The sequence below is a fragment of the Hemicordylus capensis genome, chromosome 4, assembly GCF_027244095.1.
Source record: "Hemicordylus capensis ecotype Gifberg chromosome 4, rHemCap1.1.pri, whole genome shotgun sequence".
NCBI lineage: Eukaryota > Metazoa > Chordata > Lepidosauria > Squamata > Cordylidae > Hemicordylus > Hemicordylus capensis.
Genome location: NC_069660.1, coordinates 47924871 through 47996959, shown reverse-complemented (window position 1 = coordinate 47996959; position 72089 = coordinate 47924871). Strand labels below are relative to the sequence as shown.

Genomic DNA, 72089 nt, shown 5'->3' with positions numbered 1-72089 from the left:
TGACTAACTATGGCAACTGAGTACCCAGAATGTTGGGGGCAATATGCTAAATCATTGTAAACCGCTTAGAGAGCTCCGGCTATAGAGCGGTATATAAATGTAAGTGCTATTGCTATTGCTATTGCTATTGCTATTATGGGGAAATGCAATTTCTACATAGCAGAAACACTCCTTTGAGAGAAGGTGTATGGATTCCCTGGAACAATTGACTTTTTCATGCACAACAAAGTTGCCTGGAAAGATCCTTGGTATTCTAGAACAGGGATTCTTAACATTGGGTCCCCAGATGTTATTGGACTTCAACTCCCATAATCCCCAACCAAAGGCCACTGGGGCTGGGGATTATGGGAGTTGAAGACCAATAACATCTGAGGACCCAACATTGAGAATCCCTGTTCTAGAATACTAAGAGATGGAACATATAGAACTACATTTGCTATGGAGATACTACCCCAAATAATAATAATAATAATAATAATAATAATAATAATAATAATTATTATTATTATTGTTATTGTTATTGTTATTGTTATTATTATTATTATTAATTCCGTTTCTATACCGCCCTTCCAAAAATGGCTCAGGGTGGTTAACACAGAGAAATAATATATAAATAAGATGGATCCCTGTCCCCAAAGGGCTCACAATCTAAAAAGAAACATTAGACACCAGCAACAGTCACTGGAGGTACTGTGCTGGGGGTGGATAGGGCCAGTTACTCTTCTCCTGCTAAATAAAGAGAATCACCACGTTAAAAGGTGCCTCTTTGCCTCACTGTGGTGAAGGATCCCCATTCAGACCATTAGGGCAGTTCTCGCAAGTGTTATTTGGATAGGAGAAGCCTCCTACATTAGTTCAGGAGCTGAGCATGCTACTAATAGTTGATCATGTGTTAGATTAAAGCAAAGTTGGAGTTGAGGAGCTTGCCCATCCAGCAAGTCCCAGCTAGGTAGGAGGATTTTTCGTCCTACCTTGTTCTGAAGCTGAGGAGGGAATCTGGGTAGGGGTATGTTCATCCTACCCAGCTGGGACTTGACAGATGAGCGAGTTCCCTGCTTTTATCTAACACATGATCAAATATCGGGAGTGCGCCCAGCTCCGCCTACCCTAATAATAATAGTGAGAACAGTCCTATTTTGTAGAATGACTATCTGCTTCACTATGATTGCGACTACCTGCTTCACTATGATTGCGCAATGCGTCTCTTCTCCACACACCAACTCCATGATCCCAGCAACTGTGGGCATGATGACTGACCACATAGTGGTTAATCCATGTGCAAAGCCATTTTACATATTACAGCCATGCTGAGAATCACTTGCTATGGGCACCGCAGCTGCATAATAAGCTCTGCTGGAAGGAGGGGGCTGGCAAGACGTGGCAGGAAAAAAATAAACAAGCACATCGTCTGCAGTACATGGTCGCTTATGTACGAGGAAAACATAGCCACCAGCTGTGGATTGCCTTGCATGCATATTGCATGAAAACTATAGCTGTATGTACATTAAAATATGCCAATCAGCAGCTGCCTTCTAGTTCATTTTATGGTTATGTTTCCATGGTGTCCCACAGTGTAGAACAAATGATCACACTCCTGGGCTAGATGGGATGTAATTGCTTCTGTTTGCACTGGGCCAAGATGCTAACCTGTAATGAAGTAGTGTGAAGCTTGGTGTATTTGGGTGTGTGCCGTATGCAAAATGAAATGTTGTGTATCGCTTTTAATGGCAAGAATATTTTAACCATTCAACATGTAAACAACCATCTGGGCTGATCCGATCAATGCCGCTCTCCAGGTTGCATTTGATATGGTGCTATATATAGAGTTCCTGGAGTTTTATTTAATAGGACGGTACATTTGATCCTAATGCACCATCTCAAAAGTAATGAAGCAGAAAAGATCTTTATCTTGTGTGAAAGTTGCAGTTATTGGCAACCATTCAGAAAAAATAAAAGTAATTGCACAATCTTTGGGAGATATTGTATTGCTAACTGATTTCAGTGCAAGGCTTGGGTGGTTTTCATTCAGAGTTAATCAGGCAATGGACCATATATGCTGCAAATACATCATTTTCAGCTGCTCCCCAAGATATTGACAAATACAATTGCTGGAGGTGCTACTCTGGTTTCGTGTGTGTGTGTGTGTGTGTATTTAGTTTTAGTTTCATCTTAGGCTTCTTTCTTGGCCAAAGAAAAGAGGAAAAATACCATGGGCTCAGAGTATCCATCCAGATTTAACATTCAGGAGTGCTAAACATTCTGTTTAGTAGGGTATTTTGTACAACCAAGCATACATATTGTGGCTTTTGCCGAAGTTTGAGTAGGCCTTAAAGTGAAGAGTATCACCCCATTTCAGCAAAAGGGAGACACTCACAGTACCATAACTAATCATGTACTCAGGGAAGGCTCTTGAAACTACAACCTCACTCATTGGCATTAGGCAAGTTAAGAATGGCTGTAAGCATTTTAAGGTACTACTGCTGAAATTTCAAGTTTTTGCTGCTAAGGATGCTCCTGCCAGGGGCATAGCAAGGTTAGAGTGGGCCCTGGGTCAAAAAGTGAAGATGATCCCCTGTTGCCCCCCCCATCGTCTTCTTCTAAGAGGTGCAAGTCACCCAGCCAGTGGGCCCCAGGGACATCCCCCCCCTTTGTTCAATTGTAGCTACTTCCTGGCTCCTGCTCAGAAGCTATTCTTCAGAAAGGCTACTGCTGTTCAGTATCTTTCTTGGTCTCCTCCCTCACCGACAGTAATCAGTGACTGAATGTGCTATACTGTCTTAGGCCCTGGATATAATCATGTGAGATGCTGCAAATATTGACCTCTTAAAGACATTGAGGCTATTCACACGGACATGCAAAACTGGGCGAAGGGAGCCCATGGCTTGCAGCCATGACTGACACACTTGGGAAGGTGAGGGGGGGATTCCCATAATGCACCGCACACCCACACAGTGCATTATTGGAGTTCCGGGGGTGGGGCAACGCACAGCAGTGCATCCCAGCACCTCGATCTTTGGAGCTGCTGGGAGAGCTGCTGCTCATCTGGGTGGGTGATGCTCATCTGGGTGGGTGATCCGCCAGCCCAGGGAAGGAAAGAAGATCATCTGCGGGGAAGGTAGGCAGCCTGCCTTCCCTGCAGCCTGCCCGTGAGCCCTTCTCGCTGCTCATGAGAAGAGGCTCATTGAGTGAACTAATATCTGTCTTGGCACTCAACACTCTGCAAATATGTTTAATTGTTCCATAATGAAAATAATAAAGTTAATGGTATTGTTACAATATCCCGTTCCAGACTGAACTGGGGTCTCTATCAAGGCAGGGATCTAAGACAGACCTTTGGCAACTCTGAGGGGAAAGGGGTCAGAACCATGGATAGCTCCAAGAAGGAAACAGCATCAACCACAATAAAAAGAAATTTAATTGTTAACTGTCCCATAACAAATTATTCTCTGGGCGGCTCACAATAAAACAACAATAGACAAAACATACAATTAAACATAAGAACAGCCCTGTTGGATCAGGCCCAAGGCCCATCTAGTCCAGCACCCTGTTTCACACAGTGGCCCACCAGATGCCGCTGGAAGCCACAGGCAGGAGTTGAGGGCATGCCCTCTCTCCTGCTGTTACTCCCTTGCAACTGGTACTCAGAGGCATAGTGCCTTTGAGGCTAGAGGTGGCCTATAGCCCTCTGACTAGTAGCCATTGATAGACCTCTCCTCCATGAAGTTATCCAAACCCCTCTTAAAGCCATCCAGGTTGTTGGCTGTCACCACATCTCGTGGCAGAGATTCCACAAGTTGATTATGCGTTGTGTGAAAAAGTACTTCCGTTTGTTGGTCCTAGATTTCCTGGCAATCAATTTCATGAGATGACCCCTGGTTCTAGAGTTATGTGAGAGGGGGAAGAATTTCTCCCTATCCACTTTCTCCACACCATGCATGATTTTATAGACCTCTATTGTGTCTCCCCGCAGCCATCTTTTTTCTTGCCTCATAAGAAGGGTGCTCTAGGCCCCTGATCATCTTGGTTGCCCTTTTCTGTACCTTTTCCAGTTCTACAATGTCCTTTTTTAGATGTGGTGACCAGAATTGTACGTTGTACTCCAGGTATGGCTGCACCTATAAAATAGAAAACATATAACATATTTTAAAAAATACAATAAAATACAGAATACAAAATAACACAAATTAAATCCCTTTTTTGAAAACCTATTTTAAAAGGCCAGGGTAAACAGAAAGGTCTTCACCTGGTGTCTAAAAGAACAAAGTGTCAATGCCAGCTGAGCCTTGCGGAGGAAGCTATTCCATAAATGGGGTGCCACCACCCAAAGGTTCCTTTCCCTATTAGCCAGTCATCTCACCGTATTTGGCAGGGGCGCTTGGAGCAGGGTCTCTGAAGAAGATCTCAGGGTCCAGGTAGGGACATATGGAGCAAGGCGCTCTCTCAGTTAGCCTAAAGTAAAGTGTGCCATCAAGTCAATTTTAACTCCTAGCGCCCACAGAGCCCTGTGGTTTTCTTTGGTAGAATACAGGAGGGATTTACCACTGCCTCCTCCTGCCCAGTATGAGATGATGCCTTTCAGCATCTCCCTATATCACTGCTGCCCGATATAGGTGTTTCCCATCCCATAGTCTGGGAAACATACCAGCGTGGATTCAAACTGGCAACCTTCTGCTTGTTAGTCAAATATTTCCCCACTGTGCCAAGCCATTTAAGGCTTTAAAGGTTAAAACCAGCACTTTGAATTGGGTCTGGAAATGGACTGAGAGCCAGTGTAGCTGATGAAGCACTGGCATTAAATGATCAAAATGCCCAGGTCCAAGAGAGCTGGATAGATAGTTGGGCAACGGAAGAAGGATGTTGCTCCAGCAGCTGCTTGGCACACAGTGCTGGTTTTTATGACTGCTGCCCTGGTACAGCAGAATGCCCCCACCACTTCCCTGGGGAAAGCTTGGTTACTCAAGGGGCCTTGCCTGATTTCCCAAGCACTGGCTCCAGCAGTGCTGGAGGACCTCTATTTGGTTTGTTAGTTCCTTGAGGTTGAAGGCAGGATCATGTCCTCAGGCCATGGTGGGGGTGCTGGCTCTGGTTCCTCTGGTTCTGCTGGTATGGAAGATCCTGGCAGCATAGGGTCATCTGGGGTCTGGGCTGTAGGATCTTACAACCTGACTCATCCCCTGAACAGTCTGCCTCTTCCCCAGTTGTGGGGTGTCTCAATCAGGGGTTGTGACAATATATTACATAATCTTTGCTCATTGTTGCTCCTTTCTAGGTGTCCCTGCTGCCACCCAAATACACTATTACACAGAGGCCATTTCCACATGCAGAATTATTTGCTGGATGGATAACTGAACATGCAGGACTTAGATGCAGAGGTACAATCAGACACAAGGCATCCAATGTGGCCCCATAAACAGTACAATGTGGATGGAGGAAACCACATTTCCATCGCATTGTGGATGGGATTACACAGCCTTTGGCTATTTGTGCATTGTTGCATGCAATTAAATCTGAATTGGAGCCTGCATTGTTTTTGCAGGGAAAATGGAAGTTAGATCAGCACAACTCTTACTGACTTGCATCAGAAGGACATTTATTTATGTGTTTGTCTACCCATCCTGTCTTCTATATTAGGTGAAAATAAGCCCTTTCTGCATAACCAAGCCTGCCACTGTCTTAAAACAAAAACCCAAAAACCCAAGGTCTGCATCATCTCAAGAAAGATGCTCAGCTTTAAAGAACAAGCTGCAGAGGAAAGGAATCCATATGGGGGAAAGAGCTAAATCTCCTGCCTCACTGCACAGCCACCCCAATCCAATTTCCCCCTCTAGTCACTGCTTTTAGCTTTGAAAAAACTTGTGGGAGATCCAAGCACTGGTTTCCTGATGTCTCTTGTCTAAAAGCAACATAGGTGATAATAATGATCCCACACAATAGATCTTAAGAGGCTGACCATAGCTGCACTAATACTGGTTGTGGTTATCTTATTTACACATGTTACTATAAAGGTAGAATAAAACCTGTGGCCGGTGTCCATGTATAGTGGTATTTCCTCAGTACTACTTTGACATTCTCCAACATAAGGTACTAGGCAGTTAAAATGATTTCAGGTGGTAGAAGGACACGGAAAGATGTTTGCCTGAGACCTTGGAGATTTGGGGCCAGTCAGAAACATATTACTGGTCTAAATGGACAAATGGTATGACTCAATAAGGCAGGTCTTTTTATCCTTTAGTGTTGTCAGGAAGTATCTTCATCTGTCTGGAGCTCCAAGGGTACTCTTGGCTGATCTTAGATTGCAAGAGGAAATAAGAGAGAAGGAGAGGCAGCCAAGCCCGGCCTTTGCTGCGCATGTGAACCACCAGGAGCTGTGTAGCTCCCAGCAGCAGCATGGCAGCATACCCTATAGGGGGTCCCGGTTGTTAGCCAGGGTTAAGGGGGTGAGTGTGGCCTTACCCCTGGCTAACTGATCATGTGTCGGAGCTGTGCAGCTCCACACATCACCTACACACGAATAGCCTCCCAGCCTGTCGGGAGGCTCCACATAATGCACCGCACACTCGTGTGGTGCTTTAGGTGGAGTTGCCAATGCAGGCCGGGAGGCTACTCGTGTGTAGGTGATGCATGGAGTGGCCAACTGGCCCCCAAACCTCTGTGCTGCTGGAAGCAGCTGGCAGTCATCTGGGTGAGCGATCTGCCACCCAGCAATATCAGGGAGATCGTCTGCAGGGGAGGTAAGCATTTCGAGGCTTCCTCCCCTTGACCCTTTTGAGCCCTTTCTCCCCATCGGGAGAAAGGGTTTGTAGTTTACTACAGGGTTTCTTAACCTTGGGCCCCCAGATGTTGTTGGACTACAACTCTCATCACCCTCAGCCACAAAGGCCATGTCTGGGGATGATGGGAGTTGTAGTCCAACAACATCTGGGGGGCCCAAGGTTAAGAAACCCTGGTCTAGTAGATATGTGGGATACAAGACATATGCATTATGCAGCTTATTGAATTGTGCTCAAAAGCCTTTTATAAAATACAGAGCTTGAAGCTCTTCATGGTGTGACAAGCTTCTTGCACCCCACCACAATTCAGGAGTGGGATGTTGTGCTTATAGTTGCCTCTCCTGCCCTCTGAAGTTCCATGTAGAGTGGTGTCTCCAAGATCCACCACAAAGCTGCAAATCTGGGGTAACAAGGACAGGCGGAAACAGATAATAGACTCATAGAATTGGAAGGGATCTTGTAGACCATCTAGTCCACCCCACTGCTCAGTGCTGGAAATCCAGAGCTAGAGCATCACCAAGAAATGGCTGACTATTCTCTGACTGAAGATGCCTAGCAAGGGAGAGCCCCTGCAGGTAATTGATTCAATTGGTTCCAGTGATCGGATCGATCATTGGCAATCACTGTCTTCTACCTATGAGAGAGCCTGTGTCTATCATTGTTTTAGTTTCATCAGGACACTGCTTCAGTCAGTGTACTCATTGTGATTGCAGTGAAAAGTCTGAAAACAGTATTTGATTAGCTTAGTTTTCTGGACCATTAATCTCAGGATCTCTGAATTTTTCTTTAAGAAAACACCACCACCACCACCACCTGTTTGGACAAGCAATAATGGGAATCAATGAGCAAATCTTTGCCTCTTGACATGGACCCATTTCTAATATGGTATTTAATATTACTGAAAGATTTATAGCAAGATTTATAGCAAGGAACAGTGAAAGTTACCCTTTGTGGTGGCCTAAGCAGTTGCAGGAGGATGCAGTTTGGGAAGGAGTAAAGTGATATAAGCATGTGCGAGGGAGAATTTATTTGCAAACCCAAGAGGCTGTTCACACATCTGAAAACTGGGTAGGACAAGCGTCCTACTCAGGTTTGGGAGCTGTGCACACTCCCAACTTTAAGTTGTGTGGAAGCAAATAACTAGGTAGGAGGAGGGAGAAATGAATGTGTGGAAGACAGGAGTTGGGGAGGACAGCACCATCCTACCCAGCTTTTATACCTGGCATTTGATCAAGGTAGGAGGAAAAGCTGTCCTACCCAGCTCCTGTGTGCCACACAAACACTCCCCCCTCCTCCTGTCTTGTTGTTTGCTGCCACAGAACAGAAAATTAGGACCATGCACAGCTCCTAAATCTGGACTTGTCCTACCCAGTTTTCGGTTGTGTGAACAGCCTCCTTGTGTTTTGAGCTTCAAGAACTCTTTATCAGAGTGGCACAGACTTGCTTTGATTTCTCCCTTTTTACATCCCAGCAGGAGCTTTACAACAATAACTTGGATTTTCAGTGGCACCCTCTTGATTCATGGCCATGAAAACCTACAGAGTGGTTCCTAAAAATTATAAGAGAGGTGGACTCTGGGCACTTGGTGTTCAGTTCATAACTGGAAAGCTGGACCACAGACCACTTAAAAAGAAGGATGATGCTGCGTAAAGGGCCTGACAATCTGTATAGACGTGCTTTGCATGCACAAGGTGGCAAACTCAAAACCCAGGTATCTCCAGGTTTGTTTTTTTTAAAAAAAACAACAACACAGCACGTATGGCAGGACTGGGACCTTGGACCACGGCTGTCAGTTAAAGTAGATGGTAACAGGCTCAATGGATCAATGGGCTGACTTGATACAAGGCAGTTTCAAATTTTGAAAAACAAAGACAAAAGGACCGATTCCGGTTCTTCTTTGACTCTGGTAAAAATAACAGTTTGAATCAATTGCCCTGATTCCACTTCTTGTCCAAGTCCCTGTTGAAAAGTCAAGTCTGCAAATGCAAATGAGGGCAGATATCACATCCCCTTTATGCTGTGACTCTTGTTCTCCTAGACTCGGTTTCTCTTCTGCCTCTGTTGCTCGGTACTTGCTGACCTTTTGCACAACAGGGGATTTCACAGAGGACTCAGCAAATCGGTGTAGTAAGAGGGCATGTTAACATTACAAAAGCTGCTGCAATATCACTGTGCTTAAAAACATACAAAGCCCAATAAAGAGAATGCTTGCTCCCAGCTGACAAATGAGTGAGGGAGCAGGATGCTGCCTGCTTATTGTAACCTGTGAACACCTCTTGCTTCTTGGTGCACAATGTGGCTCTGTGGGAGGCTCAGAAGATGCTGGATGCCTGCCAGACTAAATTACTCATGAGTAATCCCACTGAAATTGGGGTCTAATTCATTCCATGACTAACGTGCCCTTAATTTCAATGGGACTACAGATGAGTAATTTAGTCTGATGTCATCTGATGACTCCAACTGTCTATATTGGGAATCAATGGCTTGCTAACTTTCTGAATATGGTGGTCACCAGCACAGCCACATGGTTGAGTCTACTGAGTCACCAGGAAGCCCACACTCCCTATCCCCATGGCTCTTATCCCTCCACTCCTTCCCATTCCTCCAACTCAGCTCTAGTAGAGCTGTCACTCCACATGCCCTAATGAAATTATATTTTGCATTTTTATAGCACTTCCTGAGTGTGTAAAGTGCTAAACATGTCTTGTCTTGATGCAATGCTTACAATAACCCCGTATGGTAAGCAAGCATTGTTATCCCCATATTTCAGTTGGGAAACTGAGGCCGATTGGCTTAAGGCCATCAAGTGTGTTTATGGCAGAGACAAGATTCAAACTGGGGAAATATTTATAGCTGAAGCTCTTAGCACACCTATATTGCAAATGCCCATTCTTATAATCCATGGCTGCCTTGAATCCACCCTTTCTGCTCCTGCACCACTCTTCTACCTTGCCCTGGGAAAATCATCTTGCTCACTACCCATTTCCCCCACTCCCATTAGGCTGATTCAGTGGAGCATACTTCCCAGAAAGTTTGCTTAGCATTGTAGCCCTAAGGAAGCAAGATGGGGAGGGGGAGAAAGCGAATTAACTTTTGAATCATCCATCAAGTTCCACGTGCATTTTTGTCCCCTAGTTTTTGAAGCCAGAAGTAATAAAGGTTGTCTAAGCAACTACATGTTAAAAAAAGGAGAACATTTTCCATTATCCCGGCTCTCGTCTATCAACTTGGTACAACCACTCTCTGGAGCAAACTGATCTGAACAACAAAAGCTTGAAATCAGTAAAAGCTCCCCTAAGGCAATAGCTTTTTAGGTGTGTGATTTTTTTTTTAGAACCCTGCAAAATTCCATCTCTGATAGTCTGCCTGTGAGTTATGGCAAAGGATTGTGTTTCCATTTATGCCCTGCCCCCCCCCCCCGGCTGCCCCGGTCTTCCTCCTGCTTCTTCCTTACGAGATATCCTTCTGTCTGTCATACATAGCTGGCTCTTATTTAAGAATGACAGACAGACAGCTACAGGGAGAAAGAAAGGTAGAGTAAAGGAGCCGGGGTCCTCAGCTGGTAATAATTGCTCCATCAATGTCAGTGCAGTGGTTTTACAAAGCATAATCCATAGAAATAAAAACCTCTTGGAGATGCTCACACTACATAAAAGCATATAAATAAAATATAAATGATGAAAACAAGACATGTTAATTACATACAGTGGAACAGGCTCATCTGAAAAAGCTTGGCTGTCAGGTCTAATCTGAGGCTTGCTGGTGATTTACCGTTTGTTATGGTTTATGGAAACAAGCTGGAAAAACCTGATACTAGTGACAAGGAAAGGCCTACATGGTTTAAGAAACTGACAAAGGGGGTCATCAAAAGGCTCTGGAGAGACTGTCTTAGATGGTTATAAACAGGAATATATACACTTCTATCTATTCCTGGTGCTTGAATTATGTGGGAGCAGGAACAGGAGCCCTTAATGAAATTCATGAGCCCCATCCTTGAATCTGGCTCCCAACTTTAGTCAAATCTTACTTTCAAAAACTAGATTTAGTCAAATTTGCCCTGTAGCCTTGAAAAAAACTCCAAGGAGCCATTTTGGTTGGAGGGCCTCTCTCAGATCTCCCAGTGAGATTTGGCAGCATGATGAAAAGCTGAACCAGAGTGAGGGCAATTACAGGGGGACCAGAAGAAGAGCCTGGAGATAGGGTCATAGCTCAGAGGTAGAGCATCTGCTTTAAATGCAGCAGATGCCAAGTTCGGTCCCTGGCATCTCTAGGTAGGGCTGGGAAAGACCCCTCTCTGAGACCCTGGAGAACTGCTGCCCATTCAGTGTCAACAATACTGAGCTAGATGGACCAATGGTCTGACTGGGTATAAGGCAGTTTCTTATGTTCCTTTCTTCCTGGAGGGAGTAGCTAAGGGGCTGTCACAAAAGATAAGGGAGTCAGGCCCCCCTCTTGTTCCCTTGTAACTTTTCCCCTGCCTCCTCTAATTTAGGGCTGGGCCAAAAATGGTTTTTTGTTGGAATTTTTTGCTCAAATGGGGGGGCTTTTTAAGGGATAGCTTTTCATTAAAAGCTCCCCTTTGCTCACCCTGTTTTGACCACATTCCCACTCCTACTCAACTCTGTCTCTTCCCACCCCAATGGCAGAGTAAGGGCAGGAAACATTACCCTCACTTTGGGTTGGCTTCATCATGTAGCCAAAACTCACTGGGAGATTTGAGAGAGGGCCCCTTTAAAGCGGCTCCCAGGATCAGCCAATGGAAAGATCCTTTCTCTCAAACTCGGAGGGCAAGTTCAGACAACACATCTGAACTGGTCCCCCTTTTGCTTGATTAGAGATATGTGTGAGCATGTCCGACTTCTGCTCCGGGTGTGCCTTCTGCCTTCTCTTAGCTATGTGGGGGAGTTCATCCAAACTGCCTCCTCATACGTGATTCAAATATTACATTAATGTTGTATGTATGTATGTATGTATTTATGTATGTATGTATGTATGTATGTATGTATGTATGTATGTTTACATTTATGTCCCACTCTTCCTCCAAGCCTGGAGGGTGTACATGGTTATGTTTATCCTCACAACAACCCTGTGAGGTAGCTTAGACTGAGAGATAAGTAAATGGCCCAGAGTCACCCAGTGAGTTTCATGGCTGAGAGGGGATTTGTCCCCGGTCTTTGTCCCCGGTGTGCGCGACATGTGTGACATGCGTGCAGGTTCAGCTAGTACTTCCGGTCATGTTTGGACAACATCAGGACAGGGCGGCAGGGAGGTATGTTGCTTTCCCGATGGGCTTTTAGGGAATCACGCGCCAGTGAGGGAAACACGGTGGGTGGGTGTGTAAGTGCATCCTCCCCCACCCTTAAAGCCACCACCCTCTGCTGTCGAACCAGTTCCACCAGTTCTGTGCACATCCCTAGCTGTTTCTGGTGTCTACTTTATGTTTCTTTTTTAGATTGTGAGCCCTTTGGGACAGGGAGCCATCTTTCTTTCTTTCTTTGTAAACTGCTTTGGGAACTTTTGTTGAAAAGTAGTATATAAATATTCATAGTATTCATATAATGCCTAGTATCCACATCTTGCAAAGACTCCCTGGATCATATGATCAACACACACACACGGATTTACCCAGCCTTTGTCTCAGAGCAAGCCCACGTGAGGGGAAGCAAAATGCGGAATCATCTCTTCCTCGCCCCCCAAGCTTTCTGAACAAAGGCTTCTCCCCCAAACATTCCTGGACTTCTAGTAGTTTATTGGCTGCCGCCACACCTGAATTATTAACAGAGTTTATGCCTCCCTGGCTTGGGTGAATTTCCAGGGAAACTCTCCTTCTTTTACTATTAAAAAAGTACAAAAACTTTCCATGTGTAAGCTTACCTGTGGTTAGAAAACTTGGTAGCTGATGAATGATGAAATTGAGATGTGTTCTACACCAGAGACAAAACACCCTTTTAGCCCCCCTTTCATGAGTTAAAAATCCACTCAAAGAGGCTGATTAAAGTTGCAAAGGGGGGAAAGGGGGGGGGGGAGAATAAACTTTTTTCAAAATACTACAGACCAGCATCTGTCTGAGGCTCTCTCAGCTTTTTGTTACAGGTAAAATAAACACACAGTAGTTGCAAAAATACTTCAAAAAGCACCCCAGTTGCAAGGAATAGGGATGTAGGAAAGTATAAAAGAACCTTTAAAAGTTTACAGAGTATTTTGTCAATGCCCTGGATGGATAGGCACAGACTATTGTTTCTTAGTTTAGTTGAGTTACAGGTGCACAGACCTAGACCAGTTGCAAGGATATACAGAGCACATGAAAGGAAAATAAAAGTCTAACACAAACTGACTAACAAACTGTTCCCTAGGCTAAACTCCCAGAAGCTAAAAAGCCCTGGCTTTCTTCTCCCTTGAACTCACCCATCACCTGATGAGAATCAAGCTTCCTGCAATCCTGTCTCTCAAGGAACTGCAGTTGTTTCTGCAGCCAAACTCTATGGCCACATGTCCTGCTGCAACCCCAGCCTAGCTTCAACTGCACAAAGTTCAGTTTCTTTCTGCCTCATAGCCCATTAGCCCCCCCCTCCACACACACACACCTGGTGGCTGATTGGTTGAGCACTAGCCTGTCAGTCAGGACAGGGTACACTTCTGGTTCACTCTTTAGGGGAAAGGAAAGGCTGTTACTGGCTGATCATTACACACACACACATTTTGCCCATACCAGCAAGCAGGGCCTATCCTGCCCTCTTCATAGGAACATAGGAAACTGCCATATACTGAGTCGGACCATTGGTCTATCTAGCTCAATATTGCCTTCACAGACTGGCAGCAGCTTCTCCAAGGTTGCAGGCAGGAATCTCTCTCAGCCCTATCTTGGAGAAGCCAGGGAGGGAACTTGAAACCTTCTGCTCTTCCCAGAGCGGCTCCATCCCCTGAGGGGAATATCTTGCAGTGCTCACACATCAAGTCTCCCATTCATATGCAACCAGGGCCAGATGCGTAACCAGGGTGGGGCAGGCAGGGCATGTGCCCTAGGCACCAGTTGCAGGAGGGCGCCAAGTGCCTGCCATGCCCCACCCCCAATCACCACAGTTGTGTGTGGGTTTTTTAGGGGGTTTTGTGGGTTTTTTGGAAAATCCCCACCCCGGCGGGCGCCTGCTGCCGCCCCCACTCATGCAGCCGCGACAACAGAGATCTGACGACAGAGATCTGAGTCCTGGGCAGAGAGCCTGCACCCCCGCCCCCAGCCTCCCCAAGCACTACTTTCCGGTTATTTTCAGGGAGCGTTTGCTGCCTGAAAGCCTCTATTCCCCTTTCTCTCCCTCCAGAGAGGGAGAGAAAGGGAAAACAGATGCTTTCAGGCAGCAAGCCTGCCATGAAATGGGACTGAAGAGCTCGCTCCGGCTCTTTAGAGCTTGAGGCTGCGCCCCCTTTGCATGTGATGTCATCACATGATACATCACATGCAAAGGGGGCGTGGCCTCAAGCTCTAAAGAGCCGGAGGTAGCTCTTCAGTCTTGTTTCAGAGCAGGCTTGCTGTGTGAAAGCAGCTCTTCACTCAAAGGTGTGGTCCTTATTCAGTAAGCAACATTCTGCAGGCAACCCCTCTCGCCATCCCGCTCAAATCCCATCTTTCTTTCTTTGGGTGGGCTTTTCTCTGTCCTCTGTTGTTAGAGGGGGTTAGAGGGGAGGGGAGGGGAGGAGAGTAGGTACTTAGCTGTGCTGACTTGCCCTTCCAGCAGCACCAGTTTGTTAAAAATTGATTTTGTGATTTAAGTCTTGTCTTTTAAAAGAGTTGACTATTAAAATGTGCAGTAAATTGTGTGTAATTGAAAAAGGCTTGTAATTGTAAGTGTAAGTGAAAAAGATTGTTTTACATCTGAAAGTTGAAGACACTTTCTAGAACTTAAAATAACTTTTTCATTTACTGCCAAGCATGCACACTATGTAGAAATAGACTTGTATTAATGTGCATAAACAATGCAGTCACCAAAAGAAACCTTAAAAAGCTTAATATGCAGAGACCGCTTCTATGAGACGGATGAATACAAGTGTAATTGATGGATTTCTCTGTGATTTTTCCTGAGAGCCAGCATAGTGTAGTAGTTAGAGTGTTGGACTAGGACCGGGAAGACCTGAGTTTGAATCTTCATTCAACCATGAATCTCACTGGGTGACTTTGGGCCAGTCATGTGTATCTCAGCCTAACCTACCTCACAGGGCTGTTGTGAGGATAAAAAAAACCCCTCTGAGTTCCTTGGAAGAAGAGATGCTGTTTGCTTTGATGTATTGGAAGGGGAAAGGAGGGAACAGTTTGATTAACATTCCAGAATTGTTCATAAGTGTACCCCTTAAGAATTAATTTATTAGTTTCTCTCTCTTCCTTGCCCTAACCTTGAGATTCCTCAGCAATAGCCCTGCCTGCTCATTTTGTGTATCTTACTCTTAAGATTGAGTGGGTTTTTTGTTTGTTTTTATTGCATGTTGTAGCTGTATGTGCATGCAGGCTGACTTGTGTTTTGGAGGAGGTGCTGAGGCTGTGAGGCCCCACTCTGAATGCAGGTGTGCACACACTGCCTTGATAGTGGTTAGAGTGCTGGACTAGGACCAGAGGGACCCGAGTTCAAATCCCCATTCAGCCATGAGATTTGCTGGGTGCCTCTGGGCCAGTCACTTCTCTCTCAGCCTAACCTACTCCACAGGGTTGCTGTGAGAAGAAACTTATGTACACTGCTCTGGGCTCCTTGGAGGAAGAGTGGGATATAAAAAATGTGAATGTTGCTGCTTGCTGGCAGATAGCAGCTGGCGGGGGGCAGGCAGGGGGTTGCTAATACACACTGCTGGATTTGGAATGCAATAAACATGCTGATCAGGGAATGTAAGGACTACATCTAGTCTCCAGTACCTCTCTGAATAGCTGATAGGTGTGGTTCCTGCTTTCTGAAGAAGGCTGTATCTGTGCTGCCTCAGCAATTTGCATCAGTGAAAGCAAGTAAGGTGCAGTTATAATTTTCAGTTAGTGCCATAATTTGTTCATTAAAAGATTAACAAGCTTGACTTTTATTTCTGAGCTGATATTATGGTGAAGTTATCTGAAAGATGGGTGTCAGATATTTGGGGGAGTGGGGGGGGGGCTCAATTTCAGTGTTTGCCCTAGGCGCTGTTTTCCCTAGATACGCCTCTGACCAGGGCAGACCCTGCTTAGCTATGGGGACAAGTCATGCTTGCTACCACAAGACCAGCTCTTCTCTCCTTCCCTCTGAAATAGGCCACGTGGGAGAGAATGCAAAGCCAGTGGTGTGTATGGACTGACCAATTGCTTTATAAAGGCTTCTGGAATTCTTCAAGAATTCCACTTTATTGCTGAAGCCTGCAGTTAGCAATTATGTAAACTCCTCTCTGCTCTTGACTTAATCCAGGTCCCCCAGTACAAGGCACTTTTCATCCATAGCCCAGGCAATTCTTTGCAAAGAAATAGCCTTATCACCACCACTAAGCAATCCAGCCTCTTTCAGTATCTCAGAAATCAAGAACCATTTTTCTAAATAAAACTTGGCACTTTGGTTTCATGAAGGATATAAAAAAATGTGGTGTCGAGACCTTTCATAAAACAGCGTGAAGCCAGTAGCCTTAGGTGGTAGACTGTGGGTGAGTTCTCACGACTCACCTGAAGGCTCCAGGTCAGGAATTAGGAAATTCACACTTGATTGTAAGAATCCGGAAATTTCTGGTGATGTCAGGTTGCCACCACACCAACCAAACTTGTAACCAGGATCAGCAACATTAGATCAGATCTCAGATTACCAATCACAATTAAATGTCAGGTTGGCACAGAAATCAGGAGCGTGTTCACCATGCAAATTCTCAATTCCTGGTCTGGAGATTTCAGATGGGTCCTGAAAACCTGTCCTATGTCTGCCATTAATGAGCAGCAGGGTTTTTAATTCCCCTTTGTTCCATTTGTTTTGCAACTTGAAAATAATAAGCAATTCACCCCGGTATGATATGAACTGCCTTTTGAGTTCACTCCTGGCACATATCCGCAGTTTAGCCTCACTGTTGGCCTTTAAGAGAGCTCTGAGATCATACTTGTTTGGCCTGGCCTTCCAAGGTTCTTAAATTATTTTAAAGTATTTTAATTGGTTCTGAATTGTTTTAAAATTGTTTTTATATTGTTTTAAGCAGTGTGTTTTAAATGGTGTCTGCTTATGTCTTTTAAAACTTGTAAGTGTACAACAAGTTTAAAAAGCCTATAGCCTTTGGATGGGGCGATCTATAAATGTAATACATACATACATTACATACATACATAGGAACAAAGGAAGCTGCCATATACTGAGTCAGACCATTGGTCTATCTAGCTCAGTATTGTCTACACAGACTGGCAGTAGCTTCTCCAAGGCTGCAGGCAGGAATCTCTCTCTCAGCCCTACCTTGGAGAAGCCAGGGAGGGAACTTGATATCTTCTGCTCTTCCCAGAGTGGCTCCATCCCCTGAGGGAAATACATACATAAAAACACCTATTCTTTCCCCACTGACCCTGTGGATACCACCATCACAATTTTCAAGAGATTTTTACTTCTTCTTTCATTTCTGCAACCAGATTCTATGCAAGTACTGAGCACCTACTGAGTTCAGGGGCCTTATACCCCAGTAAGTGTGACTGGGATTTCAGCCCTGGGCAAAATATGTGTCTTCCTAGGTTACCATTGGCTGATCATTAGGAGTGAAGAAGGAACTATTTTCAAAAGAAATGCAGCTGCAGGCACTTCAGCCGGAGACCCACTTTTGGATATGGGTAGAACACATATTCACCGCATTCCAAAGCATTTGTTTTCAGGGCAGAGAATGGTACTCCATTTATTTCCATTACCCTTGAGAATTTCACAGTGGTGATAAAATTTACATTTTAATAAAACATTAAGAAGAAACTGTTCTGACTGCAAAGAAGAAATGAGGAATGAGAACTGACTAAAGCTGTCCATTACCAGCCATTTCCCCTCACGCATGGACATGTGAGGGAAAATGCCAGAAAAAGGCTAAATTAAGAACTGCTTCAGTACTACTGAGGCTGAGTGTGGAAAAGGTGCAAGTAATTAAAGGAGCAGTCACCCAGAGAATCTTCAATAGTGTCTTGCAGCCTACAGTGGACAGGCTGGAGCTGCAATTATGTTTCACATTTTATAGTGGTGGCCCATCTGGGTCGGCCATTTTGGTGGGCCAGGTGCGTGGGGAAAATGAGCGGTGGGTGCAGCTCGTTCCCATTATTCTTGTCCTGCCCTGGCTGCCTCAATCTCCTTCCCTTCACCCCACCGCAGTGTTAACCTCAGACACAAAGGCTGGTCATTTGACCGATTCCCCAAGCCAGCAAGTGATCAGTCCATGCACCTGGGTTGTGGAGGGATGAGGTGAGAGAGAGCAAGGCAGCCAAGATGGGGTGAGAATAGTGGGAATGAGCCATATCTGTGGCTCATTTTCTGCTTCTCCAGCTCACCTGAAAGGGCCACCAGTGATATTTTAAAAGAGTACCACAAGTCTAGTCCACAAAAACCAAACAGTTTCCAATGTTGTCTTCTCATGGAACACATGGGTCTGGTTCACACAATCGTTCAAATTGAAGTTCCCAACCTTAGTGTGATTGTATGAATCCAGGCCAGGGTGGTTTATGGCCTGAGATAAATCTGAGATTCGCACCTTGGCCTGTGTTCACACAATCATTCTAATATCGGTAACCCAATGAATGATTGTGTGAACTAGGCCACTGGATTGCAACAACTTGGCAACTATGTCATCTGGGTTTGCCATGAGAATGGAGTAAATGAAATGATGCAGTTCTTGAGAAAAGGGCCAATATAGCAGCAGTCCATGTTTTTTCTAGAAAAAGCACCCTCTTGGACTGTAAATCACTGGAGGGCAAGCTATTTCAGATTAAGCGAATACAGCAGATAGCTGATGTAATAAAACCTTCAGCCATTTGGGGTGGGGGGTGGGGGAGGCCTTGGGCAGTAAATGTGAGTTTTCTGGGCACTTTATGCTGACTCATCTTTCTTTGTGGTTTGGGTGAGGGAGTTTCCCTTGGTATAAGCAGAGACGTGTTACCAGTATAGCCCTATTTTCACTTGTAAACTGATGGAGGGTATGACCTCCTACTATGGGATGGGTGAGGTTCAGGGGCCTCTTCTGAACAAAAATGAACTCAAGTGTTTGTGAGTGGAACTTTGTTCTGATCTTCCTTCAGAGGTTTCAAACTATGGGGGAAGGAAAGTTGGTGTGAAGGGCATAACTTTTGACTAACAACAAAAAATACTGGGTTGCAATGACAGAGTGTTTTCTATGTGCCTATTGCTGACTCGCTTTAAAAGCTTTGTGGTTTGGTGGAGGGGTTTGCCCCTGCCTTGGAGATAAGTGGTGGGGAAATTTTGCCTTTTTAGTTCTTCATATCAGGCTGCTGTTAAAGGTAAGCCCAGTAAGAAGAAGTAATAAAATGTTTTTTTTTTAAATGTAATTATATTTGATAATGTAAAGGCAACAAAGAAGGTGGAAGAGGCAGCAAGGTTAACGCTGCAGTGGGGTGAAGGTGGTGAAAATGCACCTACATCTTGAGACTCTTCACACAATGAGTGTGAAGAGCCTCGGGGGGGGGGGGGTTGCGGGGAGAACGGGCTTAGGCCGCTCTCCCTGCAGAGCAGACAGTCTGCTCTGGGCGGCCAAAGCAGCCGGCCACACAACTGCTGGCTCCGTCACGGAGCCGGCCAGGGCTGGGGACTTCAGGGGCCACATGGCCCCCGGAAGCTCCAGAATGCCCTGCGCAAGTGCGCAGGGCATGCTGGAGAGACCCCCGAGCCTTTTCAGCGTCCTGGTCGGGGGTCTACTCATGAGTAGCCAAGCCGCAGAGCCGGTTTAAGGGCAGGGTTACTTTGGCGGGTTAACCGCCGAGGCCACTGGGCTCACCTGGTGGTTCTCACGGTCAGGATAAATCAGGCTAGGATCCCCTAGCCTAATTTCTCCTGACCGTGGGAATAGCCTCCTTGTTTATTACTCGCATTCACGGTTTTAATGACTAGTGCAATGTGTGTTGTGGAACTGTGGTGCCCACATTACAAAAGCCTGCATAATTTATGCCATTTCAGTGCACCAGCACTTTGGGGGATGACCAGCTTCACACCACACTTTGGCGAGGGAGGGGATATCATTTGCATTTTGTGCTGTAGGCCTCAAAATACTTTGGCAGGAATACATCCTGAAACCAGGTGTCTTCAGCTGCTCAAGTATCTACATCATGTTGTTGCATAACATGTGATGACAATTACCTCAGAAGGTCAATCTTTAATGTCTCTTCATATATGGTCTGATAGAACAGGCAATGGAGCTGACTAACTGCTACCATCAGTATGACAGCCATTCCTTCTCCGTATGGTGTGCCATAAAGATGGTTGTTTGCAGGCTGTTGTGTTTGGGTAGCCAAGTCACTCTCTCAGGTTCAAGCTACACATTAGCAGGTTTTGCACATACAGTAATGTGGCACCCGAGGTTCCCACAAGCTGCTGCAGACCCGGGATTGTGCACAAGCCCAGCTTCTGGTCTGGGTAACAATGTGCCAAGATTGGGCATGTCCTACATGCCTACCAGTCTTGGCATATCCTACTCTATTTATGGCACGGGAACAGTTATCTGCCCCAAACTTCAAATATAAGTTACAGATGTCAGGCTCTATGCTGCAAGTAGGGGAGAGAGCCAGCATAGGGAGGTGATTAGAGTGTTGGGCTAGAACTGGGGACACCCGAGTTCAATTCCCCATTCAGCCATGAAACTTACTGCGTGACTCTGGGCCAGTCACTTATCTCTCAGGCTCACCTACCTCATAGGATTGTTGAAGGGGTAAACACATCCATGTACTCCTTTGAGAAATCGTGGGATTGAAATGTTTAAAAATTTATATGCCAAGATTGATGAGTCCATACGACACACCCAGTCTTGGCATACCATTACTGCAACTGGAGGTAGGGCTTACATACATACCTGGGTCAGCAGCAGCTTAGGCAACAACAGGCGCCACATTACGTGCAAAGCCAGTGGCCATTATGTAAATATCGATGATGTGTCAGTATAGCTGATGTGCTTAATGCTTTTTATTTTATACTAGCTTAACCCCCTGCACGCTAGGACTTGATTGCTCCCCTCACCCCCTGCCACAGCCCTCCTCACCTCAGAGATCTCTCCACCCTCACCTGAGCCACACTCCTGCTCCTCCTCCTCCTCCATCCCATTGCTTCCATCCCCCTCACCCCTCTTGGTCACTCCTCCATCCCTTTACTCCATCCCCCTCACCCTTCTTGGTTGAGGCTGCAGCGTTTCTGGCACCTATTGGTGAAGCTGCAGCCCCCTATCCCCAGAGACCTCCCCACCCTTACCCAAGCCCCGCTCCTGCTCCTCCCCACAGGAGCAGCAGCAGCAGCAGTGGCTGATCAGGCCCTTCTTCGCTGCTGCCACCACCATGGCCGCTCGTTCCCCTAAGGCCTCTGACAGGCCCAAGCCCATCCCTTGCCTGCCTGCCTTCCTCCGCCAATGGCCTTGGTAGCCCCAAACAGCAGCAGTGGTTGACTGGGCCCTTCCTTTCTGCCGCTGCCATGGCCACTCATTCCCCGCAGGCCACTGACAGGCTCAGACCCATCCCTCGCCCCTCCTTCTTTCTCTGTTCTGCTCCTTTCTTCTCTCTCTCTCTCTCTCTCTCTCTCTCTCTCTCCCCTCCATCTTTCTTTCTTTCTTTTTCTCTCTCGCTCTTCCCATCTGTCTTTCTTCCCTCTCCTTCTTCTTTTCTTTCTCTCTCTCCCTTCCCGAGTTAACAGATCTTGTTCATCTTGTTTCCTCATCTAATTCACACAACGGCAGCCTCCTTCTCCTGAAGGGGCTCTTTCCTTTCACGACTGCTGTCTTTGCAGACCCCTGCCCATTATCCTTTTATATATATATAGATCAAGAACATCTTCTGACCAGTAACAGTTGCATTCCAACTGATCTTAACCATCACAGGCTCCTCCTCCCTATCTGCAACTCAAATCCCTACTGCCCAATCACCATGGTGCCACAGGCTGCTCCTCTCTATCTGCATTTGGAATTCCCACTTCCTAATCACCATGGTGCTTCTGCTCTCACAGGCTTCTCCTCGCTATCGGCATATGGAATCTCCACTGCCCAATTGCCATGGTGCTTCTGCTTATGAACTCTCATGAGAACTGCCATGCACAGGATTAGCCACGGGTATGCCTTAGAAAATTATCTAGATAGATAGCCGTGAGGGAGATCCAGTTTGGGACTCTCACCTGGTGGAAGGAGGATTTGTCCTGACTTGGCTGATTGGCCCCCCTGCAGCTACCATTTATGTATTTGTTATTTTATTCATTTATTTGATTTATATGCCACCCTCCACAGAGTGGTCCATGGCGGTTTACACTAAAACCAAAAATATATAACAATTAAAATCAGGAACCAATTAAAAACAGATTAAAATTACAATTAAAGCAAAATATCATTAAAAGCCAGGCTAAAAAGATGGGTCTTTAAGGCTCTTCTGAAGGCCTCCAGGGAAGACTATCCTCTTATATCCATGGAGAGCGCATTCCACAAAAGAGGTGACAACAGAGAAAGCCCTATCCGATGTCATCAACAGATGAACTGGTGGCACCCGAAGACGGACTCCTCCTGATGATCGGTGGGTTTGCCCTAGGTTTCCTCCTCCTGCCAATGGGAACTTTTCTCCTTGGGCAGATAGTAGCCACCAGGTGGAGTTGGAGCCCAATCAGAACAATGGTAGCAGAAAAAAGGACGTGGAGAAAACAGGTGGATTGAGGGTTATTATAACTGCAGTGGTTCACATAGTTTAACCAGTTCTTTTTGTGCAGATACAGGTCCTTCTCTAGCCCTGTTCAGACAGGTGTACAGAGTATACAGATGTGTGTACATTTGTACATGTGTTCATGTGAATGATAGTACTTGCATTCATTTAAAAAGTGAACTTGGTACAGGCCTCTTTAATGCACGATGCAGATAGGAAGTGTACAGCTGTGCCTGCATTCAACATAACATGTGTGCATAACTGTAGCTGTGTACAGACACTGTATCCTGTTCGTAGAAGTGTTTAACATAATGTGTGAAAAGAGCATCTCAAAAGAGTCATTCTGTGTTTGTCTAAACCAGGGCTGCACAACTCAAATGCCCTGGTGGGCCGGAAACATCCACAACTTGGCGTGCAGGCAGAGGCGTAACTAGGGAAACCGGCACCCCGGGCAAGCACTGAAATGGCGCCCCCCCACCGTGCTCCCCCATTGCCCCCCCAACATACTACATTATACTTAGGTTTTTCCTCACAAGTGCCCGCCGCCGCCAAGCCAGGCCACCGACTGGCCGCCAGGCGCCAGCAAAGCAATGGAGTGGGGGGGGGGCACAGGTGGTGTGGAAGGGACCACTCATGGGGAAGGGGGCACCGACGCGCTCCCTTGACTGCTGCAGTGCTGCTGCACTGAGCAGGAAACATTTGTATTAACAAAAAATTAAAAATTTAAAAAAAAATTGGTCATGGCGGCGCCCCCCACGTGACCAGAAAGGATGGTGCCCAGGGCACGTGCCCCCCCGCCCCCCCTATAGTTACGCCTCTGCGTGCAGGAGCCGAGGTCAAATTTTTAGCACATAATTACATTAAAATTAGAAATATTATTAATTACTTGTGGATCTATTCCCCCAGTCAATGAACCCATATTTTTAACTAAGTATATTGGCCAGAGAATAGGTCATGTCCCTGCTCAATCAGTGGGGCCCCTGGAGTGCATTGGAGCCCCAAACAAATACCAAGTCCTCTCCTCTCCCTAAAATGTTGTTGCTTTCAGGCTGCAATGCTCGGCATGCTTACTTGATTGTAAGCCTCACTGGGCACACCATGGAACATATTCTTAAGAGAGCATGCACAGGATGGTGCTATAAGGTAATTTTCCAGCTCTTGTGTTGCTGTAGGATACCTGGGGTCCAGTAAAATAGTGCCTGGGGGCCAAATCCAGCCCCCGGGCCTTAAGTTGTGCAGGCCTGGTCTAAACTGACCAGATGTCATGGGAAGTATTCTCCTAGCATAGACCTTTAATGATGATCAGTTCATGTTTAGAAAGTAAGAATAAATTATTCATTCATTTGGAGATTGTTGTGCTCCTTCCAGTGTTCGGGGATGGCTACATAAGCTTTAGTGGTTTCTGCCTGCTGCAGCTCTAATTTAAGTAAATGTTATGTTCTGTTTTTCCTTTATATAGGTAGCATCGACAATAATTGTCACTGTAATATATGGTTGCAAAGTATCCTATAACATTACTTTGCATAGGGTTGCATTTGAGCAAATAAAGTTCAAAGAACTCCCTTGATTTTATTTGGCTTGTGGATGAAACAAATAAAATGGAACTATTTTATTTTCCATTTGTGCTTTGGAGACTTTATAAGAGATTTTCTAATTTCCACATTGGCCTAGTGGGAGGATCCTATATCGGAGTCAATACCAATGGTACTGGTGTGAAGTCAGATATATCTATATGGCCAATTTTCCCATCATTTTCACAAGTGCATTGGATAGATGAAAATAGTCAGACTGGAAACAGTCATATTGCACAGAGGAAAGGTAAAAAATATTCTGTTCCTTTGGGGGTATAGCATTCTCCCAGGGGTCACAGAAGCCTGCTTCCTGCATATACGTTTTAAAACATTTTATTTGGGTTTCAGTTTCATTGGAGCTGTATTCTAGACCATAAACAACCCCGGGATTGCATTCCTCATATGAACATTTCTGGTATTAAGAACAGCCCTGCTGGATCAGGCCCAAGGCCTATCTAGTCCAGCATCCTGTTTAACACAGTGGCCCAACAGATGCCCCTGAGATGCTCATAGACAAGAGGTCAGGGCCAGTATTCTCTCTAAAATTTTCTGTCTGTGTGCGGAATGAGTTTTGTTCTGGGCAGCAGTATCAAGACAGTGTGAGCGCACATGCATTCAGAGTGGGACCTTCCTGATTCAAACTTAGCGGGATCTAAAATTAACTGAGCGGACATCAAAAAACGTGTGAGTGTGTACACACGTGCACGCTTTAGAGGGAACACTGGTCAGGGCATGCCCTCTCTCTTTACCCCTCCTAACTGAGCAAAAAGGCACCTTTTAAAAGTGGTGATTCTCTTTATTGAGCAGGGGGAGAGCAACTAGCCCTATCCAGCTCCAGCACAGCATCTCTCCAGTGCATGTTGCTGGTGTCTATCTTGTCTCTCTTTAAATTGTGAGCCTTTTGGGAACAGGGACCCATTTTAATGTGATCCATCTTAATTTATTTTTATTTCTCTATGTAAACTGCTTTGGGAACTGTTGTTGAAAAGTGATACATAAATAGCTGTCATCATCATCGACTTGCTGTTGCTCCCCTGCAACTGGTATTCAGAGGCATCTTGCCTCTGAGGCTGGAGGTGGCCTATAGCCACCAGACTAGTAGCCATTGATAGACCTGTCCTCTGTGAATGTGTCTAAGCCCCTTTTAAAGCCATCCAAGCTAGTGGCCATCACCACATCCTGTGGCAGAGAATTCCATAGATTAATTATGTGCTGTGTGAAAGAGTACTTTCCCTTTTACCCTTTGTTGGTCCTAAATTTCCTGGTCCTCAGTTACATGGGATGACCCCTGGTTCTAGTGTTGTGAGAGAGGGATAAAAAATTCTCTCTGTCCACTCTATTACATGCATAATTTTATACACCTCTATCATGTCTCCCTGTGGTTGCCTCTTTTCCAAACTAAAAAAGCCCCAAATGCTGTAGCCTTACCTCATAAAGAAGATGCTCCAGGCTCCTGAGCATATTGGTTGTCCTCTTCTACACATTTTCCAGTTTTTATGATACAGTGACCAGAACAGTACGCAGTACTCCAAATGTGGCCACACCATAGATTTGTATAAGGGCATTATAATATTAGCATTTAGATTTGCAATCCCCTTCCTAATGATTCCTAGCATGGAACAGTTAAAGGAAGCCCTTAAAAAACCATTTAAAGTGGTTTTTACAGTTTTGTGTGAACTTTTGCTGCAGCAGCAGTAGTAAAGTTTTCTACTACTAAAGTAAAGCAGTAGTAGTGTTTTCTAATTCATGCTTATTGCTCTTCAGTTTCTGTATTATGATGGAACAATCAGTTATCTGAACTAGATCTTTAAGACCAAGAAGGTACCAATGAGAGAAGATGCTCCACTGAGAATCTAATATGATACCAGGCATCAGTTATAGAAGGGAATATATGTGGGAATGAACAGTATATTGGTACTGTTAAAGCCATGCCTTTCATCCATAATTTCTTTATCATTGTTGGGGAACAGCATGATTTCAATCTAGTCCTGACCACAGGTGATTTTTCCTTTTCTCTGGCTAAGCAGAGCAAATCTTCCTTAACTTGGAAACCCAGAAACTGAATTCTGAATGCTCTTGGCTGAGCTTCTGCATGGCTTTATTTTATTTGCCAACATTTTTCTGGCAGAGTTCCTGTACCTTTAGCAGCTGCTTGACCCATAGAGATGCAGCCGGCACTGCTAGTCCCATCATTTGCATCTCCATGCTGGGAAAAAAAACTTAACCTGCTGAATTTGTATGTTTCATGCAGCTGTTCAAGCACATGAAACCTGCCAAATGCTGGCACCCCTAGCTGTGGAGATCAGTTCAGTTCAGTTCATACAAGACATTCCCAGTACGAATGCATCCCCAGGGATATTTGGGCAGCAGTGTTTGGAGGCAAAATTGCCTGGGCTCATACCCCGGCTTGCTGTGACAAATGGGTTTGAATCACAGGAAGACAGCCTTGAGGTTAAAACTTCCGTAATGGAGCAGGCTGTTGCTCAAGCGAATTGTGGAGTCTTCCTCCTTCTGTGGGAGTCTTCAAGGAATAGTTGTACATCCACCTGTCAGTGATGCTTCGGCTATATAATGCCAGGTCATGGGACAGATGGTGTGCCTCTTCCTCCTGAGTGTCTTCCAACTCTGCTTTCTAACACTGAATAACATATTCAGTCCATGCAATGGATTAACCTTACTTTTAGAAATCAAATCCTATCCAGCAAACAATTTAGTCTGCCATTCTGTGTGTTATTTTTTTTTTTTTGCAACCTATTATTACAGGAAGCCCTTGAGAATGCAACCGTGATTGGAAATTTCAAACTGAAGAGGCTATCATGGCACTTAGCACACAACAGCTAATATTGTTTTTCTCCCATTCAAAAAAGAGAGCGAGAGAATCCAATTCTGGCTTTGACGGCTGTCTGGATATGTCGGGTTTGAGGCTGTCACCTCCAGTTGTTCAAATGGACCCATGAGCATCAATGGCTGAACTCTCAGTGTTGTGTAAATGTACCCTCAACCAGTTCACATGATCATAAACTGGGTAGGATGAGTGTCCTACCCAGCTTCAGGGACTGTGCATGCTCCTGATTTTCACTTGTGTGTTGGCAAAAATCTAGGTAGGAGGAAGTGAGAGTGATTGTCTGTAAGTCAGGAGCTGGGTAGGCTTTCTGTCCACACTTGATAAAATGCTGGGTACAAGTGCTGGATAGGATGGTGCTGTCCTACCTAGCTTCTGGCTTGAAAATGATCACTCTCCCCTTTTCCTACCTTGGTTTTTGTAAATGCACAACCGGAAACTGGAAGCGTGCACAGTTCCCAAAGCTGGATCAGAGGCTTGTCCTACCCAGTTTAAAGTAATGTGATCTGGTTGCCTGATTCCTTAACTCTATTAGAGAAATAAATGTGTCTTTAAGACCCTAAGGGCCAGTTGCAATGGCCGCCACCTTCATTTTCTATGGCAGCTTCTTTTGGTGTTGACTTCTAGCTGCCATTGCCATGTGTGAAGGCAGTCATGCACAGACCAATGGTACCCAAAGCTGGTGCTGGGTCCCTTTGAGTCCCTGCCTCTTCCCAGCTTGTGCAGCTCGTTTCACCTTTGGGCATAGTCCCCAAGAAGGCCCCTGGTAAATTTCAACTGATACCTGTTAATGATGGTGTACCACCTGAGTTTTGTTTGGTCCAGTATACATCATTTGACAAGGCTGTGCTCAATATGTGTGGCTCTGGTCCTGCAATGCTTTTGGCCCAATGAGACCTTGATTCGACACTTTGTCTCTTGCCTGTGCATCTTTTGGATTCTGATCTGTTAGGCTTCTCATTTCCGGGTTTGTACTACGTGGACCGGGCTTTACCTATAGGTTGCTCTGTCTCATATGCAGCCTTTGAAGTGTTTAGTTCCATGTTGGAATGGGCCTTGTGTCACAGGGCGGGGTTTCACACCACTGCTCCTTTTTTAGATGATCTCTTATTTGTTGGCCCACATGCTTCTGGACAATTTGCTTTCTTGTTACACATGTTTATGGAGCTTTGTTGGGAGTTAACGGTTTGCCTATCACAGGATAAGACTGAGGGACCAGCTGTTTGGCTTACTTTTTTGAGTATAGAACTTGACATGGTGGCAGGCTTTGTGACGCTGTTGGGGGTTGTTAATTTTACCCCCGGTAGGTTAACAGCAGAGCACTAGGAAGAGAGCACACACTCCAGTTACAGAGTAGGTAGCAGAGGATGGTTTAGTTGTTGCAGCTATTTAGAGAAAACACATGGAGATTCTTGTAGAAGTAAATACTAAGTATTTATTGGTTAAGTCCACTTGGATAGGGAAGACCTAATCCTAATCTAAAGGGCTTCATAATGAATAGGTAAGGAAAGAGAGAGATGTTTCCATCTCTTCTCTAAGAGGAAAGGAAGGATTGTGGCTCAGCACAGGAAGTGCTGAAGAGTCAGATCAGGGGTCATAGAGTAGGGACAAATAGAAAGACCCTTACTCACTGTCTCTACTTCCAATGCCCCTAGTGGTCATTAGGATAGTTGGTGCAAAAGGTCGATGTACTGTAACTCCATTTCCAACAGGTGGCAGGCTGTGTGATGCTACCCTGGGACAAGTTACTCATACTGAAAGATAAGATGCAGGAGCATTTGGCTTCCAAGAAATTTACCCTGTGGCAGTTGCAGATCCTACTTGGGTTCCTCAACTTTTCCTTCCAGGTGATTGCCCGGGCAGAGCTTTTTTGTAGTGCCTCTGTTAGGCTACAAAAGGACTTATGGAACCCCATCACAGGCTCAGGGTATCAGCACACATTCCTGGGGTCTGGGCTCAGTCCCTAGACACTTTCAATGGAGTCTCCTTTTGGCGCTCTGAGTGTCTCTCTGAGGCTGAACTGCGGTACATTTGGATGCAGTGGGCAGTTTCAGCTCCGGGATTTCTTCTGTGGGTGCTGGTGCACTGAGACATCGCCTGAGGACTACAAAGGTTGGGGTCTTACTAAGGACCTTACCTTTCTTGAGTTTCCCCCCATAGTTGTGGCTGTCTACATATAGGGGGATTTCTTTAAGAATTCCACAGTTAGGTTTTGGTGTGGCAATCAAGCCACTGTTCAGGATAGTAATTCCCGAACTTCTAAGTCAGGTAGAGTTATGGATCTGGTTAGGGCATTTGTTTTGCATTGTTTGCACCTCTCTGAGGTTAGTCACATAATCAAGAACTGTGTTCTACCCAGGTTTGGGAGCTGTGTGTGCTCCCAATTTTTGCTTGTGTGGAAGCAAGGTAAGAGGAAAACCTGGGTAGAAATGGTAGAGGCAGATCTCACGATCAATGAGACCCACCTGGGGAGGATGAGCGGGGAGAGCGGGCTTAGCCCGCTTGCCCAGCACACAAGCAGACAGTCTGCTCTGGGCGGCCCAAGCGGCCACCCGCACAACTGCCGGCTCTGTTATGGAGTTGGCAGGTGCTAGGGGGGAGTGGGGGCCAATTGGCCCCCAGAAGCTCCAGCATGCCTTGCGTGAGTGTGCAGGGCATGCTGGCGAGACCCCCAGAGTCGGGAGGCGGCTTTTTGTCTCCCCTCCGGGGGTCTCCTCATGAGTAGCCGTGGCACAGAGCCACACCACAGCTACTCATGATTTTTAAAACCAGGTTTTAAACCACGATTTTTAAACCACGATTTTAAAAACCTGGTTTGTGGAGCGCTTTCTCCGCAAACCTGGTTTAAGGGCAGAGGTAGTTAGGCGAGTAACCCACCTTTCTAAAACTGATCAGAGGGGTAAGGATCAGCTTGTTATGCTTTGTAGGGCCAAGGATTTAGCCTTGTGCCCTGTTCAGGCTTTGGAGCACTATCTCGCTATGACAGGACTATTTAGAGGGTGCCTTTTTTGCCATGTGGATGGTTCTCCGTTGACCCAATATCGGTTTTGGTCTGTCATTCGGCAAGCATTGGAGGACAAAGATTGGCCAATAGGTGCCTTCTCTTTGCACTTATTTTGGATCGGGGTGGTGTCCACAGCTGCGCAGCCTGCCTTTCCCGAGCAGGATGTTATGAAAATAACATGCATTCTAACGGTGGTAGATATGGTAGATGGAGTTGTGCTAACTCTGTTTTTTCTCTCGGCAGGTTCCAGTCTGCCTCCCCAGCAAGCCATTCAACTGATCATTGGACTTTTGGGCCTCACATGTGGGCGAGAGAAATGGCTTTGGGTCCCCGCTCAGGTTGAGCCAACGTGCATCGATCTCATGGATCGGCATGAGGGAAATGATTTTTAACCAGCTATTGCCTTGCAGTGTGGTAGTCACTTTCTGGAGAGTAATCCTCCTCTGGATAGTCTCTTACTGCATCTGGGGTGGGGTGTGGGGTTATTTGTTTGTTTGTTTGTTTGTTTAACATATTTCTATACTGCCCAAACTCATGTCTCTGGGTGGTTTACAACAGAAAGGTTAAAACATTAGTTAAAACAGAATATATGACAGAAAAGTTAAAACATTAATTAAAACAAAATAAATGTTAACAGAAAAGACTGACACATTACAACAATTTAAAATTTTAAAATATTTTAAAAACAATGTTAAAACTATTAAAACACTATTTAATTAAAAGCCTGGGTGAACAGATGTGTCTTTAAAGACTTTTAAAAAGTTGTCAGAGATGGGGAGGCTCTTATTTCAGCAGGGAGTGCATTCCAAAGCTTTGGGACATAGCTTAGTCACGGCCGTATCTTATCAGGCAATCCAGGACCTGGAAGTTATTAAACATTAGGTGCCTGGTGTGCTTTTCCTGTGGTCTGACTTGTGTCAGCACTGTGTTGGGTGTGGCACAGGCAGCCCGGGAAGCTTCTTAGGGCATGTAAGAAGATTAGGTGAGATTTGGGTCAATTTGTGTTGGATTTCGGTGGGTTATTTGTCCCTTGCCCTGAATTGTGTTCACCCGTGCGGACTTGTTCCAGGCCAATGGTGTGCATTTGTTACCTAAGGATTGACATTGCTTCTTGTCTGATTTGAAAGGAGGATTGGCTGCAGTTTTGGAAGAGTGGTGAGAGGTGATGGGGCCCATCTAGGCAGGCCCCTTCTTGTGGCAGGTACAGTACAGTTTATATGGGATAGTGTAGGGCTGGTTCATACCTTTAGGCATATGTTTGGTGTATGGAGGAGTCCTTGGCAGTCCCTAGATGCTTTGCAACTCAGAGAGCACTGGCTTAGGATTTACTCCATCCTGCTCTGGAAGCACCAGCCTTAAAGGCTTGGTGTACTGGGGATGGTAATCCCTAAGGCAGGTATCTGGACATTAGGTGGTTAACATAAGAACAGCCCTGCTGAATCAGGCCCAAGGCCCATCTAGTCCAGCATCCTGTTTCACACAGTGGCCCACCAGATGCCGCTGGAAGCCAAAGGCAGGAGTTGAGGGCATGCCCTCTCTCCTGCTATTACTCCCCTGCAACTGGTACCCAGAGGCATCCCGCCTCCAAGGTTGGAGATGACCCTCCGACTAGTAGCTGTTGATAGACCTCTCCTCCATGCAGTTATCCAAGCCCCTCTTAAAGCCATCCAGATTGTTGGCTGTCACCACATCTTGTGGCAGAGAATTCCACAAACTGATTATGCGTTGTGTGAAAAAATACTTCCGTTTGCTGGTCCTAAATTTCCCGGCAATCAATTTCATGGGTTGTTTCATGGGTTGTTGCTGTTGCTGTTGTTGTTGTTGTTGTTAAACATATTTTATACCACCCAAAACTTACGTCTCTGGGTTGGCCAAGATGGGCGGCACTGGCCATAGCTTTGATGCTGCCTGGAGCCAAGGTGTGTCACCCTATATGTTTGCAGCAGCAAGTCTTTAGCTTCTGCACTGTTGGGGTGGAGTGCCAATCCCCCTTCATTAATCTGAATGTCAGTCAATAAAGTTGTGGCCCATATTAATCCATTACAGTTGTCTCGTGCCTTCATTGGGTTTGGGTACAAAGTACACTTCATTCTGCATCAAGGTAACAAAAATATTCAGTTTGAATAATTTATTCTAAAGAGCAAGGCGGGAACTATGAGTTAAAAGGGCAGCAGAGATTGTGGAACAGGGCATTGCAGCCTTTAAGATGAGTGGAAGAGCCATAAGAAGAGCCCTGCTGGATCAAGTCAAATCATGACCTGTTTCCCATGTTGGCCAACCAGATGCTTCTTGGAAGTCCACAACCAGAGTCTGGAGGTTCTGGTGTTACTCCCATCAGATGATATTTGGTGTAAAACTGCCTCTGATTTTTGAAGTTTCATATTTTTTTAAACCACCTGGAGCTGTTGAATGGGGTGGTATAGAAATGAAATAATTAATATACAAACAAACATTGCCATCATTACTATGTGCTATGGACATACCAGTATATACAATCACCATCTACATGTAGACAAGATTTTTGTTGTTGTTCATTTTCAGTGAATGAGATAGAATTAAAGCTCATATCCGGATCAGCTCTAGATTCCAGGGAGCTATCCACAAAGTGCCCTCCATAGGATTCCCTCCTACCTGAGTGCTGGTACCTCATTGTTGGTAGCGAGTGTTACTTTGGTAGATGGAATGGTGGATGGATTCCACAGAAAGGACATGGCAAACAGACCAATTCTTTTGGCCAGAAGGTGATCCATCACCACTGCTTGAAGCTTTAGGCACAGGAATGATCTCAGAGGTCATCAATGGGCCATTGGTAGCTGTCAGACTGTCATGGATTGCCTCTGGCAGATCACCTCTTACACCCCAGCATTTAGGTTAGCTGTAAACTGTATCAGGAAACTAGTGTGCAAGGCTCCAATCCAGAAATTACACTGCATAGTAGGTTCATACTAACAAGGATATTGTAATGACAATAATTAAAGATCGGTATTCAAGAAAGCGAGATGTTCACAGTCATGGCAGGCAAAACTGTTTTCTGCATATTTATACTACTACTACTACTACTACAGATATTTATATACCGCTCTGCAACCAAAGTTCTCCAAGTGGTTTACATAGAAAGACAAACAACACATATATAAGATGGTCCCCTGTCCCCAAAGGGCTCACAATCTAAAAAGAAACATAAGGTAAACACCAGTGACAGCCACTGGAGGGATGCTGTGCTGGAGTTGGATAGGACCAGTTGTTCCCCCCATGCTAAATATAAGAGAATCACCACTTTAACAGGTGTCTTTTTGCGCAGTTAGCAGGGGTAGCATTTATAGCTGAATGCTGACTGCTTTTGAAACCCATTGGTGCTGGGAATAGTAGAATACATCATAGCTTAGAGTAGAGGCTTACAACTAGAGCCATGGGGGTGGGGGGTGCTGCTTATATCTAGAATGATCAGGTGGGTCCTTCCCATCATATTGTATACTCTGCATGCTCACATTAATATGATGTTCTTTCCCCCTAGTTCATTTCTGTGTACAGGTTTCCATGGAACATACTGTCCTTCTGTAGACCAAATATAACCACTTTGTAATTATCTGGTGCACAAAATAGTTTACTGCTGTGCTGGTAAACACACTCCTTGTAGCTATGTAGCCCTGCAGCTATAATGAATAGCCATTCAAGTAATTCCAGCCTGAAAATGGTGCCTCCACAAGATATTGGGCAGACCCTTCTATTCTTTGGCTTGGGCTCACATAGTTAAATATACACACTCACAACCCATGATAATTAGTTCCTTGAGCTGCAGACGTAAAACAGGCTAAGTGAGAGAAATGCATTAAACATGCTTCTGTTTCTCTACTTGTGTTTGTTTGTGCATGGGATAGAAAATTAGATCCAACATTTTCTGACAAAACATTCTTGTCAGATATGCCTAACAAGCTAAGAGCTTATTTAATTGACCTTAATAAGATGAAATTTACGAAGTACATTTTTCCTGGCTGTCTCACAAACAGAAACCCTTTCCTCTCTCCTTTTCTTCTTTAGCAGTAGACAATGCTGCGGTAATATTCTCATAGAATTATTGAGTGTTTTGGTGCATAGCAAGATTTTTAAAAACCCCTAATGATACTATTCACCACCATTAGTCCTCTTCACATGTGCAGTGTACATACACTGCAAGGTCCCTGATGGTGTGCATAAAGACTATGCACCAACAGTTTATATGAACATAGGGTCAGTTCTTCTGACCATCATCTGAACATGTGTAGGGCAGGGCTTGCCCACACAGTGCTACGCACCTCACATGTTCCGTGTACTTATATATTGTGTTCCTGAGCCAGGGTCGCTACTGAGGCAGGGATCTAGGAGGGACATAGACCTCAGGCAGCTCCAAGGGGAAAGGGGCATGGAACTTCAACAGCTGCAAGCAAGAACACAGGATAACTGGATTTGAAAACATAAAAGAGATGTTGCTCATAGGAGCATAGGCAGCTGCCATATACTGAGTCAGACCATTGGTCCATCTAGCTCAGTACTGTCTACACAGACTGGCAGCGGCTTCTCCAAGGTTGCAGGCAGGAATCTCTCTCAGCCCTATCTTGGAGATGCCAGGGAGGGAACTTGGAACCTCAGAGGCTCTTCCCAGAGCAGCCCCATCCCCTAAGGAGAATATCTTACTGTGCTTCCATGTTATCTCCCATTCATATGCAACCAGGGTGGACCCTGCGTAGCAAAGGGGACAATTCATGCTTGCTACCACAAGACCAGCTCTCCTCCAGCAGCTGCTTGGAACAGACTACTGATTTTTATAGGGTGGATTGGCCCTGTACATTCCTTGAGGAGCAGCTTGTCCAGCTTTCTACTTGGGGGCCTCTACGTGTGCTGGCAAGCCTGTGAAGCACTCCTCTGAGTCAGAGGATGAAGGGAGGGCCATATCCTTGGGTTTGAGGGTGGGGAGACTGGCTTTGGTTCCCCTGTGTGGGGAGTCCTGATGGTACTCATGGTCTAAATTGTTGGGGCTTCTCCACCCTGTCTCATCACTTGAACTGACTGCTTCATCCCCAAATGGGATTTTTGGATCTGGGGTCATGACATTACATTGGACACATGAAGATGATCTCTCTCTCTCTCTCTCTCTCTCTCTCTCTCTCTCTCTCTCTCTCTCTCTCTCTCTCTCCTCACAAACCCGTCACACATATACACTGTAGATGTGAACAGCAAGTGGGACTGTGTCTTTCCAATGGCCCTGCCCTTTGTGTCCGAATTTTCAATAGAATGTCAGAATGGGAAGACTATGCACATAGGATCTCTACCCAACTTCCTATCTGTCCCCTGATTTGACGGGGCCTGTATCCAGGTTTGTGTTTAAAATGAATGCATGTACAGTATTTAATACAAAAATATGTACCTGTACACACAAACAGTATAATGTCTGAACAGGGCTATGGAGAGAATCTTGTTCATACCGGTTCTTGCTCTCTCTGTCTCTTTGGGGGACCAATTGCATTTCATACCTGGCATTCTGTGAGCTAGTTTTTAAGGATGAGCACACGTGGCAGCTCATTGGAGACACTGCCATTTTGTTGAAATTGTTTCTAACAATTTAGGTCCTGCTGGTCAAAAGTTGAATTCTTTAGGATCGTGCTTAAGTCTCCTTGAATGACTGTGAATTTAACAAGAAACCATGCTCTGTGAGCAAGACAGCTACATTGCATAGGTATAACGGTGCAGACTGTTTGTTTGTTTGATTGATTGATTGATTGATTGATTTTTACCCAGATGGCTCTAGGCCAGGCCTGCTCAACTTCGGCCCTCCTGTAGATGTTGGCCTTCAACTCCCATTATCCCTGGCTATTGGCCACTGTGGGTAGGGATTATGGGAGTTGCAGTCAAAAAACTGCTGGAGGGCCAAAGGTGATCAGGCCTGCTCTAGGCAGTCCACAAATATAAAAATAGATAAAGACAAATAACTCATTAATACAAAATTGAAACCAGTTTAAAATGATTTCAGTACTCACTAAAAGCCAGGCTAAAAAGATATGTTTGGGGGCTCTTTTAAGGGCTGCTAAAACTCATTAATATCCATAGGGAGAACCCAGAGCTGAGGAGCAGCTACAGAAAAGGCCCAGTTCCAAGTTGCTGTCAGGCAAGCTGGCAGCAGCAGGAGACAGACCTCTCCTGATGACCTTAAAGTGCCCCTCTCCGCGAGAGTTCCTTGCGAGAGTTCCACAGCTCCTGCGAGAGTTCCGCCATGCATCCCCATTCATCCACACATGGCCCATCTTAGAAAAATAAGTATATAGATTACCAGCACTTTGTATTTTGCCTGGAAACATATCAGCAGCCAGTGAAGCTGTTAAACCAGGCATAATTTGGGGTCTCTGAGAAACCCTGGAGACCACAGGTGGAGCCACCATTGCGTGAATAGTTTCGAAGAACCCGGGCCACCGCGCTTCAGGGGTCATGCCCCATGCCCTAGCCACACCCCTGCATTTGATGTCAGACACAGGGGCGTTATTTCACTTGTAAATGGGGCTGTGCGGCCCCATTTACAAGCAAAATCTGGCAGGAAGAGCCGCTCCAGCCACTCCGGATGTTGCAAACATGGCACTGGCCGGACTTAGCTTGCAAACGGGGCCATGTGGCCCCGTTTGCAAGTAGGCTACACCCCCTGCATCTGAGACACAGGGGGCATGGCTTAACTACGCCCCCTGCATCTGATGTCAGATGCTTATATCTGACGCAGGGGGTGGGGATAGGGGCCCGCGGTGACGGGCTCAATCTGGGCCTCTACTGGTCTCCCTCCGCCCCTGCCAGAGATCAATCTGCATTTTGAACAAATGGGTACTGCATTTTGAACAAACTGAAGTTTCCGAATGACATACAAAGGCAGCCCCACATAATGTACATTGCAGCAGTCAAGCCAAGTACCAGTGAGTGCACTACAGTTTTGAGATCATTATCTTTAAGGAACGGATGCAGCTGTTGTATCAACCGAAGTTGATAGAAAGTGCTTCTGGCCATAGCCTCCAGCTGAGACACCAAGGTTAGGCCTGGGTCCAGAAGCACTCCCAAGCTTCCATGTTCCTTTAGTGGGAGTGCAACCCCGTCCAGAACAGGACGTTCTATCACATCCCTTGAATTATGACCCCTCATCCATCCTATTACTGTATGAAGGCAGGCATTTAGGGGAGCTATGCCATTTCCTGATGATGATGTCATGGAGAAATAGATTTGGGTGTCATCAGCATATTCATAATACATTGCTCCATATCCGCTGATGATCTCACCCAGCAGTTCCATGCAGATGTTTAAAAGCATCAAGGATAGGATGGAGCTCTGAGAGACACCATACAATAGCTCTTGGTTCACAGAGCAACTACCCACAACTGACACCGTCTGAAATCTGCCTAAAGATAGGAACAGAACCATTGCAAAGCACTAACCCCTATTCCCAAATCCCGCAGACAATTCAGAAGGATACCATGGTTAATTATATTGAAAACCACAGAGAGATTCAAAAGAACCAGCAGAGTCACACTACCTCTGTCAATTCCTTGATATAGATCATCCATCAGGCTGACCAAGGCCTTCTCACCCCCATGGCCCACTCTAAAGCCAATTTGAAATGGGTCTAGATAATCAGTATCTTCCAAAACTATCTGGAGCATTTTATTTATTTATTTTATTTACATACCACTCAACTGACTATCCTCAAAGCCGTTTGCAAAAAGAACATTAGAACCAAAATCTAAAACAAAAATAAAAACCACCTCTCAAATAATTAAAACAGCCAGTAAGCTGATGTCAAGAGAACTGGCATGGGGGAAAGAAAAAAAAAGTAATAATAATAATTATTAGGTAAGTGTTATCTCATTAGGTAAGTATTCTAATTAGGTAAGTGTTATCTTTTTCCCACTGGTCGACCTACTACAGGTAAATGTACTCTGGCGAGTGCAATATATTTGTGAGTGAGCATAATAAATTATTATTTATTTTATTTATTTATCAAACTTCTATACCACCCAAACTTTCATCTCTAGGTGGTCAACATAAAACAATTAAAACACATATAAAAAGATAAAACAATTCAACAATTTAAAATCAACCATAAAATTAAAACACACAATTTTAAAAAGCTGGGAAAGCTTTGGTGAAAAGATGGGTTTTCAGATGTTTTTTAAAAATTGCCAGAAATGGGGAGGATCGTATCTCAACAGGGAGTGCATTCCACAATCTTGGGGCAGTAACCAAGAAGGCCCGTCTCTGTGTAGCCACCAGACAAGTTGGCAGTAACTGTAACCACCAGACAAGCTGGCGGTAAATGCAGAAATAGCTGCATTTTTAATAACTCGATATACCAGTTTAGCTCCCTTCAGTCCTAGGTTAAATTAAAAAGGTTTAAAATGGCTTGCAGGCATGGTGGTCCACAAAAGCTTTTGACCATGATGTAGCAGCCCTCATAAAGGAAAGGTCTTGGGAACTGTCTTAATCAACCTGCAGGATTCTGCATTATGTTGGGTACCTACACCAAACTATCAGAGAACAGAAAGAAGCCAGTTGCCACAGGTTGCCACATCATTCCTCTTGAAACAGAAATCATTCTTCACGCCAGCCTGCAACGGGATTGTGACAGTGTAGCAGGTGCTGTCTAAGTTACTGAGGCAGCAACACTTTGTCACCACCACACATGCGTACAATTGCCGCAATCTCTAGTTTAAAGACAGGTGTCCAATAAAATAACCAAGTGGAACAACCTGTTAAGTGTTAAATGACTGTTGCTGTTCCTGGCAAGGCAACATGTGAATTTCTGCCTCAGCCAGTCAGCTCTTTCTTTTGTCTTTCTAAACAAGTAAAGGAGATTTCTTTTGCTACCCACTTACTCCAAACAGTCCCCACCCCACCAAAACCCCCTTGTCATCACTGACCTGTTTGGGAGACACAAGAAATGCCAGATTCTATAAATGCTGACAGTGTAGCAGTCTTATCTAGCCGTGAAGACCTATACCACTTTTAAAGATACTCAGATTAATAAAGATGCTCCAATTAACATATATAGATTGGGGTAGAGCCTGCCTCTGTGATGCTACAAGTTCATTCAAGACATAGTTGTGGCGTCACAGAGGCAGGCTCTACCCCAATCTATATATGTTAACTGGAGCATCTTTAGAGAGCCCCCTTCCATAGGAAACATAGGAAGCTGCCATATACTGAGTCAGACCATTGGTCTATCTAGCTCAGTATTGTCTACACAGACTGGCAGTGGCTTCTCCAAGGTTGCAGGCAGGAATCTCTCTCAGCCCAATCTTGGAGATGCCAGGGAGGGAACTTGGAACCTTCTGCATTTCCCAGAGTGGCTCTATCCCCTAAGGGGAATATCTTACAGTGCTCACACATCAAGTCTCCCATTTATATGCAACCAGGGCAGACCCTGCTTAGCTATGGGGACAAGTCATGCTTCCTACCACAAGACCAGCTCTCCTCTCCATCCATACATCCATCCATCCAGGCATGTAGGAGTTTTCTACAAACATTTTAATAAGCATGCACAGATTGGAGGATCAGCTTTCTACCCCATGTGTGTCCTGTCCCTATGTCTGTTCACTGAATCCACAAAGAATGCATACTTAGGGATATTGTGTGTGGGCTTGTGGTAGAAGGTCTACACTTATTCAGGACCCACCATCAGCCACAAATTTTCTTTCTTTCTTACATTTATATCTCACTCTTCCTCCGAGGAGCCCAGAGCGGTGTGCATGGTTATTTTTATCCTCACAACAACCCTGTGAGGTAGGTTAGGCTGAGAGATACGTGACTGGCCCAGAGTCACCCAGTGTGTTTCATGGTTGAACAGGGATTCAAACTCAGGTCTTCCAGGTCTTAGTCCAACACTCTAACCACTACGCTATGCTGGCTCCCACCCCAAATTTTTAAAAATCAGATCATTTGATTTATTGTGCTTCTTCCATGTCAATTACATATTACAAAGAATATGTAGTCGCTACAATAATAGCCAAGCAAAACAAATCCTTCATTGCTAGCCGGGGCGTAGCAGGGTTGGAGTGGGCCCAGAGACAAGATTTTAAAATGGGCCCCCTCTCACTGAAGCTCAGCTCATGAAGTAAAGAAACCTTAAATGAGGCTGAATAGTGGTAACAAAAAGCATAGTAAAAATTATCTATATCTATATCTATCTATCTATATCTATCTGTAACCTATGTGCCACAATAGAACACCATCCTAAATTATTTTTAAAAGGGTTTTGTAAATGGTGGACGATACAAGTCATTTAATGGTACTAGAGAAAGACATGCTGTTCTGGTATCTCCAGGTCTTAACACTCACATCAATTTCAGAGGATGAATACAACTGAAAGAAGCCCGAGTGGGTGTGTGGCTGGGGGAGTCAGTCATGTGACTTGCCTCTGGGGAGGCCCCCCAAGACAGTGGGCCCCCAGACAACTGTCTCCCCTTGCCCTATTATAGTTATACCCCAATGCTAGCCGGAGAACACCTGCTTGCCTCTGTTCTTTTTATAGCTGCCCCTCTGATTCCTTCCTTCTGTGGGACTAAACCCATTTTATAGGGCTTAGGCTCCTCCCTTCCCCAGTCCCTCCTTCTAGAGAGTGGCCCAGTTCAGACGTATTGTGTAACTGCGAGTCCAATGGACTCATGCTTATGTGCCCCCCAAGGACACATAGGAAGCTGCCTTATACTGAGTCAGACCATTGGTCCATCTAGCTCAGTATTGTCTACACAGACTGGCAGCAGCTCCTCCGAGGCTGCAGGCAGGAGTCTCTCTCAGCCCTATCTTGGAGATACCAGTGAAGGAAGTTGGAACCTTCTGCAGGCAGATGCTCTTCCTAGACAGGCCCCATCCCCTGAGGGGAATATCTTACAGTGCCCACATATCTCTCATTCATATGTGAACCAGAGCAAACTCTGCTTAGCAAAGGGGGCAATTCATGCTACCACAAGACCTGATTTTAAAACACCTATGTGTATATTAATTCTCTCTTTAGAATTTCATCTATATCTAGTGATCAATAAATTCACACACACACACACCATTTTCATGGCTCTATTAGGCACCATCGGGGGGTTTACAAATTATTTTTCGGTGGTGGCAGCAGCAGTAGTCCCCAAGCTCTGCCTTGTCTCTGTCCAATATATGGTGACTCTTTCATACAATATGTTTGATTAGTCCTTGCCCTCATCCAGTTAAGATAAGCATGTATAAATAAATACAATTCTGAGCATAAATCACTTAGTGGGCCAGAAAATATGGGTATAAATATGAAGTGCATCCAAACATGCATCAGGGTGTGCAGTGGCGTTCTTACACCTGGATCTTGGGGCCAAGGTCCAGGGCCCCCACACCCCCGGGGGGGCCCAAATCGGTCCTGTGTGGTGTGGTCATCACTGGCCCTCACTACACTGGGCAGCTGAGCCAAGTGTGATTGTGACCTGTGCCAGGTACTTTAGAGACAAGAGTGGGGAGTGGAGAAAGAAATATGTGGAATGGGAATATGTTACAGGCCTTTGGGGGAACCTCCAAAGGCCTTTAGGTGCTTAACTTGGGGGGGGGGGGCTCCAACTGGGGGTGGGTTCCTTCAGCCAGGGGAGAGGCCTCTAAAGGCCTTTAGGTCCAGGCTCCAAAATTACCTAGGTGTGGATACCACTAAAATTTCCTCTGAGAGTGTGGATACCACTTATCTATTTGGGGGAAAGGAGCTATAGCTCAATCGTAATGCATCTGCTTTCTATGCAGAAGGCCCCAGTTTCAGCCTCTGGTGCCACGGATAAGAGCTGGGAAAGATTCATGCCTGAAACTCTGGAGAGCCTGTAGTGACGGTAGACAATACTGAGCTTGATGGACTGAGGGTCTGACTCAGTAGAAGACAGCTTCCTGTGTTCATATCCCCACTGCATGACTTTCAATGGGATGCACATTCCACTGTGCATTGGAACAAACATACTCATCTACATTCTGATGCAATGAGTCGCCCACAAATACTTTTTAAAAATGCGGTTAGAATTGGATTGGGGTATTTTTCATTACTCGTTTCCATTATCCTCTTTTCTCCTTCCAGTCTTTCTGTATACCTCTTCAGAGTCCTCACTGGTACTGCTTATTAAGAACAGGCCTCAAGACAATGAGATGTCACTTAAAGGCTGCATTTTTGGTGGAAGTTAACAGTTCTTTTGTGCTGTGGGAGTTGTTCTGACTTGTCATTGGAAATGGTCTGTGAACAAGCCTAGCTGTTTCTGACAAATCAAATTAACCTGCATTAATATGGAAGGAAAGACAGACAAATCATCCGGCTTGCATAACTTGCTTGGAAGGCAATAAAACTGAATCAAACAAACAATTTTGGCATCAGGTGCAGCAGTTCGTTTAAAGCTTTAGATACAGAAACGAGCCGGATGCCAGCTATAGAGCAGGAATTGAATCAGTCCTATGACTTACGGCACAGAAAGCAAACCAGGACAAGGCAAACTGCTGCTGTGCAAGTTGAATATTGCAAGATATGAAGAGCCCTATTCAAACATTACACCTGTGGACAGGTTTCTGCATACATGCCCATGTGTTGTGTGAATGGGCACACATGCATTTAAAAAGTGAACCTGGGTGCAGCCTTCAAATGCAGGGTACAGATAGGAAGTATACTACTCAGAACATAAGGACTGCCTTATACTGAGTCACGCCATTGCTCCATCTAGCTCAGTATTGTCTACACAGACTGACAGAGGCTTCTCAGCCCTATCTTGAGGATTCCAGGGAGGGAACTTGGAACCTTCTGCAAAGCAAGCATGCAGCTGCTTTTCCCAGAGTGGCTCCATCCCATAAGAGCAGCCCTGCTGGATCAGGCCCAAGGCCCATCTAGTCCAGCATCCTGTTTCACACAGTGGCCCACCAGATGCCGCTGGAAGCCTACAGGCAGGAGTTGAGGGCATGCCCTCTCTCCTGCAGTTACTTCCCTGCAACTGGTACTCAGAGGTGTCCTGCCTTTGAGGCTGGAGGTGGCCCACAGCCCTCCGACTAGTAGCCGTTAATAGACCTCCCCTCCATGAAGTTATCCAAACCCCTCTTAAAACCATCCAGGTTGTTGGTAGTCACCACATCTTGTGGCAGAGAATTTCACAAGTTGATAATGCATTGTGTGAAAATGTACCTCAATTTGTTATTCCTAAATTTCCTGGGAATCAGTTTCATGGGATGACCCTTGGTTCTAGTGTTATGTGAGAGGGAGAAGAATTTCTCTCTATCCACTTTCTCTACACCATGCATGGTTTTATAGAGCTCTATCATGACTCCCTGCAGTCATCTTTTTTCTAAACTAAATAGCCCCTGGTGTTGTAGCCTTGCCCATAAGAAAGGTGCTCTAGGCCCCTGATCATCTTGGTTGCCTTCTTCTGCACCTTTTCCAGTGATATTCCCTAAGGGCTTACAGAGCTCACATATGTAGTCTTTGCACTCAAATGCAAACCCCTGATTAGCAAAGGGGGTCAATCCAAGCTTGCTACCACAAGAGCAGCTCTCCTACTGTATATATGTTGATAATGGACTGGTTCCGATGATGCCCATGAGGAAGGGGGTGCACTGAGAGGGCATCCAGGCAGGTGACATCTTCTGGGGACATCCCTCCCTACACCCTCCCAGCATGACCCTTTGTTGGGTGGGGCGCGACCCCTCATTCAAATGATTACTCTAAATATGCAGCTGTTGCTCTATATGTGCTGCTGCGCACATGTAGGGCAGCCATTCAGATGAACAGCCCCCCATGTGATAAAGGGGCATGCCAGGAGGGTTCCGGGACATAATCCACAGAAGATGTCATGTCAGATACCATCTTGGCATGTCCCCTTGCTAATTTTGTGGGCCAGTAAGAGATCTTCCAAACCAGTGTTTGAATAACTGTATCTGCATAGGTGGTGTGCATTTTGTACCCATATTGGGCATGTTCTCACGATCAGGTGATGTTGGTTATGCCACCAAAAGTTGGGTGGTGGAGGTGCACACACTCCCGTGAAAGCCAGTTAAAGTGATTGTGTGCCAGCTCTGATATCAGCTTGGTGCCATGCCCAGCTGATTGGTGCCATGCCCAGCTTGGTGCTATGCCCAGCTGATTGGTGCCATGCCCAGCTGATTCAACCATAACCAGCTATCAAAGATCTAATCTGTGGTGACACTCATGGTTGAATGTTGGCTGGGTGCGGTGTCAAGCTGACGTCAGAACTGGTGCACAATCATTTTAACCAGCTTTCATGGGAGTGTGCACGCCTATGCCTGTTGACTTCTGGTGGTTCCCAATCATGTGAACCAGTTCATAGTATGTGCATTGAACACAATGTGCTAATAGATCTAACATGTTGCAGGGATGGTATACTTGTACATATAAAAACATTTATATGTAGGGCTGCAAAACAAAGGTTCTCTGAATCTTAGTCACTTTCTCATTACTCTCAATGTCAGTGTTATTTATTTATTTGATTTATATACCACCCCCCTAAAAATGGCTCATTATGTCAAAAATGTTGACATTTAAGTGGCTCATTATTCTCATATGGGAATAATGGGATTGTGGAGGAAGTAGAGTTGAGGCTAAGTTTGTAGCTTGCCTAACACCTCTGAATTGTTTGGGTCAGGGACTTTTCAGCTCACAATCTTATGTAACAATGGAAACCAGTAGTGCACAGTGATGAAGACTCTTCCTTTTGACATCTTGCTTTGATTTCTAACCCTTCAGTAGATGTTATCTCTGCATTTTCAAGCCCTAATATTATGACATAAAATAGAAGTGCAAACTGAATAGCTTATTTAAAAACAACAATAACAACACACAATCCCTCAGCAGCCACTAGAACTATGTGATGTTTACTAGGGATCTGCAGAATGTACTGATGTAAAAATGTTTCGACTTGAAACAGGCATTTTGAGTGTTTCAAGCTCAAAACAAAACCCTCTAAATAAAAGACCTGTTCTGAGCTCAGAACAGAACATTTTGATCAAAACATTTCAATGTTTCAAGCACCATTTTGGAGGCCTGTTTTCCCTTACTGATTGTTTTTCTGGCACTGGCTTCACATTGGCTTGAGATCTTCTTGCTTCTTGATTGGCTTGTTATCATACAAATCAACTGTCATCATGCGCAACTCTGCCCCCACTGGCTGGGGGGAGGAAAGGAAGAACACAAAAGGAGAGAATTTCATAATGTTTTCAAAGGGACTGGGGCAGAGACAGCCCATATGCTTCTCTTGAAGAGGAGACATCAGGAGAGGAGGAAGGTAGGTTTGATTTTGTGGTTTTCTTTGTAGTGGTTAGAGTGCTGGACTAGAACCAGGGAGACCCGAGTTCAAATTCCCATTCAGTCATGATATTAGCTGGGTGACTCTGGGCCAGTCACTTCTCTCTCAGCCTAACCTACTTCACAGGGTTGTTGTGAGGAGAAACCTAAGTATGTAGTACACTGCTCTGGGCTCCTTGGAGGAAGAGTGGGATATAAATGTAAAAAAATAAAATAAATAAAATATGTTGTGCTGTTGCTGCTATATCTGGTGGTTTGTTTTGTTTGTGAGATAGTGTTGTGGTGAGAAATGGACAGTGGCAGTTCTCTATGTGTGTTTAACAAATGTGTAACCTTTCCCCAAAATCCCCATAGGATCCTATGGAGGTTTTGCAGAAAGGTTAAGAATTTGTTTAAAATTGCTTGATTGCCCATTTCTTTTGCAGATCGGGTGATAGGTAGCACCCATCATGGCCTACCAGACAATCCACTTTGGTCCCTAGGAGCTACCCATGGGGAATAATGGGGTGTTTCAAGTTCCCACAGGTTCCCCTATACCTTTCTGATTCTTAGCTCAGAAAATACATTTTTATGAATTATTGCCAAGTGACTGATGTGGTATAAAAAGCACACTAATTTAGACTGATGGGTGATACTTGTCACATGGGCCATGTGACAACAATTACATGGAAAAGTAAAGTATGCCATTGAGTTGGTGTCGACTCTTGGAAACCACAGAGCCCTGTGGTTTTCTTTGGTAGAATACAGGAGGGGTTTACCATTGTCCTCTCCCATGCAGTATGAGATGATGCCTTTCAGCATTTTCCTATATCATGGCTGACTGATAGAGGTGTTACCCATAGTCTGGGAAACATACCAGCGGGGATTTGAACCGGCAAACTCTGGCTTGCTAATCAAGTAATTTCCCCTCTGCACCATTAGGTGGCTTCTTGGTCTATATCTTGCCCCCTGTCATGATCAGGGCATTTGATACTGTTTGGCAGATGGCAACATACTGGGCCTTAGTTAGATATATGTTTAATTTGTGGGATACTTGTGATTCTGTGTGCATCTTGTTTTGACTTATTTTACAGAAGTCCTTGAACACAGGACTCTCTGGACTACTAAACAATCTGTATTGGGTTTGTATCATTAGCTAAAACAAGCTAACAGAATCATTATATCCCTCCTTACTCCTCTGCTTCTTACTGTTAGATTTTCTTTTGTCCCAGCACCATATCCTATACATCCATTCTCTTGTTTCATTTATAGTAGCTCTTGTGCTAAACATTTTTTCGGCTCCTGTGTCAACTGCATAGTTCTGCTTCGGTCTCCTCTTTAGCTGTTCCATCTTTCCTGAGGCTTCTCCCCATTGGGTATGTTCTTAAGTTTTTCGGCTTCATTTTCATGATCTGCTCCATGGACCAGTCCTCAACCTCAATGTTCAATAATAATAAAGGAAAGGTGAATGTAAGAGATTTCTCAACAGAATCTTTTTATTTAAATTAATAACTTTCTCAGACCGGATGAAGAACTTTAACAAACATTATGACAGACAATTAATGATAATTATTTCAGCTTCCAACATAATAAAACATTTCCTTCTTTCTGCTTTAGAAACATTTGTACAGCATAACCCAGGCACACCATTTGCTTTGCAAGCCCATTATGGAAGTACCCCAGAGGTGGGGAAAGCATGGCCCAAGTTATCCTCAGGCATGGAGGCTTCAATTTCTCATGCATGGAGGCTTCTGTCATGCTGAGGGGGCAGTGATGTCACTATGTGCTCAGTGCCCTGAAAGCCTTAGAGCAGATTAGAGGTGGCCTAGCATAGCACGAGTTACCTTTTCTGGGCCAACCTGCCATGTTTTCTTTGGCTTTAAGCATTTTGGTGGACTTAGCACACGAGACAACTGGAACATGCACAGAATGCCCTAGCCATGTTAGGTCTCTCTTCACATGTCTGCCATGGATTTCAGAATCAATTCGGGATGCTGTAATCCAAGCACTACAGCGTGTGTATGCATGCGTGTGTGTGCATGTGCAGGGTGGGGGTGGGGAGCAGAACAGATTCTGTGAAGCATGAAAATTCTCCATGGTTTCATGACATGACTTCTGTTGCCTAGCACATTTTGAATGGATAGCAGAAGTACAAAATGCTTAGCTCTCTTCTCAAAAAACTGCCTTTGCACATTATTATGCTTAGATTCATATCTCATAACATCACATAACCATAGCTGCCCATCAGGGCTTCTTCTGACATTATCTCAGCGGTTTGGGAGCTGTAACTGCAGGATGCATGCATCTGGCACCTTTCTAGTGTACTGGAAGCCCCAAGTCAGTAGGCAAGGAGTCCACTGAAGAAGCCTCAAGCTTCAAGACTTGAAGAAGCCTCAAGTCACATGAGAAGTGCAGTCTTTGACCTACTGTAGCTCCTCCCTATGCCAGCATTAACTGACGTTTTTGGAGGGACATGCTAGTGTGAGACCTGGCCACGTTGCTAGCTTCTCCCAAATATGTCCAAGGGCTTCCAACTTCACTAGAATGGTGTGGAAAGCAGACAGACTACAGTGACTGAGGTAGCATAGCAAGGTCCATTTTAGTCTAGCCATGAAGGAGTCGGCTAGTATAACTACCTGACCAGCTCCTTAAAATCAGTCTGCAAGAGTTGACTCTTTGAGAGCTTTTTCTCACCATGGTATAAGCATTTTTTATTCCTTTGGCTTTTCCTTTAAATATATATCTCGATAATTCTGCCAGAAAGCAGCCACGGATTTGTAAAATTAGACTGTCATAACAAATTCATGTCCTCATCAAGACCCGCTGCTGTGCTCCCATTCGGACTGGAGCAGTCCCAGAGTAAGGCTGCATTATCTCCGTCATTGCTAGCTCAATAGTGCATTTTTCAAAAGCAATTGCCTTTAAATGTGGTTTGTTATGTAACAGCAGAGCCACTTTTACACCTTCCTCTAGGATGAAAATGAAATCCTTGAGACAAATAACTCAGCTCTGCCCTTAGTTTCTTTCTCTCTCTCTGCTTTTCATTCTTCAGTGATCTATGTTATATTTGTTATGCGTGAAAGCAAGGGGCCTTGGAACATAGACAAAAACCAGGTACAATAGTCCACTAAGCAAGGCTTGTCAAACTCTGTTTTGTAAACACCAAGGAAAACATAGGTTGGGTGTGTTGGTCTTCTAAAGCCAATTGTGATGCTATATTTCCATACTTGTATATAAAGATTAAAGTCACAGGAGCCTTGTCTCCCTTTTGCATTTGGCCATTATGGTTATTAGGGCCTGCTACTTCAACTGAAATAGCAAACAGATGGTCTTGCCCTTGTATGTTTTATGTACCTGGGGAGTTTGATTTTTCCTTTCCACTCTGAGTGTCCAAGGCAGCTTACAATCAAAATCTAAATACAAGTTAGTCGAAAAGTGTGGTAAGTTTCCTTCTCAAGTACAGCAGGCTAGCAGAGGTTGAAAAACAATATACTAAGTTAAATGGCTACCTGGGCTTGTTTGCTAGCTGAGAGCCTCCCATTCCTTTGTGCTGAAGTCTACCGATCATGCACTGTTTTCCTAGAGAGTTGGTGTCTGGATGAGATTAGACACCAGATGTGTGAATGCTGCAAGTCCCTTCACAGCATCATGACTACAGATGTTCCTCCATTTCTCCTCTTTTATTTCTGGAGTGTCTTTAGTTGGGCAAAAGTAGACTAGGCTGATCAGGTCTGACAAGTGACTTGTCTGCTTCTCCTTTGCAATGTGTAGATGCTGTTGTTATATCCAGATGTCATCCAAGATAGTGGACTCAAGTATCCGAGCCTGTTAGGATGCTGCTCTTGGTCTTATGATAAGTCCTCCATTCTCTACAGATATGTACAATTTGCAAGCAGGAAATAAAGGTAAAATAAATAATATAAGCCTAACGTTCTTTTAATTTCAGTGGAGCTACTGTGAGTAATTTTCCTCATCATAGGAACATAGGAAGCTGCTATATATGCCTGAGCCATTTTGGAAGGGCGGTATACAAATCAAATCAAATCAATCAATCAATCAATAATATATTGAGTCAGACCATTGGTCTATCTAGCTCAGTATTGTCTTCACAGACTGGCAGCAGTTTCTCCAAGGTTGCAGGCAGGAATCTCTCTCAGCCCTATCTTGGAGATGCCAGGGAAGGAACTTGGAACCTAGATGCTCTTCCTAGAGTGGCTCCATCCCCTGAGGGAAATATCTTACAGTGCTCACACTTCTAGTTTCCCATTCATATGTAACGAGGATGGACCCTGCTTAGCTAGGGGGACAAGTCATGCTTGCTACCCACAAGACCAGCTCTCCTCTCCATCAAGTCAGCCTATATAAAGAATATACCTTGTGCTCATTCTCAAGTTCAGAATCAAAGTAGGAGAGCCAAATACACTCCTGACTGAGTGTTAGTGTGAAAGGAATTGAAATGCAATCCAGTTTGGTCAAGGCTTTGTTGGTATTGATTGTTCTCTATTTCATTCATTCATTCATTCATTTGCAAATTTACTGACCGCCTGACTTCCTTAGACTCAAGGCAGTTTACATAAATTAAAACAACAACCTTGAAGACAAAACAAACACACACACACACAGAGACTAAAAGCCTGGCAAAATAGATAAGTTTTCAGAAGCTTCTTAAAGGACACAAAGGAGGGGGCATTATGGATCTCAGGAGGCAGAGTGTTCCATAAGGAGCGGGCTGCAACAGAGAAGGCCCTCCCACGAGCCTGGGCCCCATGTACCTCCCCTGGGCCCGGAACGCTGAGAAGGCCCACCTGAGACGACCTGACAGGGTGGGTTGAAGTTGGACAGGAGAGGCAGTCCTGAAGGTACACAGGCGCCAAACCCTGAAGGGTTTTCTAGGTGATGACCAGCACCTTGAATTGGACCCAGAAGCGAACTGCCAGCCAATGTAGTGACCTCAGCAAAGGTGAAACATGATCATATTTTCTGCTGCCCATAAGCAGCTGCAACATTTTGAGCCAGTTGAAGCTTCTGAATCATCTTCAAATGCAACCCCAGGTAGGACACGTTGCAATAGTCCAACCGAGAGGTGAGAGGTGATTGTTAATATAGTACTGTCACGCTGAAAAGGAAAGCCTAGTGCAACTCTGGGGAAAGGGAGGGGGGGACCTCAAAATAGTTCTAGAGATGGCCTAGACAGAGAGTAACAGAGTTGTAAATATATTTGCTGAGCAGTGAAGCAATAAAGGTTTGATTTATTTCATAATCTCCTTGCATTGTGGTGTAACATTTGCAAAGATCAAGGTAGGAGGAAGAGAGAGAGTGATCATGTGGGGTAGGAGTGGCATGGCAAATCCACATTCTGTCCTCAGCAGTTCATCAACGGTGGACAAAAAAACCATCCTACCCAGCTCCTGGATCCCAAATGATCACTCTCCCCTCCTCTTTACAAACACAGGGACAAACACATGGACAGGAGCGCATATGGCTTGCCTACCCTGGATGTGTGCTTTTCCTGTTCTGTTTCAAATTGCAAGAACTGCCCTATTGTTTATAGAATCCATAATTTGTGACAGTGGTTTGATCCATGTTCTTGGATGCAGGTCGGTAGGTATTGCCTATGTACGTTCCATTGGAGGCAGTTGGAAGAAAGGAAAGGATGCAAGAATAAATTGTAAAATTTCTCCAGGAAATGCTATTAATAGTTTGTAACCAAAGTTATCTACAGTAGGATCCCTGCTCTATAATACATTCATTAAAGATCTGGAAGAAGGGCTGAGTACAGAGGTGGGAAATGTGTGGACAACACATAATTATGTAGGACAGTCAAGTGGTGATGATTGTTAGTAACTTCAGTTAGTCCTACCAAAGAACAAAAGGGCAACATAATGGTGAAGAAATTCATTGCTGATAAGTGCAAGGTAATGCACATTGCAAGGGACAATTTGGACTACTCATGCACATTACTGGATTCTAAATTGACTGTAACTGTTCAGGAAAAAGCCAGGTGTCATTGTGGAAAGGAACGATATAAACATCTGCTCAGCGTGCAGCAGCCATTAAAAGTATAAAAAGATACCAGGCTGCACTGAGGCAGTAAGAATAAAATCAGAAATATTAAATCACCCTCAAATGTTGTATTCAGATCCATTCCAAGCACATCTGGAAAGTACAAGGGCCTCTGAGAGGGATATGCAAAAAAAGAACAGGAGGGCAAGGATATATAGGAAGAATGGTTTCCAGAGACTTGTCTCTCCTCTGCTCTTTATCACACAACCTTTCAGTATAAAGGTATCTGAAATAATAAAGAGGAACATCTGAAAAATGTGGAGCATTTCTAATAATGTCCATTATTTCAGTCTGTTAGAAGCGAGAATTCTAAAGCATTGCTCTTAGCACCGCAGTAACCTCTTCTGGCCACTAGAGGCATGAGGAGTTATGTTAATAGGTCTCTCTTGGTCAGTTAAGAGTCAGAACTGTTTAGTTGTTGTTGAAGGCTAGTGCTTGTCTGGGTATGTTGTTCTCTGTATCTCTCAGTATGTGGTGTTTTAGTTTCTTAATAAATCTTTATTTGTTTTTTGAACTCAACCTAAGGTCTCCAGATAATCTCTAGGGCTAAACGTCTTTACCACCAGAGCATACTCAGCCGGGTGAGAGTTTTAATGTTTCTCCTCACATCCTTCAACACAATCAACATTGAAACCTACTGAAAATTTTACAGTCAGTCTTCCTCTCTGATTGGCTCTGCTAATAAGTATTCAATACATATGGGGCCTGCAAGGAATTTGCAGGTGGGAAGGTAGGGCCAGATACCTTTTTGTCCTCCCTTCTCCCTCAGATACATCTCCAGCCACCTTTTCAGTGCTTCACTCTTCAGCCCCCTGCTTTCCTCATTCAGCAAATATATGAAGTCTTCATGAACACTCTCGGCTGCTCCCGCGCTGATTTCCCTGTTTTCTGTTTTAGCATTCAAAGATGTAATTCCCCAAGGCCTAGTGGTTTGTCATCTTCTAATACATCTAATTGCCTAATTATGTGCTCAAACACCATCACAAAGCATTGTAACATTTCATTCCCCTGTCTTCCTCCCCCCGCCGCCCCCCAAACTCAGCGCAGGGAGGTTATTTTCTCAGTCTTACAGAAAGAGAAACACAATTCCAAGAGCCAATCCCAGATGAGCATCAGCAGCCTCTGGCACAGGGAGGCCCAACCTCTGCAGCACAAGGGTTCAAACTGCAGAGGATTGGGCAGTCCTGAATAAGAGCAGGAAGGTCCATCAGGCCTGTGTGTCCACCTGCCTCTCCTGCCAGGCTGCACTGTTAATGGCTGTCCAGGCCAATACAACAGAGGCAAAAATATGCCAGAGTTCAGGAAGTTGCATATGCACTGTAGCACTCTATCTATCTATCTATCTATCTATCTATCTATCTATCTATCTATCTATCTATCTATCTATCTATCTAGTGTATGTGTGTGTGTGTGTGTATGAGAAATAAACAAAGAAAAATAAGAAAATCAGACAAAGCAAGTACATTGATTCTCAGAACAATCTGTATACATCAACTTGAATTCTTCCAACACATCTCTCACTTCCTTCCCTTCCTCTGATTGCTGCAGATAACTGCAAAGCCAAAAAGTAACAAATTTGATGTTCCTACTATACCATAAATTACAGTCTGCATTCAATTCCTCTACAAAGAAAAACCAAATCTGTGTAGCACACATTAAAGTAGCAGAAGCCCATTCACATGTTTTGTTCAACGCATTTACAGTAAGTTTATAGCGTATGCACATACAAATCTCCACATGTGTACAGTTATTCACACATTATATTGAACACATGTACAGCAGTACACTTTTATCTGTATTCTGCCTTTCAGGGGGCCTGCACACAGTTCACTTTTTATATGAAGTCATACACAAAAGCCTGTATTTGTATATAGACACCTGAATTCACATAACGTTTGAATAGTGCTTAAATTTGGCTGCCAGCAGATCTAGCATTAAGCAAACATGTGCTCTGCACATGGTCCGCCATGTGGGGCCAGGGCAGGAAGGCCACCACACTCACCCGCCACTGGCCTCTGCAGCCCCTGCTTACTGCTGCCATAACCACCAGATTGCCTCCCCCCCCCCCCACACCATACCTTGTTAGGTACTGGAATGCCTAACATCCTGCACAAAGTTAAGAGGTATTGATGTTTAGCTTTTTATACTGTAAAAAAGGATTCTAAATTCTACTCCTACCATAGAATAGAATCTACTGTAAACCTATTGTCATTAATACAGTTTTGCACGTAGGAACATAGGACATTGGAACATAGGAAGCTGCCATATACTGAGCCAGACCATTGGTCCATCTAGCTCAGTATTGTCTACACAGACTGGCAGCAGCTTCTCCAAGGTTGCAGGCAGGAATCTCTCTCAGACCCATCTTGGAGATGCTAGGGAGGGAAACTTGGAACCTTCTGATGCTCTTCCCAGAGCGGCTCAGCCCCCTGAGGGGAATATCTTGCAGTGCTCACACTTCAAGTTTCCCATTCATATGCAACCAGGGTGGACCCTGCTTAGCTAAGGGGACAAGTCATGCTCGCTACCACAAGACCAGCTCTCTGTACGATTACATATAAAGACATCACTGACCTGGTGCCTGACGTGGACTTGCACTGGGCTGGTGAAGTCATTATACTATGTCGCAGTCAGCAAAGGGAGGCAAGTCGGTGACAGTGGCAGTGAGCAGGGGCCCGGACTGTGGTCAGCAGCAGTTGGCCAAGGGGCTGTGACAGGTGAGTGGTGGCAGCAGGCCACCAAAAAGTCTAGCCATAGTCCACTGCCATGCCACTGTGCCACCGCCCGTGTTCTAATTGGGTTGGCACACACCTGCCCTACCTTTTAGAGGGCGAGAAATTTATTTATTTGCATAGCACTATCAAAGCACATCTTACTGTACAAAGTACAAGTCCCTGCCCTGAGGAGTTTGCAACCTGAAATTTGCCACAGGGAAGAATATAGAGCAAGGGGAGGAAATTGAAACAACAGTAAATGGGAAAAATAGGCATTTATTTCAGTTACACCTCACACTTCATTGTAGCTAAGGGGTTGTGCAAAAGGCATCACGGAAAAGTGGGTTTTGAGGAGGGGTAGGAAGGAAGGAAGGAAGGAAGGAAGGAAAAGAGGGGGCTCCCCACATGAATTCTGAGATGAAGTTCCAGGCAAAAGAGACAGCAAGGGGGAAATGGTGGAGTTGTTTGAGGGAATGTTTTAGAGCTGCTTCCCTCACAAACACAAAGTAATCTTATAAAGATGTAACAAAGAGTTTATTCAGAAACTACTCAGTTTTCTCCTTCTCCTTTCCCTCCCTTGTCCTTTCTGATTCCACCCCCACACTCTCTACAGGATCCTCACTGGGACAAACGTTTGAACAACAAAACATAAAAGATACTGGATAAGATACAACACATCCCTTCCCTTTATAACAACTAGAAAAATCGATTTAAAATCCAGTGACCAAGTACTGAAGTCCTTTAGGTGGTCTCCCATCACTCACACTTCTCCTAATTCTTGGATTCTCTGGCACCAGAGCTGCTAGTGATGTTCTTTCTGGTAAAGAGGATTGTCCATCACTTTCATCAGCCTCTAGGGATGTGTGAGCTGGCTCACATTGAGCTGGGCTCAACATTGATCCGACCCAGTTCAGGCAGTCTGAACCGGTCCAGCCCCGCTATGCCGGACCGCCCCCCTGGTTCAAAAAAACGGCTCACAGGCCAGCTGGGGGGGGTATACTTGTAAAGGGGAAACCGGCTAGGATTCCTCTTTACAAGTCAAGGAGGATTCCCGGCCTAGACTAAGAAGGGGGCAATGATGAAAGGGCAATATTTACCTCTAGTTTCCTGCTGGTAGGGATGGTGGAGGGGGCTGCCGTGGTGATATAGTGGGTGGCCTTGGGGGCTCCTCCAAGCCCTTCCTGGCCTCCAAAATGACATGCTGGGCCAAGGCCAACCCAGGCCACAGCTGACCTGGCCTGTCATTTTGAAGGCTGGGGGGGTGGGGGTTGGAGGAACACCCACACCCACCTCCGATGTTGCCACCACAGCCGCCACTGTAGCTGCCTCTGCTGTTTGGAAAAAAAAGGTAAATATTCCCCTTTCGCCACCACCCCCTTAGTCTAGGGAACCCCCCCGTTACTTGTAAAGGGGAAACCTAGCCAGATTCCTGTTTGCAAGTATATCCTCCAAGTTGGCCCAGCTCGATGGCCGAACCAGACCAGATCAGTTCCAGCCGAGCCTGAGCCCAGACCAGGCCATGTCACCTTGCACATCCCATCAGCCTCCTCTGTGAGGTCAAAACTGGAGGCAAGATCAAAGTCCTCTCCAGTCCCTCTCTTGAGGCCAGACTCCCTTCTCTCTTTTCTCATAGTATACATGCTGGAAAGTCTCCAACTGTTCCGTTTCTTTCCATCATCCAATACTGCACAATCTCCTCGGATTTCAATTATTTGTTTTGTCCCAGAATATCGGAAATATACCTTGCTCACTTCATAAGGCAGCGATATTCGAACAAAGTCCCCAACCTTACATGTTCGGTGTTTCACACCCATTTCCGATCCACATACAATTTGTATTTTTGTTGCTTCTCCCTCACTTGATCATGAATCTCTGCATCCTCAGGGTGAGATGATGTGGAAAGCCCTGTCATTTGTTGCCATTGTATAAGTTTGGTGGTAGCTTTGCAATCTCTCAAAAGTTTCCTGTAGTGGAATGAAGAATAGTTCGATAAGCAAACAGAGCCTCACGGATGGTCTCTTTCCAGGACTGCTGTTGCACAGTAGCCAGCTGTAGACTTTATTTTGCTAATCTCTTTATCCTTTCGGTGTAAAAGCCACACACCCACATGACCTGTGCCACCAGGAGCAGCACAGATGGCTATCTCAGCTGCTCCTGGCAACACAAAGCAACAGAGGCCAGGACTCATTTTCTGGCCTCCACGTATCCCATAAGGCAATGTGCGATGAACGCATTGCCTTGAGGGTTTCTGACCAGCACTCTGTATGCCCATCTCTGTGTCTCCTCATCTTCAGCTGAGGAGACACACGATCCTGGTAGCCAGGTTAAGGGAGCATTTGCTCCCTTAACTTTGGCTAAGAGCCAGGCTTAGGAGAAGGGTTATGCTCGGTGGGAGAGCTGGGATCCACGCAGATCCTGGCGCCCCACACAAGCAGCCTAACCCAGGCTAGGCTGCTCATGAGAACAATCCTGGTAGCCAGGTTAAGGGAGCATTTGCTCCCTTCACTTCGGCTAAGAGCCAGGCTTAGGAGAAGGGTTACACTGGGTGGGAGCGCTGGGATCCAAGCAGATCCTGGCACCCCACACAAGCAGCCTAACCTAGGCTAGGCTGCTCATGAGAACAGCTTCAGTATCTATTTTCAAAACTGTCCTCCCAAATAATGCATGTTTCCTTTTTTTCTTTTTTGAGCCAGTATTCTGGTTATAAAAACTCGCTACTTCCCTTTGCTTTTACTGCTGACATCTTGTAATTACACTCCATGTAGCACAGAACTTAATCCTAATAATGGAGATCTCATTTGTGGGCACTACAAATTAAAAAGTAATCCTTTGGCTGTTCTATAAGTAAGCCTGTAGCCTACATGCTTTTCTTGGTGTCCTACCCTCTATGCATGAGAACGTACAGTTGGCCATTACCATCACTCCTGTCTCTCTACATATTTTATACTTTGCTTATGCCATCTTGCAGTTCAAACTTCCTAAATCACACAGTAGAGATTCTTTCCCTTGACTTTTAAAACATGCTATTAAGCAAAAGGTAGGAAAGGCCATTTTTAAAATTAAATGGCTACGCTACATGGAAAATGTAACAGTGCTGCCTTTTAGATACAGAAACTGATTTTCTTGGCATGCACGTTGGCGCATGAGTATCAACGGTGCAAAAAATGTGGATGCATACGGAGAATCAAGCAGGCGCAGGCTAGGGAAACAGTATCTGTTATGAATCTCTCTCTTGAAAAAAAAAAAAAGCCTGTTACACCTCACCTGCACAGCTGAAATTGCCCATGTCTTGTATCAGACTAAAGATGATTTGTTTTTCTTTCTGTGGAAATCTGTTGCCTTTTTTTGTGAATAGAAGAGACGTGAAACTGTGCTGCTGAAGAAATGTTCTTGGCATTATGTTGTTGCTATGTTTTAGCCTCAGCTTGAGAGAGGCCATTTGGTAGGGCTGCTTTTCTGCTCAGAAAACTCAGCACAGGGCTGGCCTGCACCTGGTTATACTATCATGTTCTTTAATGTTGCAGTCTGAGCATGCACAAAAGAGTATTAGGCTGAACTTGTTAAAGGGTCTACAGGATCAAACAGCTAGAGCAAGCCCCTTCCTTCTCTAAGCAGTCCTGGATTCTGGAAAGTAAGCAGAATGGAGTTCAAGGGCAGGATTCTATTTAATTAGTTTGTTTCTAGCACTTGTATCCCACTCCCTTGTCAAGGAAATTGTTGTAGCGGCTTACAAGTGACATCCATTTACATAGACCCCCAACTATCACTATAGACCAGGGACGGTCCCTATTTGTCACTGATGAATCCCTGGCCTTTTTTGTCCCTGGTTAAGGAGATGTCTTAGGAACATAGGAAGCTGCCTTCTACCGAGTCAGACCATTGTCCATCTAGCTCAGTATGCTCTTCATAGACTGGTAACCTTCTCCGGGGTTGCAGGCAGGAGTCTCTCTCAGCCCTGACTTGGAGATGCCTTGTTCAGTTTTTTCATGAGTTGCTAGAGTTGTCATTCTTTAGGATTCAATTCCTTCCCCAGAGTCTAGAAATTGAATCAGCTGGGTAGATGGATGCATTCTGTCTCTAATGTACCCACACGTCAACAGTAAGGCCCTATGTGATGCACAGTATATAGCAGGTGGATCCAATCTTCAGCAATGTCTGGGTGGAGGGCAGTGATGTAGTTGCAAATTCAGAAGTGCAGGCGCTCTCCATGACAGCCCGCATGGCCATGCCCACCCCAAAGGCCAGAGAAGGCGAGAAGTGCCGGCACTCTGTCCCTGCACATCCCCCCTCCACTGCAACCCTGGTGGAGGGCTTGGGCAATAAGCCCTCGTATGAGAATTGGTTGATAGAAGTGTATCCCAAATTTCATCCAGTTTGGTTTGGTTACAGCTGCCACCAGTTCATTTGGCCTAACTTGGAATGTGCTCCCTGTCAGTATAAAAGCTTCTCCATTTCTGCCTGCTTTTTAAAAAATGACACACTATTTTATCTGGCCTTTTGCTAAAGCTGTTTTTCAAATTTTATGCTTAAAAAAATAATAATTGTGTAGGAATTGATGGTGTTCCTTCCTGGCCTTCAAGATGGGACTTGTGGCCCCTGCTGCACCTCAGAAGGGTGGGGAGGAGTTAAGTTACCCTCTTCCTCCTCCACCAGCCAAGGAAAGGGAATGCCTGGCTCCTCACCCAGACCCTTCCACCACCTGTCTCCACTGACCTTCTTCATCTGCATGGGTCCCTTTCAGGAGTCTGGCATTATTCTAGGACCTGCCCAGCTTCCACTCCTACCACGCTCTTCCAGTCCCCCATTTCCCTGGTGGCCTGTGAGTTTGGCCTCCCAAACACTCCCTCTCATTCTGTAGCCCCGCCTCTTCCTGCCATTGCATCATGCTATGTCTCATTTCAAGAGTGGGGAGCCTGTTCTGCTTAACACAGCAGAAGGCTGCACACACCAGGCCAACCCTGCCCAGGTGCCATCTTGCTGCCCACTGGCTTGGCAACCTGCCCAAATGTCAGGGTCAGGCACCCTCAGGAGGAACACGTCCTCGGAGGCCAGTCCTACTGGTGATGCACCCACTGCTCAGGCAGAGGAATGGGCCACCTGGTGGGCCGTCAGGGTGAGTGCTGGATAAATTGTTTTCATTGAGTTCTGTTTGTATTTTTAAGTTGTATACACCGTTTTGAGATCTAGGTGTTAGGCCGTTTATAAATGTAATACATACATACATAATAATGTTGGAGGGAATGGGTTTGGCTCATTCGCTTTTGTAATCGGGCAGAGTGTGCTCTGCATGCACTTTATTACCAGCTTTCCATTTGTGGCATTCTGACAGTCAGAATTGTACACCATGCCTCCCAGATTGCTTGGCCACACCCCCTAAATATTGTATATACTTTCCCCAATTTGCTTTGCTACACCTCCTATGCATTCACAGGAATTTTTGTCAGTGAAATGTTGGTGCGGGTATTCATTTAGAAATAATTTACAAGTGTCCAGTCCCATTCCACAGGGCAGGGCCCATGAGGACTGACAGCGAACATGGGCGTATCTAGGGTAGGGCAGGCAGGGCACGTGCCCCGGGCACCGCTTGAAGGGGGCGCCATTTTTTAAAATGAAAAAAAGTTCAAAATGGCCACCAAAACAAAATGGCTACCACACATGCTCAAATGGCCTCTGAAAGGCCCTAGTATCTGGGGAAAGTCAAATTCTCAATTTATTTTTAAAACTTATGTAATAGTGATGCTACAATGCATAGTAGAGAATTAGACAGGCACTTCTGTTCAGTTTTCAAAGTACACTTCCACATAGTATTTGGGTATTTCATGAGCCCCAGCATACTGAAATTTGTAGTTTTCAAGCATTTTTTGGTCTGGCTACATCCACTGCTAAATAGTTTTTGAAATATTAAATGATTAATGAGCTTGACTAGTATTTTTGAGCTGATATTATGGCAAAGTTATCTGAAAGATGGGTGTCAGATGTTTGGATGGGACGCAATTTCAGTGCTTGCCCTAGGCGCTATTTTCCCTAGTTACGCCTCTGACAGCGAATGAGACACAACAGCAATGGATATCACCATGGACAGGTCCATGGGACACATTAGTTCAACAACAGCCAGAGGCACACTGAACTCTTAAATACCACTGAGCTTGGTCTACCCCTGTTGGCTCCACCTCCCAGCCTGGAGAGCAACAACCTTAAAGGGGCAGTCCTCTGGCCTGGAGTTTGGCACTCCTCTTCCTCTCCAGCTGATCCTGCATTGCCTATTGCCAGTGCTGACATGCAGGTAACAGGGAGGCTGATTACGGGGCGAAGTCAACTCCCCCAATGGCTTGAGTTCCCAGGACATTGCTTTGGGAAGTTAGAAACATAGAAAGCTGTATTATACTGAGTCAAGCCATTTTCCCATCTAGCTCAGGCCTGCTCAACCTAGCCCCCACCAGCTGTTTTTGGACTACAGCTCCCATAATCCCCAGCCACAGTGGCTAATAGACAGGGATTATGGGAGTTGTAGGCCGGCATCTGCAGGAGGGCTGAAGTTGAGCAGGCCTGATCTTGCTATACTGACCAGCAGCAGGTCTTCAACATTTCAGTCAGGAGTCCTTCTCAGCCTTTCCTTTGGATGCCAGAGATTGAAAACTGGGACTTTTTGCATGCAAAGCAGATGCTCTGCCACTGAACTATGGCCACAGCTCCTTTAGATTCTATGTGTGCTGTCTTGAGGTGCTCCAACTCTGGAACTCACTCAGGTTCTGGCCTGATGTCAGAGGCCAGGTCTGGGTCTGGTGCTTGTTCTGTGTCAGATTCTGAGCCACTAGCTAGGTCTTGGGCCATGATTTTTTTTTAAAAAAACAAGCTTAAAGATCATGAAAGGCAATTGATCGAGTATCTGTGGAACTGTGGAGCCAGAGAGCATGTTCTTCATTGCCACGCAATTTGGCTGGTTAAGACTTATTGCCTCCTGCAGTATAACCATCTCCCTCCTGCCTAGATTTCTTTCTGAGTATCTGGATCCACAAAAGCTATAGCTGCCCAGATCAGCATTGAAATGAATCGTGCATTCAGCTGTCAGTCTTTCAACTATGGAATCATTCAGCTACCAAGCTCTGACATTCTAAATGAATACAAGATGCTGAATTTCCCCATTAAAATCCTAATACTAGCTTCAGGATCAATTTTTTAATCAATGAAATCTGACATCAAATTGGCTATGCCAAACCCCTGAAAATGGTGGTGTGATCCACTCAGTCTAGAAACTAATTATTCATTTCGATATCCTTTAATGTTACTATAACCTCAAATATTTGTGCCAAAATCTGTTATCAGAATCTAATATCTGGAAATGTTGCAAATGGGAATTGAGATGGAGGGGGGATATATTTTTATTTCATGTCTAGTGCTGCTAAGTTTTTAATACTTTATAATTAGTATAGGGTTGGAGTAGAAGGCCTCCAAGTGTAATGGCTCAGACTTCTGACTCAGAAGAGTCAGAGCAGGAGGATTCGCCTGCTAGTGAGGGCTCAGAGGTACAGCAACAGGATTTGGCAGGGAGACCAGACTCTGGAGCTGAGGATTCACAACAGCTGCCAGGCATGATTTCTGATGGGGAGGAGCCTGAGATTTCACCTGTCGAGAAGGCATCTCAAGAGGCAAGCTCCGTGGGAGTCATGCAGGCGCAGGAAATCACAAGAGAGGAAACTGAAATGCTGACTCAGGGAAGCCTGATTGGCTGCTGGTTCTCTTGAGCCATATATATTTAGCAGTCTCTCAATTGCTTAGATGCTGTTTGCAATTTTCGCTGGCTGCAGACAGTGTGCTATTTGAATTCCAGACTTTTTCCGAGTTCCAGTTTGCCTTGTTTATGCTTTCCTGCTTTGTTCCGTTAATTCCTTGTTCTGGTGTCCTTCGCTCGTTTCATTCCTTGCTTTGTGTTTTCTTTTCACTTATTACTCAGTTATTGTTAGAGTGGGGTACCTAGTTCGGTTCAGGGGACTTAATTCCTTTACTATTTTCTTTGTGAGCCTTTTCTTTTCCTTCTTGCAGTTTCATGCTGCTTTCTGTTATCTCACAGGGGGAGTGCTGAAGGGGGTTGTAAATCCTGTTGGGTTAGCTGAGCTAACAGGTTTACGACACCAAGGTTCCTTCCAACTCTAAAATGCCATGATTCTACAGAAATGTATTTAAAGTATTCTTTAATACTTTATATTTAAAGTATTCCTGTCCTGCCTTGTGACCGAGCAACCTACCAGCAGCTTTGAAACAATAATGTAAAATAATAGAATAATAATTTTAAATCCTAAAATAATTAGAAGAAAACCTATCAGGTAGAACATAGCAAAGACAAAGCACAAAACAGTTTGATCAAATGTTAAATCCGTGGGCAAATAGAACCTGATATCAAAACAATGGGACCTGATGGATAAATCTGGGGACTGAAGTCCATAAATGGAGTGCCCACCATTGAGTAGATAAAGTCCCTAGTAGCCATTCACCTCCACTCTAAAGATGGTGAAACCCAGAGCAAGGCTTGGCTGAAGAGTTTAACAGTTGGGTTGGTTTCTTTGGGAGCAAGTGACCAGAGGTATTTGGGCTCAGAAATGTGATAGAAAAATTCATTGAATGAATCAACTAAGTACATTCCAAATATGCCTCTGTAGCAAATTAGCAGATTTAAGCCCAGCCTTTGTTTCAGAGCAAGCCCACGTGGGGGAAAGAAAAAAGCTGATTCATTCCCTCCATGTTTGCTCACCAAAGGCTGTTCCTTTAAACTTAAACTGGTAGAAAATACGGTGCCACCACACCCTAATTACAGAGCTTAACCCCTCTCTGGATTTGGGTGATTGTCCAGTTAGACTCTTCTTCTTTTACCAATAATACAAAAAAACAAAACCTCCAAGTGCAGCCTACACATGAAGATAACACTTGTTAGTGATTTGCTAAGCAATTAACATTGAGGCATGTTTGCACCAGAGTAAAACCCCTTTTCCTGAGTTAAAAATCCACTCAGAGGCAGGTAAAATACAAAAAACAAAAAGAGAAAAGCTTTATTCAAAATACTACAGACTGCTTCCATCTGAGGCTTTCTCAGCTTTTATTTACAGGTAATAGAAACACTCAGTACCTGCAAGAATACTTACCTCAGATGATATTGGGGTGCCAGACTTCAAAAATGGTGGTTCCCCAGTTGCAAAGAACACAAATGTAAGAAAATTCAAAAAGCACCTTTGAGAGTCTACAGAGACTTTTGCAATGCTCTAGTTGGAAAGAAAGGGAAGAGAGAGGCTCAGTTTCTCTTAGTTGGTTACATTACAAATAAAAATACAATAAACCATTTGTAAGTATTTGCATAGCACAAAAGGAACGAAATCTAACGCAAGCTAACAAACTGTTCCGTCGCTAAACCCTTCAGAAGCCCCAAAGCCCTGGCTTCCTTCCCCCTTGAAATTCACCCCAAACTCCAGGAGAGATTTCAAGCTTCCTGCAGTCCTGTCTCTCAAGGATCTGCAGATGTCCTTCCATGAGAGAATTCTTCAGGCTAGCTTTTGACCATGAGGCAGCGAAAGCTCCATCGCTGTACCCCACTAAGCCTTCTGCCTGTCCTCTCTCATCTCCCTCCTAGTTCCTTCTGAGCACAAAGAAAAACCTTCACTTCCTACCACCAAGCCCTCTAGGTCCCGGTCACCATGTGCTGAGTGGCTGATCTCCAGAGGTCACTGCTTGTCAGTCAGGACAGGGTTCACTTCTGGTTCACTCTTTAGGGTAGGGAGGGCCGATTGCTACAGCCTCTTTCATCAGTCTTTGCAAAATTTTGATTCTGCCTCTTGTCTCATTCTGCCCCACCAACTTAGCCCATTTCCAGATGCATATATGCACATACATGCATGCATTGTGGTGGTGTGGTAGAACAGGCTGCTAGTGCTTGGATTATAAATCAGTCAGGTCCGGATTGGTTATAGAGATGTCACTTTATATTGCTGCAATGTTACTGAAATCTTTTGTTCAGTCTGTTACAGCAGCATGAGGGATATGTGCTAATATTCTCAGTTGGTGAGGCATTAACTATTCTCAAATATAATTCGACCAAGTGGCATGCTCTCAATAAGATGAAAGTATGTCGCAAGCTCAGTTATAGCCTATAGCAATTGTTGCCTTCATGGCTGATAGGCTACGTGTCAGAATATAATAAACAGGGAAAGGTGGATTTTCACATTGATGGAAATCTACATTTGGGGGTCAAGGGCTTATTCATTCATTTCAAGGCCAGGAATTCTTTACAATATAAACATAGCAGGGTACACAAGTATATACCACTTAGGACTGTTGTATTTAGGACTGCTATGAATTTTCATCGATCTCACAGAATTATGTGGGATGGTAAACTGTCTTGTTTGCTTATAATATTGATCAGTTGCCTCTCTGCCCAAAGGCACTCAAGGCGATGTACAATACATCTAATCCTGCTACCTTCCCCCGCCCCCCACAGCATGGCACATAGAATAAATGCACCAAAACTGAAAACTTGTAATCAAGTGCAGAGCTGGTCTTCTGGTAGCAAGCATGAATTGTCCCCTTTGCTAAGCAGGATCTGCCTTAGTTTGCATTTGGATGGGTGACCACATGTGTCTGCTGTAAGATAGGGGTGAGACCATTGCTCAGTGGTAGAGCATCTGCTTTGCATACCGAAGGTCCCAGGTTCAATCACTGGTTTCTCTAGGTAGGACTGGGGAAAAATCCTGCTTGAAACATTGGAGAGCTGCTGCCAGTCAGTGTAGACAATACTGAGTTAGATAGACCAATGGTCTAACTCAGTATATCAGATGTTATCATGTATATTATGATTTTGTTATACATTGGCCATGCATTTTCTACATCATATATGTTCTGTTTAATGATTAATTGCTTTTGTTTTATAGAATGTTCTTAAAACCTTTTTTACTCTGAGTTTTCTTCTAAGTGTAATATTCTATCTATGCTTACAACTCCTTTGAATGTTTTTGATTGTTTTCCCATACATGGTTAGTACTTGGATTCCTCCTCCCCCTCAACCCCGTAACTCAGTATAAGGCAGCTTCTTGCATTCCTATGTAACAGACATAAAAACACCATCACAAAAAGCAGAAGGTTGTAAAAGGAAACAAAATGCATAGCAGCAAGTGGCATTACCAAAATGTCCACTTTTAAAACAAGAATGTGTCTGCATGCCAGCATAACAGTGTTAGGGCACTAGCCAGGTGGGTTTACTTTGATAAGAAATTCCACAGTGTAGGAGCCATGTTACAAATGGGCACGGTCTTATCATTTTTAAATTTTGTTTGGGCAGATATTTGAACATGGCACAGAGTTTCTTCCTTCAATCCCAAGGAACACACAGAGAGAAGTATAGAAGCAGACCTTCTCTAAACTGGTCCCAGGCACTGTAGGGCTTGAAAGGAAGGACTATTTTGGATTGGGCTCAGAAGAAGACCAATCTAGAGCTGTAAGTACATGTTCCCTGAGGCTCACCTCCATAATGAAACTCAGTGGCAGCTACTGTTTCCACTACTGACCATGCAAGAATGTGAGGGAATAGGGTTGCCAACTCTGCCTTAAGCGATTCCTGAAGATGTTTTTCTGCAATATTTTTCACAAGCCATTAACATCTGCAGGCTTGATTTCACTGGTCACCTGGAAATTGATGTCAATTCCTGGAGATCCCAGGCCAATTCTAAAGCATTAGCAACCCTCATTATGTGATCCGATCGCTTCTGCTTTCTCCAAACCACCATACATGGACACATTTCAAAGTTCATCACCTAATCCTGGGGTTCCCAACCTGTGGTACTCCAGAAGTTGATGAATTCTAACTCCCATCATTCCCAGCTACAATTTATTGTGGCTGGGGATTATGGGAGTTGTAGTTCAGCAACAACTGGAGTATCACAGGTTGGGAACCCCTGACCCAGAGGCGTACCGAGGTAATTTTGGAGCCTGGACCTAAAGGCTTTTGGAGCCCCCACCCCTCACATGCAAATGAAGCATCATCATACTCCACTGGCTGACCACACCACCTGGGACAGACTAAAGATTATTTGGGGGCCCCCAGGGGCTGTGGAGGCCCTTGACTTCCGCCCCAAAGTCCAGGGGTAAGAGCACCTCTGCCCCGTCTGAGTCTATTGAAACTATGGCTGTTTATTCAAACTGGATTTGCAGATTTATTATCTCCGTTCATTTCTGGACTTGAAAACCATTTAGTAAAATCCTACTCAGCATGCATAAGAGCAGCCAACGTTGAGACCAACATGGAATTCCTACCTGTGACTAGCAAATTCAATGTGTGAGGCTATGTACCATTCTGGTCTCCTCTGGTCTCCTTCATTGCTGCTTTGTCACTCAACATTATTCAGCATCTCCCTTGTTAGTAGCTGGAAGCACTTTTCATAGGAGAGTTCACTGTACTGCATAAAGGGTTGCAGTGCATATTTTGGAGGTGATTTGCACTTGAAAATTTGTGAACAGCTTTTTATATTAAGTAGGAGTAAATGAGGTGCAAGAGCACAAAGATTAGCACGCTTGACAAATGTAAGAAATGGTTGCATAATTGGTGTACACACTTTTTAATCTCTGCGCAACTCCAGTTTCCTTTGTTCCTTGTAGTACTCTGCTTCTGTAGTCAAGGATTATACAAGAACAAAGACTGCATGTCCAATCTTTCACGCTGTTTTTCTCCCAGCTTTTTTAAGCATTAGGGTTACATAGAATCACAGAATTGGCAGGATCCCAATTGAACCTGCAGTCCGACCACCTGCCCCGAAACAGGGTGTTTTATATGTAAAACCCAACATGGATGAAAATCTATTGGCTGACACCCAAACTAACAAAGTGCTAGTGCAAGCATGTTGTGATAGTGCAAGGATGTTGCACTAGCTAATTGTGCTAAGTTAGGAGTTTGCATTCCGTACTCATTTTGTGCTAGCACTATGTGCACAACCTGTGGCACACTTCATGTGTTTTTCAGGGAACTTTTGCACAAGATCACAATTCCAAAATGTTGTGCAGGGAACATTTGTGTAAGAGCACAATTACAAAAATCTTCGTGGCTTCATGCAGCTAAGTAATCTGGTCACACATTCACACTTTTTGTTCATTGCGTAAGTGCTTTGTTCATCTGGAAATTCACCTTTATTTTTAAAAAGTTGAATTTTATTTTATTTTAAATCATTTATAAAAAGTGCCCTTTAAAAACAAATGGAATGGAATACAAACATATTAAAGTTGATACTGGCTTTCTCTTATAACTGAACACACAACCCCCTATCAAACATGTTGAGTTGGAGGCTGCTTTTCTATGTAAAAGAAGAAGACAGGAGCAAAAAGGTGTGTTTTTTTCTGTTCCAGCATCAGAAGTGTGGAACTATAGGCCATTTATTGTATTATTATTATTCAGATTATGAATACTTGGACTCTAGCCCTCCTCTCCTGCTCCTGCTCTACATGTTCAGTCAATCATTGGGGAGGAGTGGGTTTGCAATGGAGCGCCCTGCCCCCTGACTAATATGCAGGCTTCACCCTTGTTGACAGGATGATGGGAGTGGTTTGTGATGGGAGTGGGTATCTTGCACTACACGTTGCAGCAACTGGCTTTGGATTTAGTGCAGACCTACAGTGCTATGTGAATGATCTTTCAATACAGCTTCACGCTGGAGGTCTTTTCTCTTTCCTTTCCTGGAGGTAACAGTGAATAGGCATATTTTCATCTATCCATCCATTTATTTATTCCCCCCAATAAAATCCTCCTTTTAATTTTCTTTCTGATATGATACAGTCCAAGCTACTTCCCTGTTCAATGAAAAACCCTTCTTTCTCGTTTCAGTAGATTTGTTGAGGAATGCATTTAAAAGTATGCAATACAAGTTGTCACCCGCTCGTTTGCTGGTGACTCAGGACCAGGCCTTCTCTGTGGCTGCCCCGGGGCTTTGGAATATGCTCCCTGTCGACATAACAGCATCTGATTGCCTTTAAGAAGACCATCAACTGTTTTCTCAGGCTTTTAACTGAAATTAATTTTAAACTGTTTAATTGCTTTTATCCTATGAAATTGTTTTAACTTTTTCATTCTGTGAAATTGTTTTTACTGTTTTATATTTGTTGTGTTAAATTGTGTACACTGCCTAGAGATACACATATCAGGCGGCAGATAGATAGATAGATAGATCTGTTGTGATCACTATGAACCTGACCAAATAATGCTAATGTTTCCTAATGATGTGCATAGTCCCCTTATCAGACAATTCCATTGCAGGGGTGGAGTCTCAGACCTGTGATCTGAAGAGTTGGGGGATGGGGTAGGAGAGAAACAGGCATTTTTGTTTCGAGTTTTGAAAGTAGATGCTGGCAAGACAGCTTAGAGTGTATTTTATTTGTTTGTTTGTTTGATTTTTATACTGCCCACCCAAATGGCTAACAAATATAAAACCAGCTAAAAAACAAATTCCTCATTAAACCCAGTTTAAAATCATTTCAGTACTCACTAAAGGCCAGTTCTAGCCAAAGTTAGGTGGACCTGGAAGTGTAGCTCTGGAGGGAGTGCACAAGTTATTCTCTGGGGATCTGCTGCATGCTGTGTGAGTGCCATCACTGCATATAATCATTGTAAAAATAAATATTTATATTTAAATATATTGTATATTTATTTCAACTGAAATTCTCCTGAGAGTTCTTCACAGATACACTTCTCCTCAGAGAAATCTCAGCTGAGCTGAATGTTCGGAAGTGGGTGGGTGGTGCTAAAGGTGCCATTTTTGTCTCCCATAAGTTCCTAGAATGAGAGCAGATAGCTTTGCCCTCCCATTTCCCCCTCAAAGGGATTAAGGAGCATCTTTCTAAAGCCAAATAGCATGTGGGCAATGCTTCCTGAAATTATGTTTATATCATGTTAGTGTTAAAGGGATTCCTTTTATTATCATTTTCCTTCTTCTGTTTAGTTATAGATATATATTTCTTATCCATGAATATGTTATATTTAGGGATGTGCACGAAATGATTTTTGTGATTTGATTTGAGTTCAAATCGAATCGGCCTGATTTTATTCGAACTCTAATCTGCTGCCATTGAATCAGGGTAGATTAGATTCAAATACAAATAAATTCAAATTCTATTTTAACGGGCTAGGCAGGTTGGGTGGCAGGGTGCCATGGTCACTGCCAACCACCCAAACTGCAAAGCGAATGGTCAAATGGTTGATTTTTTAAAGGAATGTTTTTAATTTTTAGTGATTTTGTCTTTTTATACCATAGGGAATAATGGGGATTCAAAGTGGCCCCATTATTCCCTGTGGGTAGTGCCTAGGTTTACAAAAGCAGGTTGGGGGTAAAGAGCCATGGGTGCCAACTACCACCCAACCTGCAAGGCAGTGGGGCACCCTGGTGATTTTTAGGGAATTTTTATATATTTTAGAATCTCTGATGTTAACCAACTCTTTCTCATAATGAATCCCTATGAAGAAGCAATGGAACATCAAATAATCTGTGTTTAGACTCTCGGGTTTTACATTACTTCTACATAGAGATGCATTATGAGAAAGAGTTAGTTAACATCAGAGAATCTAAAATACATTTAAAAATTCCCAAAAAATCACCAAAGTACCCCACTGCCTTGCGGCTTGGGTGGTGGTTGCAACTCATACTGCCCTACCCTCATACCTCCTTTGGAGTACCTAGGCACTACCCATGGTGAATAATGGGGCTGCTTTGAATACCCTTTATTACCTATGGCATAAAAATACAAAATCACTTAAAACAAAAACAAAAATTCCTAAACCAGAGTGGCAGAGAAGCTCAGAGGGACATGGTGAAATGGCAATGAATAAAGGGAACTCAAATCTCACTTCAAATCAAATCTGGGAAGATTAGATTCAAGTTCTATTTTAGCCAGGAGGGCCAGGGCAGATTTGTTTTGAGGTCGAATTACTCGAATAAACCAAATTCGAGTCAAATCGATTTGGCTTCAAAATTTGCACATCCCTAGTTATATTATCATGTAATACTGTAATCTTTAGCTGAAATAAAAAGAAAAAAGCTCCCTGCTATCACTCTAAAGACGTGTAGGAAAAACAAAATGGTGGCTCCCAGTCCACTTACCATCAGTAAGTTTGCCACCAGCTTCACCCCTCTTTTAATAGCCAAAATGAGCCCCTGACTTTTCACCCTGTAAATGGTGTGGGGAATTTGGAAGGGGTGCATTTTACCTCAGCTAACAAAACACCATAAGTCTCCAGTTTTCCCTTTTATCAAAGGAAACTTGACTCAGTACGGTTGCCCTTGGCATTTCTTACCAGTTATAAAAGTAGCACACATAACATTCGTGTATATATATTTGGGGGGGGGGAGGGGAATAAAAATCAGTAGATATTTGACCAGAGGAAACAGCATAAAAATGCATGAGGAAACATAAAGGCTACAAGATAGGGGCCATGCTAGTACAGGCAAACTTAATCGGCAAGTGCTGTTTTTTAGTACTATTAACATGGAACAAAATTAAAACTGAAATAACAGCAGCATCTGAATAGCCATCCATTTATGGTGATTCATTCAGGAATGGCTGTATGTATACAGGTGAAGTTCAGTCTGACAAAGAACCCTTCTTGGATTGAGTATATTTTCTTTGAATTCTTCCTTCTCTTGCACAGCTGCTTTCACCTTTGAAGCAGGCTTAGAGTGTTAGTGGATAGAATTCATACCTGACGAACAACCCATCCAATCTTGACCCATTCTATCAACCTGGCATTTTTAACATCTATTCAGAACCCATAATGAGTGCCTATGAAAGGCTGGGAATTTGTGTTCAGATCAATGGTAGACTGATTAATTTCCTAAGATGTTATTCAGATAACAGTGTTGAGAGCAAACGCAAAGAAAGAGCTCTCAGAAGTGCTCAGTGAAGTAAACCAAATCAACTCCCAATGTGTTTTAAGGATAAGTGCAGAGACGACCCAGGCAACTGTGGCATCAAAGAAAGGAGACATCCAAAAGCCAATCTCACAATCAACAACATAGGCAAGGAGGAGAAAAGACATTTCTAAAGCCAATTAAAAATCGGGGAGCCTATTAAAACTAGATGAGAAAAGGTAGAAGGAAATCAAATCAAGAGACCTGGAGTAGCACTTACAAAAGAAACTTTTAAAGATATGGAAAAATTACTTTGCATTTCAACTGAATTTTTTAAAGTGGCTCTAATGATGATAGAACCTTCTTACTGACTCTATAGTTCTGCTTCTCACATGTCTACCTAAGATACGTCTTTACCCTTCTTAGTTTCATGGCACAAACACCTTGGAGTTGGGGAGAGAGGGCATATTTGCATACTGAGCAACAGCGGCACCTAAATTTGGACTCTGAGCAAGTTGCAAAGGTGCTCTTCTTAGAACTTTTGCATGAATTCTTTGGGGATTCTTTGCACCCCATAGTGACATTTCTCTGTATGCTGCATTAACACCAGCTCTCAAATACTAGCCCATTGCATATGGGCCACTGTGCCACTGCAACCACATTTTTTATTTGTTTGCAAGGGCACAGCAAATCAAGCTTGGGGTACCCACAATGGAAAACTTATACAATGACTTCAGGATGCTGCATTCAATCCAGGGTGACAAAAAGAGTGAGCACTAATTGCATATACATCATCAAGGTGTATATGAGCCTTGCACTAGTGCATGGGCAGTGGTGAAGAAAATGTAGTTGTCCTTTCATTCAGAATGACATACAGCTCAAACTTGCATTTGTGTTGCAACAAAATGTTTGTGCAATTGTGCGTGAGCACTCTTGTACAACTGTACAACATTATGCAAATACAGTTTGCAATGGACGGCCATTATTTCCACTGGCCGTTCAATGTGAAACTGAATTTGCACAATTGCACAAGCACTTTGTTGCATATAATGCAAACAAGCAGTTTGCACTATTTGTCAGCCCTTGAATTCTGACACATTGACCTAGTTTTATGAATGCTTTGATATGCATCCAGACTGCAACTCACAACCATTTCAAAGATGGTC

General features: G+C 44.4%; 1 long non-coding RNA gene across 1 annotated transcript; it reads left to right on the top strand.

Annotated features, from left to right (window-relative positions):
* The first annotated feature begins 45187 nt into the window (after nt 1-45187).
* On the top strand, nt 45188-68709 carry LOC128322569 (uncharacterized). Its single transcript, XR_008305779.1, has 4 exons — nt 45188-45288; nt 49059-49192; nt 65382-65537; nt 67911-68709. It is a non-coding gene; the product is annotated as an uncharacterized LOC128322569 (long non-coding RNA).
* The last annotated feature ends 3380 nt before the right edge of the window (nt 68710-72089 follow it).